Source organism: Platichthys flesus, chromosome 8 (assembly GCF_949316205.1).
Source record: "Platichthys flesus chromosome 8, fPlaFle2.1, whole genome shotgun sequence".
NCBI lineage: Eukaryota > Metazoa > Chordata > Actinopteri > Pleuronectiformes > Pleuronectidae > Platichthys > Platichthys flesus.
The window spans coordinates 1,402,188-1,473,197 of NC_084952.1; the positions used below are offsets into that span (position 1 = coordinate 1,402,188).

General features: G+C 43.6%; 4 protein-coding genes across 7 annotated transcripts in view; 3 read left to right on the forward strand and 1 right to left on the reverse strand.

The window, feature by feature from the left end:
* The first annotated feature begins 395 nt into the window (after positions 1 to 395).
* On the forward strand, positions 396 to 20,826 carry shtn3 (shootin 3). Of its 2 annotated transcripts, XM_062393303.1 has the most exons (18): positions 396 to 784; positions 4,830 to 4,890; positions 11,100 to 11,194; positions 11,680 to 11,869; positions 12,169 to 12,266; positions 12,429 to 12,510; positions 13,261 to 13,355; positions 13,612 to 13,758; positions 14,170 to 14,323; positions 15,346 to 15,520; positions 15,640 to 15,710; positions 15,928 to 16,031; positions 16,365 to 16,406; positions 16,533 to 16,553; positions 16,966 to 17,028; positions 17,359 to 17,488; positions 18,046 to 18,343; positions 18,477 to 20,826. In XM_062393303.1, exons 1-18 carry the CDS (start codon positions 713 to 715, stop codon positions 18,610 to 18,612), a joined length of 2,034 nt encoding a protein of 677 aa, XP_062249287.1. In that variant the 5' UTR covers positions 396 to 712; the 3' UTR covers positions 18,613 to 20,826. The 2 variants fall into 2 exon arrangements, with proteins under 2 accessions (XP_062249287.1, XP_062249288.1); XM_062393304.1 differs by lacking the exons at positions 396 to 784; positions 4,830 to 4,890 and adding an exon at positions 5,479 to 5,530.
* A 490-nt stretch (positions 20,827 to 21,316) lies between these two features.
* On the forward strand, positions 21,317 to 24,786 carry thoc3 (THO complex 3). The gene is made up of 6 exons (XM_062393305.1): positions 21,317 to 21,534; positions 22,916 to 23,072; positions 23,610 to 23,814; positions 23,917 to 24,078; positions 24,176 to 24,276; positions 24,366 to 24,786. Exons 1-6 carry the CDS (start codon positions 21,355 to 21,357, stop codon positions 24,527 to 24,529), a joined length of 969 nt encoding a protein of 322 aa, XP_062249289.1. The 5' UTR covers positions 21,317 to 21,354; the 3' UTR covers positions 24,530 to 24,786.
* Positions 24,787 to 32,189: 7,403 nt separating this feature from the next.
* On the forward strand, positions 32,190 to 57,377 carry LOC133958490 (complexin-2). Its single transcript, XM_062393310.1, has 4 exons — positions 32,190 to 32,274; positions 50,258 to 50,397; positions 56,358 to 56,533; positions 57,017 to 57,377. The coding sequence occupies exons 2-4, from the start codon at positions 50,367 to 50,369 to the stop codon at positions 57,212 to 57,214; spliced, it is 405 nt and encodes a 134-aa protein (XP_062249294.1). The 5' UTR covers positions 32,190 to 32,274; positions 50,258 to 50,366; the 3' UTR covers positions 57,215 to 57,377.
* An 8,805-nt stretch (positions 57,378 to 66,182) lies between these two features.
* slc25a48 (solute carrier family 25 member 48) overlaps positions 66,183 to 71,010 on the reverse strand; it is a 10,528-nt gene continuing 5,700 nt past the window's right edge. Inside the window, exons 6-7 of one of the 3 annotated variants that reach the window (XM_062393097.1) lie at positions 69,238 to 69,365; positions 66,183 to 67,989 (exon numbers count right to left, since the gene is read on the reverse strand). In XM_062393097.1, the coding sequence (XP_062249081.1) occupies positions 67,885 to 67,989; positions 69,238 to 69,365 (233 nt within the window). In that variant the 3' untranslated portion in view covers positions 66,183 to 67,884. Of the gene's footprint in view, positions 67,990 to 69,235; positions 69,366 to 69,663; positions 70,930 to 71,010 lie in introns of those variants that run through there. The other 2 variants (XR_009921677.1, XM_062393098.1) reach the window with 2 other exon arrangements.

Below are 71,010 nucleotides of genomic sequence, written 5' to 3' on the forward strand. Positions count from 1 at the left end.
CTTATTCCTTGACAAAATATCATTCTTGTATTATTCAGCATTTTACAAATAATCTAGTGTATTGAGAATGTCCTGTAGTAGCATGTTATGGCCTCTAGATGTCCATGTAGTACAGTTTATACACACACACACAAACACACACACGTACACATTTATATATTTATTACATATATTTTATTAAAATGATGATGATTATGGCTCTATAACAATAACAGCAATTATAATTATTGTCTTATAATAACACCGTTGCTATTTGTATCATACTTTAGGCTTATGAGGTCATCATTTAGATACAGGAGGGGAAACTATTTACAATAAATTGTGTGGAAAGAATATTAGGTTATTTAAAATCTTCAATCTTCAAAATTGCACTTGAAGGCAACAACATTTCAAGCCTCACATCTCCCTGCACACGAATGGTTCAGTCCGACGGTGCCTGCAGCAGAGAGGAGGGAGGAAGAGGAGGAAGAGGAGGATGTGGGTGGAGGAGGGGTCCAGGAGCCAGATGATGCTGATGACAGAGAGAGGAGGAGGGGGAGGAGGATCCTGTTCGCCGGCAGCAGCAGCACCACCACCACCACCAGCAGCAGCAGCAGCAGCTCCATCCCCATCCCATGCGTCTGGAGGAAGAATTAAAACAATGGAGTCACATCCCAACATGTGCTAGTTTCGTTCTTCAAACATCGCAGCCGGGTTCCAGACGCAGCTGAAGATGCTTCCCTCCTCATCCTCAGCGCAGATGGAGGGATGCGAGGAGCAGAGAGACGCACACATGCACACGGAGGTGAGGCAATTCAAAGAGACAGGAAAAGGGGATAAAACATCAGAAAACATCTTTTATGTCACAATCTCCTCCGCACGCTGCGTGTGAATCCCTGTGAACACTCGTGCACGGTGCGTTGGGGCGTTTCGCGGCCGGATGGGACGTTTTGCATCGGATTCAGCTTTGGTCTGATTCGCCGGCCGGCTTCTCCTGGAGGTTATTGTAGACATCAAAGAGCCGGACCCCTCCCAAAAAATGTCCTCCTCTCGCGTTGAGACAGGAGAGAGAGAGATTTGTCTCCTGAGGTCAAGTCACAGCTGCGGTTTCACTGGGATCCACGAAGAGGAGTCAGGGTTTATTAAAATCCCCTTTTTAATGGAGAGAAATGTGCTGACAGGTTTATTCTGGCCTGTGATGTCTGACTTCATTTCTCCAGCTGTCAGTACAAGCCTGTTCTCAGGTCTGAAACGATATTTAGCAGAAATAGTTGATGTTTTAATCTCTTAGCTGGTTCATTAATATTTCGCTGCCTCACATCTGTGATTTCATCCAGGATTTAAACTGAAACACTGGCAGATAGAGGATACACAGGGGAAGTGAACCCCACACCTCTTCCATTCGATGCCTTGCTCTATGAGTTTATTTATTATTATTATTTATTTAACAATGTCATCTTCACTGCCAGCATGCGTCCGTCATGTTGTACAGTTATAAATCCACTAGAGAGCAGTGTAGAGTCGGTGGAGGAAGGTGTGATAACTTACCTCATAAGAAAGAATATTCTTTGTTGTAAATTGTTTGTCCCTTTGCCTCCTGGGCGACGTAACATCGTACAGTTTCCTATGAACTCAGAAAGATCTTAACATCGGCATGGTTGTTAAGCGATAGGCGTACGTCCACTAGAGGGCAGCGCCGAGTAGACAGTTTGTAAGCAGAGGTAAAATCGCTGCGTCATGTGGACGACAAATTCTGAAGTTTCTTCCTCGTGTCCTATGATCGACTTGCTTGAACTATTAGCAGAACTACAACCACGATTTCCTCCAAAGATAAGAATGAAACCCTCTAACTTGTTTCATCTGGTGAGTTGAGAAGGAAATTGAACCCTCAACCTTCACCTGAGTCACCAGGAAATGCAAAGGAAAGATGAATATATCCCCACAAGCTTTAAGAAACTGTGATGGGCAGTTTATCTACTTTCTGTTTATGGACCGGCCGATATATTTATTAATCAAGAATGTTGTAACTGATGATTCCATTATATGAACTTACATGACGACAGTTTATTTGGCTAAAAGCTACTTTTATCTTAAGAAGGAGACAAAAGACTCATCTCTCTACATCCTGATATGATGGAGGTTAGCTTCACTCCCAAGGGGATAAATAATTTAAATAATGTGGCTGCTCCGACATCTTTGAAACCCCCTGCAGGTGTAAAAAGGTAAATTTATCAAAGCTAACGAAGCTAACGAGCTAGCCTCATCTTGAAGCTGACAGGAGCAGCACAGCTCACTTGCATGTTACCTGCTTTATTCCAACCTGCTGATGTTTGTGCTTGGAAATGCAAACACCATTTTATTATGAATATTTGATTGTATTAAAACTCTGCTTTGCTGTTGCATCACTGCACAGCAACAAAGAAAAGGACAAAAGCTACCTTCGAGCTTCTCAAACCATTATAGTGCAGCTGACGACTCAGCGACTTTACCGATCTGACATTAAATGGAATATTTTAAAGGAATCTGCCGTCGTGTGTCCTGTGCTCGCTGAGCAGCACAGGGAATTGAACCGCTCACCCTGGCAGCCTCAGTGCCTTGCTGTGTGCCAGTGAACCCGCCGCCCTCGCTGTGTTCCTGTGGGAAATGAGAGCTGACAGTGTGTGAGGCTGCAGGTAGAGAAAGTGGGACAAGTGCTTCCTGCTGCTGGAGCAGAGCTGGATGATAATCGTCCTTTTTGTCCTTTGTGACGAGTCCAAGCAGAGAAATGAAAATATTAATACATGTGGTTGTTATGACTCATATTCAACCTTTGATGTCACCTTTAAAACATCGTCATTTCTCCAACTTTAATCAGACCGGGGGTGTGTGGTTGGTTAAATGTAGTAGTGCCCACATTAATATGCTAACTGTGAGCTAACGTTATCCAGCAAAACTACAAATAGTAGCTGTGGCTGGTAATATTCCATCGCAAAATGTGATTTATTCATTGCATCACTCCAGAGAAGCTAAAATAACTAGGAGATATTGATTGTTTATGCTAAAATAATCATACTTGTAGTCAGTTGTGTTTTCTGTACATTGTTTGAACAGTTTTGTTGTGCGTTCACTGTTGTTGCTACACAGAAGGTCACTGAATGCTGTATGAGTTCCATTTACCATTTTAAATGCAGTGCATGCAGAGGTCAGTGGCGTTGCAGTCTTCATGGTCCATTAATGAGTGAAGAAGCCAGAGCTTCAGGTCCGGTCGGAAATCAGATCATCTTCTCGTTTCCTGTTTACATGAGATTAGACGAGAGAGGAAAACTGAGTTGGAAGGATTCTCTGGAACCAGAGTTTCTCTCAGATAACTCGTTATTCTTCTCCCTGAGTCATATTTAGTGAGTAGAAAAGCTCAATTTCAATTTTTTTAATCCCCAATTTTCCTTTGACTCTTACTGCATCATGTGTTTATGCTTGAAGGAGTTCACTGATGGAGTGAAAAAGAAGTGTTGATGGTGGGTTTGCCCTCGTTCACCTCAGAGACGGCTGCTGCCAAACCAGGACCAGTGTTACCAGATGTATGATAATTAAAAAATAATTATGATCTTTCCAGCCAATCGTATTCCGGATCATGAACGTGACATTTACCAACTTTCTGAGCAGAGTTTCAAAACAACTGCACGTGGGAATCTGGAGACAGCTTCAGAACGTCGGTATTGAGCGTCCTGTCCCTCCTCTCTTCATGTACGATCATTTTAAGCTTCTTATATGAACATTTCCCATCGGGCAGCACTGACCAGGCCTCATCTCCACAGCTGCTCATCCTTAATATAACTCAACAGGCGATACTTCCCTGGGATGGATGTGTTTTTGGAGCTTTTTGTAGAGCAGCCGTCAAGTCAGCAGAAGCACAGAGGGTCCGTTTGTTATCAGAAGTGAAGGCCTGTCTGTGTCATCAGGAGGAAGCGTCGTGAGACGAGGGCAGGGAGAGGGGGATCAGACCAAATGTTCAAATGGAGGAGAGGGTGAACAGGAAATCTGTGGGTGCTGCACTTTGTCTAATCTCTTGAGACACTTTCTGATTCCTCCGTCTTTCTGCTGTGAGGATTTCACAGGACACAAAGAAAAGCGGATTTGCTCCTCAAAAGCTCCAGTGATGTGTTCACTGCCTGCATATTAATTAGAATACTGTGGTTCAGAATTACTCTCAGGTGAGATTTCCAATTCCTCTGAGTATCACTCAATATGAAGATAACCATGACTTTGTATAAAGATGGACGACGCGTTACCAGGTTCTCTTGTTCTGCAAAAATGAATTTTCAATATCCTGGATACGGGTGCGGCCATCTTGCGATCTCAGCCTGTTTAAAACAAAACTAATCAGAAACGTGAAGACGTGAAAAACGTAAATAACCGAAACACTAAAAACAGTCGATGTCCCATCTGCTGACATGGAGGAGGCGGGATTTGTATAGATCATTAAACTAACCAAGTATTTTAATTGCCTAAATCTAACCGGAAGGTTTTTTAGTCTAATCAAAGAACATATGAAAGGAAGAATGAAACAGACTGAAACGAGTGGAGAGTGATTAGAAGTAAGAAGCTACGGGAGCCGACCCTCAGCCTCCTGGATGAGTTTCCTGTGTTTGACTCATTCATCACCACTTTGGATTTAAATGTCGACTCATTCATTCAGGTTCTGTTTGTGTCTTTTTTAATGTGTGTTTTGTCCTCTGAACACTCGATATGTGTGATGTGTGCGACTCGATGTGTGTGATGTGTAACTGAACTCCGCTGGTATCGATGACCTGTATATTCAGTCTGTTGTGGAACGTGATCCCGTGTGTTGACCCTGGTGTCTCCTCCCGCAGTGCCACAGACTGACGGAGGAGCGGGACGAGGCCGAGAGACAACTCAAACACATCAAGAGAGGTGAGTCCAGACTCCTCCATCACCACAGACACCTCCATCACCACAGACACCGGCCATCGTTCAAACTCACACAACTTTATTTAAAATACGGCTCGGACAAAGATTTAATATTACTTTACACCAAGAACCAAACCTGTAGACAAATGAATAGATGTAATTATCTATTTGTTGGTTCTACTGTATCTTAACTTTTCTACAGATATTCACGGTCCTCAGAGGATGAACTATGTTGACCCCCTGACTTTGTTACTGGTCCATTTGAACTCGTCCAGTTATGTGTCTCAGCGCTCGGGAGAATATTTTTTAGTTTGAAATCCATAAAAGGTTAAATATGTTTAAATGAACCCTTGAACTGATCCAGGTTTCATGTTCCTCTAAGCCTCCTACACGCCGACAGCTGACACCTTCACTTCCTCCCCCGCACACCTTCACACCCTCCCTCCTCACATGTGTCATGACATCACCGACACCTCGTCCTCGGAGCAGGTGTGTTTGACATGGGGAGGGAGGGATGTCCTTGTTTCCATGGCCACTGCCAGGGTATTTAGCCGGCGGTAGAAGGTCGTTTGTTCTTTGACCTGTGATCGAGGTTCAGACACGAGGCTGAAGCTCCGGACTCCTGTCATGACGATTCTCGGAGGTAAGAGCGGCTTCACACCTGGTGTAACATGAAGTTTGAAAGTTTGTTGGAAGCGTCTTTAGATTAATATCCTCCGGCTGTTTTCAGGTTGTGTAGAAAAGTGAGGCTCTTAGTTTCAGTTTTTGTTAAAACTGTGTCTCGAACTCGTTTCTTTTCTCCCAGTTGACATAATCTAAATTTTAACATCTCAGAATTCCTTTAACCTCAGAAAATGCTCAGATATATTGTCTGGACATGTTGTGTAGTTAGTGTTTGTCCTGTGAAGCAGCAGCAGCAGGTTGTTGGGTCCGACTCGTTCACACCAACAGGAACATGTGGGGAACATCCAGGCGAGGGGCGGAGCCTGTAGAGCAGCAGGAGGCTGGATACGACGTATTAACTCTGCTGTGGAAAGATCAGTGTTGTTCTTCATCCTGAGATATTCGTGATCTTCCAGTTTCACGTCCGTCACGTGTTAGAAACCTCATCAACACGTCCTCTCTGGGAAGAGTCAGCAGAAACTCTCATCCTCTTATATTCAGTCTCTCATTCATTCACTCATTTATTCATTCACTGCTTCTCCCAAGAGACGACAGCAGTCGCTCCTGTCATGTAATTCCCATTCATTATTTAAAACCTGCCTTCATGAATAACTCAGCAGCAGAAAACGGGGGAAGGACGAGTGAGCTCCTTCTCCAGGAGTTTCTACCTGCTCCTCCTCATGTGACGGACACATGTTAATAGATCTAATGAGCTGAGACTTCAGCCTCGCCTGAATCTCAAAAGTCAAACTGAGGGAAAACGTGACCTAAACACTGAGGCTGAATTGAATCTGCAGTGTCTGGTTTATATGATCTTTATATGAACGGTGTGAACCAGAGGGAATTAACCAGACATTTGGTGCAGAAGCTTCATGGTCGAGCACAAAGTGTTTACAGGTTGGTTCAGAGCTTCAGACTCTTCAGTTCAGTCTGAACCTGAACATCAGGTGTGAAAGGTTCCTCAGAGCAGAAGAGGGTTCTGGGTCTGGATCAAACTAAACCAGGGTTCTGTTGGTCTGCAGTGAAAACACTTTGTTGGATTGTTTGGACTTTTGGACCAATCACAGGAAGTAGAGACAGAATTAAACTATTAAAGAAGAAGAAGAAGAAGAAGAAGAAGAAGAAGAAGCTGGTGCATTTGAACTAGTGTGTAGTACTGTGGAGCAATACGTCTGAAGGTGCTGATGCTGCTAATAATACCATCATGATGTTACCATGACAACCAACTGAAACCCCCCACGTCAGACGCTGTCTACAAACCAATCAGAGTCAAGTATAAGTAGACTCCGCCCACGTAGGTGATGTCAACAGGACGTACATGTCAGACAAACATTTTTAGTCCCTAAATTAAAATGTGAAACCAACACCAACAGATGAAATGAAACTATGGATCAAACACATGAAGCTTCAGACAATCAGCTGTGAAAACGTCTTAAAAAGGAAACTGTCACTGATGTGCATCTTCTTAGAGGAGATGAGTCAGAGCGGCTGACGTTTCATCCTTAAGTGCAAAAGCCAAAAGGTTTCTTTGCCCTTATCAGAGAAACCAGGAGAAACTGTAATTTATGATTCATGTTGAGCAAGAGCAGCAAAAAGAAGCCGAGTGCTCAGGAGCTCAGTGTCAAACACGCCTGTCGGGGGGGGATTTTAGAAGAAATATTCAAATGGTAGAAATATCCCCCAAACAATAAATATATACAAATGTGTGACAAAAAGTCAGAAGTAAGAGTCCTGCTTGGTGCCCAGTAAGACCAGTCACATGTAACATGTTACATGTCATGGAGCGCTCCTGTAAGTGAACATGTAGCTGGGAGCTAACTGTGAGACCCCTCAGCTTTGTGAGGCTGCTCGCCTGCAGCGCTGTTAGCTTATCATAGCCTAGTTCTTCAGTCTGCTGCTTGTGCCTGGATCAAAGCCCGTGGCCGCACTTCCCCTGTTCAGCTGTAGATTCTGTGATTACATGAAGAACCAACACGCTGCTGAAGAGTTTAGAATGTCTTCAACAGGACGTTATGTGACATTTTACCAATTTCCTAGAGAATAATTCATGAACCTTGATGGAAAATAACAATCTTACATATTTAGACAGCAGATATCGTTTAGTGTGTGTAGTTTGCTGCAGCTTGATTGAATTTGTGAGTTGGGCCTCGTCCTACTGAGTCGATAGTGTAACTGACTAAAAACAAGGGAGTTTGTTGGTTTTGTGAAACCCATCTCATGTACATATCCCATCAGGCTCTGCAGCAGCAGCTTAACAGGAGCTTTTGAAGGCAGCATTAGCCTCCTATTGTCCACAGCTTAGCTCTGGGTTAGTGTTACAGCTTAGACACCACTGGTATTAACACTCGAGGATCCAAATCCTCCGCAGGCCGAGCGGCTGTTTCAGTGACACGTTCACCAGAATTCATCGTTTTACATTTTAACTCCTGAACGTCGTAACACACAGAGGTTTTGATCTGTAACGAACGTGTAGAGCAGCTACAGGCTTTTAATGTCCCGTGTAACCTTAACTCTCTCTCTTAACCCTCCATGGTCACTCGGATGAACGTGATTCCCGTTGACTAATCCTCCAAATCATCTGTTTAACAACGGGCACCGTCGCTCCAGAGGCTGTCACCAGCTCCGGCTCGGCAGGGAAAGACAAAAGCACGGCTCGGTTTCCAGCCTGTGTCACAGGTTTTAAAGGCTGGTCGTTTATCTCATGAAGCCGTGAACTCTGAGGAGTAACTGACCCAGAACAGACGGAGGGCACTGCACGCCCACATGTCTCTCTGAGAGTAAACAACTGACGGCTTAACGCTCTCACTTGTTATTAAACCTCACAATGAACTGATAGACAGATAAATCTATTCATTTATAATCAATAATAAAATGTTGGTTCATTGCAAATATTGGTTTTGTTCACAGGATACAAAAATCCTACTTTGATTTCACACAAAGTTGTCAAGAAGAGATGTCACTAAAAAAGTAACAGTTGGCCTCATGGTGGCGCTATATGAAAAAGACCAAACTCAGTGGGATTTGTCTCTAGGAGAGCATGAACTCCATATAACGCTTCAGGTCAATTATTGGTTCTGTAGTTTTTGAGATATTTCAGTCTGGACGATCTTCCCGTGTAGAAATTAAAAAAATAGAGCGATAAGTGTGACCTGCATGTGGCGTCCGACCCGTAGAGCTGCAGCTGAACCGCGGTGCAGCCGAGCAGAGGCCGATCGGCGTGAGGGTTGAAGCGACTGTGAGAGAGAGAGACAGAGAGAGAGGGTGTAAACAAGTCTCTGCCAGGCAGGGGGGGGGGGGGGGGGAATCACACCACCATCCAGAGGCATTAAACACTGAGGGTTTAAAAATAGATTCAGAACCCTTCCCTGTCCTCCTCCTCTTTTATATCATCCCTCTCTTTTCTGATCAGTGTTTCCTCGACTGAAACCCAGACCCTCTCTGACTCTGGGTGCAGAGATGAATCTCTTCTGGGCTTTAAAAGGTCACCTGCTTCTATGTCTGATGCAGTTAATGAAAACCAGACTAATATTGTTTCTGCAGTTTGAAGATCATTTTGCTCGGATGCATGGATTTGAAGTGGAATTCATGCTGCTTTTTAAATATCTTTTATTTACTGTTTGACTTACTGAATAATGTTCAAATAAGCCTTTGAACATCTTAGTCCAGAAAGCAGTAATATGTTTCATCACCATACAGTCAAATCATTTAGTTAACAGCTCAAAAAACACCTTATTTTATCACTTGAAATCCTGAGCTTGATCTTACAGAAAAATGAGTTTCTACTTTTTTAAGCCTTTTACATGTATCTCACATGGTTCACCTGCTTGTTTGAATTAAATAATTCATTCAGATCAGGTTTATTTGTACTGTTAATCAATGATAAAGCTTAAAATTAAGTGTATGATTGATAAATTAGATCAATATACGAACAGGAGGCTGCTGATGTTGCTCTGTAAAGTCCTGGTGAGAGTGTGTTCTTTAAAAGCATTGCTCCCTAATGCATCTACACACAGTGGATAGTGTGTGTGTGTGTGTGTGTGTGTGTGTGTGTGTGTGTGTGTGTGTGTGTGTGTGTGTGTGTGTGTGTGTGTGTGTGTGTGTGTGTGTGTGTGTGTGTGTGTGTGTGTGTGTGTGTGTGTGTGTGTGTGTGTGTGTGTGTGTGTGTGTGTGTGTGACTAATGCATCAGACAGTGAAGCATTAGTCATTTAGCCTGAAAGAGGAAAACCCTTCACCTCCAGCATGTGGGAATCTCGAATGCGGGTTAATGCACCTGAAGGCCTCACTGACACAGAAACTGGTTTTGGTCGTCTTCATGGTAATGGTTCATTCTGTGGCCAGTTCAGAATCATAAATCTCTTCTTCATACATTTCATATTTTATATATTTATCTATACCTTCTGTTAAAAATACTCTATTTTATCTACCGAGAAGACGTAAACTCAGAGTTGATATCTGCTTCCTCAACAGCCTTTATATGTCTTTATATAAACCGAGGTATAGATTAATATGTAAAACAGTATTTCACGCCCGTCCACCAACCTTCAGCTGCACTTTCACTGCTGTGGCCTCAGATTAGAGAGAAGCCAGCTCACCGGCAGCTGCAGAGTCTCTGTGTCAGTGGTTGAGGCAGAAAGAACACGAACACCTCTCCTCCTCCTGCCCTCAGCCATGTGAGTGATAATCTGTGGGCTTGTCCATCGACCAGGAACTCTCTGTTAATGGATCAGGGACGTGAGAGCGGTGGCTTCCTGTGGATGAAACACGATCCAGCCATCGCAGCCTGAAGGAGTCAGGGACTGATGGTGTCCGATGGTGGAAGGTCAAGGTCCTGAGGATGTGATACATCAGGAGCACTTGTAGGGGATTTCATTACATGTGGCATTAACATTCACTTGGACTTGGTTATCTTAAGAACGCCCTGAGACAACCATTTAAATGTGACACGAATGTCCTGTTATAGACTCACAGACATACTGATATGATTTTGGGGGGTCAAAGGTCATGGTGGCCTCTCAAATTGGTTGAACATGAATATCTCATACTGCCGCAGGTCGGTAACTGTATATTTATTTTGTGTGTTGAAATTTTTCCATCCAGAAAAGAGCAGTGTGTAAATTTACAGAATTAAAATGTGAAAGGGATTTGAATAATTTGAATTAAATGCCCGTCATCTGACAGATGTGATTTAAAATTCATCCTAAGCAGAAGGCGGGAGATGAATGAGGGGAAGGAAAGTGGATCTTTGTTTTGACAAAGCTACTTCATCACGTTGAGTTTCTCTGCGCTCAGTCTGGATTCTCCCAAAGTCGCCTTATCTGGGTCATTTTAAAATAACTGCAGACTCGCTGAGCTCTGGTGACACGTTGGACAGCTGCGGCCGACTAAACGCTTCCGGCCGACATTTTTATTTCAGCTTTTCTAGAATCTGTGGAGGTTTCACACTGACACACAAACAAACACACACACACACACACACACACACACACACACACAGACACATATACACACACACACACACTAAAATACTTAATTTCTCTTCCTGTCTCAGTGTCTCAGATGGTGATCGAGGAGGTGAGCGTCCTGCAGACTCAGCTGGAGATCGAGAAGTCGTGCCGGGAAAATGCAGAGGCCGTGGCTACAAAGGTCTTACACACACACACAGACACACACACATTCATAATCAATGCTATGAGATTAGCCTTATCAGGGTCCAGCAGGCATTAGCAGGTGAATGGAGTGAACAGTCGAGTCAGGATGACTCTGCACAGAAGGGATTTGACTACATTATCTGTGTGTTATCGCCTCCACAGCAAAAACTGTCGGCTAGCATAAGACTTAGCAACATCCAGGGGAAGATACACCAGTTTCATTAGTTATTCTAGCAGTTATATGAATTATGATCAGGGTTTAAAACCCAAAATACAATAATTAAATTAAAGGGCTACCAGCATATTATGTTTTATTTCTTTAGTGTACAGTAAACCCTCAAATCTAAAATGGGATGTACTTCCACTACTACGATGCAGTCTCCTAAAAAATAGTATATATTTTTTTATGTATAACTTTTGGTTAATTTTCTGTAATAACTCTGTCATTGCCGTAAACCCCCTGTGAACTTTGACCTCCAGCTCAACAGTGAGAACAGGAAGTTCAAGTACCTGAGCCTGTCGTCCCGGACGTCTCTGGACGAGCTTCTTCCCAGCATCTCCGACTGCGTTGCCCTGGAGGCCGACGCAGACGCTGCAGACGCTGCAGACGCTGCAGACGCTGCAGACGCCAGCCCCGACACCTTCATACAGTATCAGCTACAGGTTAAAGGTACAACACGTAGAATTAGACTCAGATTAGTCTCACCTGTTCTGTCCCACTAGACAGGAATCAAAACGTCTGACTCCTCCATCAACTTAAAGATGAATCATCTCATAAATAACAATGTGCTCTCCAGGTTTTCTTGCTCTAACATTTGTTTTCTACGATGAAGCCACGACACCAGCACCACAAAAATAATTTCAAATATCATGTCAGTCTTTGTGATGTCACTTTTAACGTGTACCTAATCATTTGATATTTTACTGTAAACGCCCCTGACTTCATGTGTGTCCTCTGTGTTGTGTCAGAGCTGAGGGACACGGTGACCGGCTTGTTGGAGGAGAAGAAGAATTTTGTTTGTCAGATTCACGACCAGCAGAAACGGATCGATGAGCTGACCAATCAGGTGAGGACGCACGTTCACCTGCATCATATGACCCTGTCCTGTGCTGATTCTGGATCAGTGCTGACACCATCTTAAATTCAAATTGAAAGATAATTATGCTAAGGTATGGCTGTATATGTAAAGTTACAGTAAATAATGATGAGTTTGTTTCCCTGTTTGCAGTCAGAGAGAAATCAGACGGAGATGAAGGACCTTCGTGAAACTGTCAATAAACAAAGTAAAACCATCAAGAGATTTAACAGAGGTGAGGAAACACGAGAGAACGAGATTCAAACCATCGTCTCAACACAGTTAGCCTGCACAGTGATACACGCTTACTGCACACACATGCTAACATGCTTATTGTTATTAGCATATAGCAGGTGTGTGACCATGCTGACATGCTGGATAGTTAACATGCATGTAAACATGCTAATACAAGCATTTACATTACATTAAAATGTAATTTAGCCGACACGTTTATCCAAAGTACAATTTCTTCAAAATAAAAAAAAGTGCTGTAAGCATGAAGAAAGTAAGTTGGATATTAGTCGTCGCCCACTTGCTTATATAATTAACTTTCTAATATATGTCATGGACAAGTAAAGTGCTTTGTTCTTACCAACATACACATCAACATGCTAATATTAGCTTGAAACCCGTTAGTTGTATTGTAGTAGTAGCATTTACTATCCTTTTAATGTGTTTCCTGCTAATAGTAGCATGTTGGGATGCTAACATTAGCATAAAACCAGTGAAAATTTTCATTATGCTATACTGGCACCTTGGATAGTACTTTCTAACATGCACATTCTTATATTAGCTGGATACAAGTACGTTTTAATGTTTGTGTTAACAAGTTAGTTGTCATGTGACCATTAGAGAGTTTGTGCTAACATGCTAACAGCCTGTCAGACTTTACAGGTTGAATAAAAAAGATAAATGTATATTCATGATAAACATGAGGAGTCAGTAGTTGTCTGTGTTCAGCCTCATTGTCTTCTTGTCTCTCCAGTCTCCATGATGGCCACTCAGGAGTACGATGGGATGAAGGAGCAGCTGGACCTGGAGCAGAACCTGAGGGTCAAAGCTGAGACCTACGCTCACGAGGTAACGAATCAGAAACACTCCAATAAACTGGTTTCTGGTTTTAATGAATCGACCTGAATCAGTTGTTCACTGACCTGAAACATGGAGAGCCTGTAGCTCTACAGCAGACTGTGATGGATGAACTGGGACAATGTGTTAAAATGTGGAAGGTGAGAAGGATTCATCTTTCTTCTCCTTTCTCTTCATCCCTTTACTCCTTCCCCCCTCCCTCCCTCTGTCTCTCCTCCTCCTCCTCCTCCTCCTCTGTCTCCTGCAGATGCTGGTGAAGCAGAAGGAGGCCAACAGGCAGAGTATGCTGCTGCTGCAGAATGCTGAGCCAAGCATTCAGCTGCTCAAAGCTCTGGAGGACGTGGCAGCCATCACCAAAACCCTGGAGGACGAGCGTCTGCAGCATCAGCAGAAGGTAAAACCAGGAAAACTTCTGCTTCCTCAGGTTATTCACCGGGAAAAACCAGTGAGTGACAGTTGGTTCAAGTTATTGGGAAGTCAAACACTCACTTTTGCTCTGTCTCTGTTCTCCACCACCTTCTGAGGGAAATATCAGTCACAAATTAACTTAGAGAATTTCCTCACTTCTCAGTGTTTTTTTCATTTTAGTCGTAGCGTCACACACGTTGGGACAGGAGGTTTACTGAGGGTCACATATGATTCATTAAGGTCACAACTGTTTCATGAGACCTTCAAGAATAAACATTCAGACCCTGTTGCCTTTCTCCAGAAGGTTGAGATGCTTATGTTGGACATTTACCTGTGTTTCCCTTTTGTGTTTCCATTTTATGATTCATGAAATATGTCCCTGTGTGTGTGTGTGTAGGTGCAGAGTCTGGAGGCCCAGCTGGAGCAGAGCTCTGTGAAGGAGCAGCTGGAGGCGCTGCAGAGGCAGCTGGAGCTGCAGGAGGTGGAGAAGAAGGAGGTGGAGGGACGGCTGCAGCAGGTGGAGACAAAGAACGAGGAGCTGGAGAACAGAGGTGGGCAGAGGTGGAGACGCACACTAGTTGGCATATGGTGTAAACAGTGGGGCGGGGGGGTATCAGGGTTCTTCAGGAGGGTGGAGGAGCTGGAGACCAGTGGGACTGAACACACACACACACACACACACACATCAGATCTGCAATCAATTAACATATGCACTGATACCTTTACATCCCATTGGGGCAAATGAGGTTTGACCCAGTTTGAGCTTTGAGCAACAACAGAAATCTGACTGAGACAACATTGAACTATAGAGATATCACAGATTCCACAGCTCCATCTTTATCATTTAAAAAATCCACAGACTCTTAATACAAATTATTGTGAAGAATCAAAGAATTCCCCTAAATTTTGGGGGAAATGTGTCCAAAATGATGCAGGAGAAATCCAAGATATTTCCATCATCCCAGTGTTGTCATAACATTTTTTTGTTAGTCCTAAATAAAAATAAAATATTGAGACAGTTTTGTTTTGCAGCTACTTTGCAGCAGTTTTGCTCCAGAAGAAATTTCTGTGGTTGAGGCATAAATCCAACATTTGTCTTCTTGAAAATCTCTCACCAGTAAAATCTGAATAAATTTAAATTCATGAAATGATTAAGTTGAGTAAAGCTTGAAATGAGCTGACCAGAGTGATGTCATCTCATGTCAGTCTCTGTGTTGTTGTTTATTTCTGTGTCAACACGGACCGTTGACCATCTGCTGCAGGAAATCTGGCAAACAATTAACCTGAAAATGGGTCACGCACCAAAAACTGACTTCAAACTAAAACCGTTTTTTAAAAAGGACAAAAATAGATGAACAGATAACTTAGTGTGACCAGAGATGCTGTGTTGGGTAAGAGGCGTCACTCTGGAGTGACAATATGGAGGTTTGAAGGATTTCTATCACCGTAGCTGCAACAGGGTTAGATACCATCTGCAGTACCATCAGCACCAGCAGGACAAATAGTACTGGTTAAGTAGGTGTTAGTGGTATTAAAGTTCTTTCATCTGTTCCCATTGTTTTCATCTCCACAGTCCACGAGCTCCAGGAGACCCAGAAAATGATCACCATGACGACCAGCACAGCACCCCCTCCCCCCGAACCGGGAGTTGCCCCCCCTCCCGCTCCTCCCCCACAGCCGCCTCCTCCCCCACCTCCTCCCCCACCACCGCCTCCTCCACCTCCCCCGTCCAGATGCAATCCCCTCAGGTGAGGAAGGGGGCGACATCCCAAACATGTTACATATCACACAACAATATTTCTGCTCTATAATAATCATTGAAGTGTCAATCAGAGGAAAGTGAATAAAAGGTTTTTCTCTCCTTCAGTTCTCTGATCGCCATCATGAGAAAGTCTTCAAAAGGCTCCAAAGCCTCCGTGAAGGCCGAGGAGCCTGAATGTGAGTTTGAGTCTTTCCACATTCATCATTTAATAATAATAATAAGTTTATATGTAAATTACTACAGCACTGGTCTCACACATAAACTAATTAATGTGCAAGTAGAACAAGGATAAAAGAAAGTGTCATGTATATGAAGAGTAAATATATATACTGAGGATTATAAATGGATAAAAATGCAAAGTATATAAAGCTGCTTGTGTGTCGTACTCTCCAGCTTCTGAGGGTTCTGAGGACGTGAAGGTGAAGGCGGTGAACGAGATGATGGAGAGGATCAAACACGGAGTCGTCCTGCGGCCGGTCAAGAGCCAGGGCAGCAAGGTCAGGAAGTCAGGCACCATGTGTAACTGTTTATTCACTGCAGTGGCTTCCACTCATCTGTATTTAAATATCTAAGTGTTTTCTGATCATGAAAGATGGAAAGAATCTAAAACCTGTTTCCCAGTCACATGGTTAATCATTCTCAAGACCGACGTCAAATTCAGTTCAAATCATAATTATTATCATAAAATCTTTTAGAATAAACCTTTGTCTATCTTTTGTCCTCATTTATCTTTGACCCTGTGTCCTATAATAATAAGGGGTCAAAGGTCAGAGGTCATGTTACCCTCACACCAGAGAAAAAGATCTAAATCAATTTTTTATTCCAAACAGAAACCAAGCAACGCAAAGTTCGTGCCTGCTTCATCCCCCAATGTGAGTGTGTAACTGCTCTTCCTGTAAACATGCTGACGTGTGTAAACGTAATGAGGTCGTTTCAGAGTCTGACTTCACTCCGGCTGATTGCTCTGCTCTCTCTCCTCTATGTTCGGCCTCGTGCAGCCGCAGAGAACAGCAGTAAAAGTGAGTTTATTGACGTTTGCATCAATCTTGTGATGTGATGCCACAGTCACTCCCCAGGGGGCCGCAACTCACCCACACATAAACACACACATGCTCACAAACACACACACACACAGATGAGACCCTTGCATTTTAATCAGTTGAGCACATGGCATTTTATCGTCCTTTCTGACCGGGACACTGTGTTCGCTCTTTGTTGTTCATCCCTTAAATGAAGCTTCACTAAAGCTGCTCACAGACATAACCTGAAGTCTGCACATCTTCTGGAAATGTTCCAGAGGGGCTGCATGTGAGAACGTTAATGTCCGAGTCAGTTTCCAGCCACCTAGTGAAATGTCAGAGTGAGTCCATGTGAGAAAACAGCAGGAAAATATCTGTAAAATTCACGTAATGATTGTTTTTCTTCCTCCAGCCGCCTCCACCGTGTGAGGAGAAGCCACAGGAGAGCGCCATGGAAGAGCTGAAAGGCATCCTGGTAAAATTATTGATATACGTACATCGTTTCAGAGCTCATGGTTCTTTTGTTATACAGAAATAAAAATAACTCTCGAGATATGCTCTTAAGATATTTTGTATATGATTTCTGGTTTATGCACAAAAGCATTGTGGATTTAAGTGAGTAATAAAAAACAGTTAACATTAGACAGTGAAGTTGGTTTATATACTAATACATAAAATATAGTTTTTTACCTGCAAATCAAAATTAAATTCCAGCAGATATGAATTGTGATAAGATCTAATAGATTTTTATGAATCAGTGTCAGAGTCTGTGTTGAACTTGTGTTGAACTTGTGTTTCTCTGCAGGAGACGGTGAAGAGGAGCCCGAGTCGAGGCTCTCAGGAGTCAGGCCCCTCCCCCCCGGGGAAGAAGGACAGCGAGCTGGAGGTCATCCTGAGACGCAGACGCAACAAGGCAGGCGAGGCCGGAGCTGCAGGTAAACACGTCTGAGGAGGAGACTCAGTTCTGTTTCACATTCTGACTTCATGAAACCACCTCTGATTTACAGACTCATCTTAGAGTCAAGGCTCAAATAAAACATCTTAGTTCATAAATGTTAACATCGTCTTGTTAATTATCAGGTCGCTGTGTCGGTCAATGTTCTCATTTCTACTCCTGCTGTGACGGCACAGGGAAGTAATAGCAGTAAAAACCTGTGTGTCCAGAAGGGGGCGCTCTGCACCTCAGAGTGAACACTATATATTTAAATGATGAGATCAGAGACTGCTGCTGTGGATTTATCTGTTTTTCCACGATTGATTGACCTCGAGCAGAATAAACCACGTCACCACAGCTGCTTGATTAAAAGTGTGCAGAGATATTTCAACTGCACGTGTGACTGAGTCTAGTCAAACAGATAATGAAGAAAATAAGATAAATAAAATATATACTGACTGCAGTAATCTTGAATTTCCGTATTGGCAGTAATCATCAGGTCAGGGGTCAAGGTTCAAAGCAGCACGTGTGCATCTTTCTTTTCTTCTTCATGTGCAGACGACGGCCAGCTGAGCCACGTCTCCTCCTGCGACAGCCTGAACGGGAAGAGGACCAGCAGCGACTCCACTAAAGATGCGGAGGGGCCGGGGGGGCTGAGCGCCTCGTCTGACCCGGCGGCAGCCAGGTTCAGCTCGGAGAGACGGGGGTCCGGGCCGGGACCTATCGTGGCCCGGAGGAAGAGCTCTGACACGGGCAAGCAGGCCAGAGCGGGCTCCTGGCAGGAGAGGAGGTCCTGCAGCTCGCTGTCTGAGAGGGAGACGGCAGAGACTCCATTCAGCAACGGCTGCGTCAACAGGTCCAGCATCACTGTCACAAAATACAGTTTTCCTTGATTTCAAAAGAGCATTTAAACGCACCTTGTGTTTAAGAGTTTGACTGAATATTCATTGAAAACATGAACAATGGTGTTTTGTCTGTTCTCCAAACAGCGCTGGGACGGATGATCAAAATGTGCCGGAGACGTGCGTCCAGTCAAACGGAGTTGACCACGGAGAACCTGCCGCGGACGCACACGCCTCCGTCTGCGCCGGGCCGGTCAACGGCAGCGCCGACGCCGAGTGCTAGGGTGGAGGCCGAGGATCCCGGGTTTGGTTTCATATCTATCAGATTATTTGATGGATACGACCGATGTCGCTGATATTCACTCAGATCAGAAGATGATTGGTTCGATCACATCAAAACAAACTTACAGTTCTGGTTCATGTATTTCCTGAAGAGTTTCTTCACTGACACACGTCACACATAAGTCACCTTTTATTGTTTTCAGTTCAAACCAGTTTGAGCATAAAATATACGCGAAAGTTTATTAATTTAAAATAAAAATAAAACATGTAAACGACAGTGAATATCTCTTATTTTAGATTTTTTTCACATAAAGGCAATTGTAGCCACCGTAGACTGTAAATAAAGATGGAAGATTCCTCACACTGTACAAGTATAAAGCTAAGATGTCAGAGCCGGTGCTGCCTGCTGGTGCTGGTGAGTCAGTGTGAAGTTTCTTCAGTGAGATGGTGCTCTGAGTTGTTATTAATCTACCGTACGTCAGTTATTTTTATTTGAAACAAACCCGTGGATCCTCCAGGACGAGATGACTGAACGCTACGAGGGAAGCTGCAACTTTTTTTTGCACCGAGCCTCAGTTTTCTTCAAACACTTCGACTTGTACGACGACTGCAAAGCTTTAGGTGGATGTGTTTAATAGTTTTCTCTGTTCGATGCACAAAGGTCTTCGCTCTTGTGTCATCAGAAGGAATGCGCTGTGCCGGACTGTTAAAGATCCAGATTCACCTCCAGGGTAAAAAATAGTCCAAAAAAATCCCTGCACATGGAAGAGAAGCACTTCCATGTTTTCTGCAGAGGATTTCTCTCACGTCCAGGTTCCAGCAGGTTGACGATCAGTGTGTCTGAGGTTTGATGTGGAAATCCGACAAATGTGGAAAAGTAATAATTCAGGTTTTGAAGGAAAATAATGAGATGTTTCTCCAACAACAGAAAGGCAGTAGGTGGGTTTCCATCACGGTTCATGCAGATTTGTATTTACGCTCTAAAAAAGGTGATGACTGAGATTGAAGCAGACGATTATAAAAACATCATAACTTGAATCAGGTGTCAAAACGTCCAATGAGAGAAGAGATGAAAACTGATCTGTGACATTTCTCGAAATTAATACAGACAAATGTCTTATTTCAATGTTTCTCGAGTAAGTGACTTATCAGCCGAAGAAGAAACTCATCCAACAACCTAGATAATAAATATTGTTAAATATATATAAGAACCAAAAAGATTCTCTCTTTGAGTTACGTGTGCCTTCTTTTCTTTTTCGGCGTCTTCGTGGACCGAGCAGCTGCAGGAAAAATAGTTTGGCCGCATTCTGTAAAAGCTTATCTTAATAACTTCTCATATTGGTGTGTAGCATTCGTGGCTATAATCTGCAAATCACATTTTCTTTTGAAATGTGGATGCATTTGATGGAAACCCACCGAACATCACAACCAAATCCCGGCTGACGGAGAAGTTCTCAGGGTCCATGGGACAAAATGTCACCAAACCCACATCAGGGGCCTTGACTGGAAACATCTGGGAGAAACCAACTGAACCGTTGTTATTTTAAACTCTTGTTTGTGTACTTTCTCTGCCTCTAAACCTTCAGGTCCTGAATCACTGTGTTGTTAAAACCCATGAGACACGTCATCGTCCCTCCTCCACAGATAAGACGTCTTCCACACACCTCCTGAATGCCTGTATGCACATTTACTGTGAGACGCCCCCTGCTGTGTCTGTACTCGGGCGCCACGCTCACCGCCACGTGCATTCCTTGACTTTTATTTTGTAGGGCCTGCTGTCTATATATGGCTTTTCCTTACACTTGTTGCAACGTGAAGAATAATTTTGAAGAGTATGCAATTACATAAGGCACATTTGTATGATGCTTTCACATTTCTTAAAACACAGTCTCACATTTACAAGTGCATTTCGTTCTCTAGGTGTATTTATTCTAATGCAAAGGACCAGATGTCACTGAGCAGTCCGGCTGCACAGGAACCCCTCGGAGCTCTGACAGCTGCCTCTGGCCTGACTGTTCTGCATATCAAGGCTTTGCACAGGCCTCAGAGGGCCGGGGGGGGGGGGGGGGGCTCAGGTCCTCGTACTGATGTCGACATGGTGGCTTCTTAAAGGGATTAACTGCATCCGACTGAGTTTGGGTGACGATAGATATTGTGTGTGTTTGGGAAATAAATGGAGTGTTAAAGGTTTTTTAAAACAATGATTTTCATTTTAGCATCACTTGAAATAAATTGCAAATTCAAAAAAAACAAGCTTTGTTTTGTCTTTATTTGAAAGTTTAACTGACGCCCCTGATGAAGAGTAAATAACCTTAAACCTGCTTTTCAGTAGATTGTTATTAATCAATTAATATCCATCTATCTATCTTTCTATCTATCTATCTCTTTATATCTTGCTAGCTATATATCTATATATATCTTTACATCTATCTATCTCTATATATCTTACTATATCTATATATATAAATCTATCTATCAAGATATATCTCTATATATCTTGCTAGCTATATATATCTATCTTTCTATCTATCTATATTTCTTTCTATCTATCTATATTTCTTTCTATCTATCTATCCATCAAATTAAGTATTAAGTGAAAGTAAAGGCAGATGATATTATATTATATTTTATGCTAAATTCAATGACCGGATAAAGAGTCCTCCTCCCGAGCCCCCAGATGGCGCTGTGACCAAACCGCCTCTTGTTTCCCTTCCGCCGCCTGATGATCGCGTAGTGTTTCAAGATGGCGTCGCGTTACTACCAGGAGATGCAGGAGAGCTTCAGGAACAACAGCAAGAGCCGCGAGTTCCCTGCTCACACGGCCAAGGTGCACTCGGTGGCCTGGAGCTGCGACGGCAGGAGACTCGCGTCCGGCTCCTTCGACAAGACCGCGAGCGTCTTCCTCCTGGAGAAGGACCGCCTGGTGAGCAGCAGCTAGCATGCTAACGTTAGCCTCGCTCCGGCGGACCAGTGGACGTGTGGTCGAGTCTCATCACTGGTTATTAAACATGTTTATTACTGTTCTGACGGTTATTATCTTAATGAGTTTAACTTTATTAAACAACGAAGGGTCCAGACACGAAGGTTCAGCTGAGACTTTCACTGAGGGACAAGTGTGAAGAGGAGACAACTACTGATCCACCAGATCAGGTGTTAATATTACTCTACAAAGAGGACACAGCAGATTACATCGCATACTTTGTTTATTTTATATAAACATATCTGTATATTTGTAAATGTACATAGAATAAGTGGAGCCTGACTGGTTCAGATATTTGTTATTTAAATAAGTGTTGTTGTGCAATAGTGCTTAAAAAGAGTTACCATAGAATGGTGTGCCTTTAGGCACTCAATAAAGTTGGTTATCAAAATAAAATGTAAAACATATATTTTAAATAATATTTAAAATATTAATATTAAATCATAACTTGTATTGGTTAAAGTTCTCGCGGGGCACCACCCTCCATAGAAGGGAAAAGATAGCCAATTTATTTATTAAGATCAGTCTCATTTAGATCTAGTTCAATTAGAAATCTCAATATTTTTCCATTAAAGATTATATAATGAACAATGAAGGTTATGGAGTTCTTAACAGTGTAACGGTTGGCAAGATTCACTTATGCAATATTAATAACAAATCATTTGTGAAAGAAGAACATTTATTATGAACATAATAAAGTATAAAAACACAAATTACTAAACAATCAAACTGACCAACAAGGAGGTGTGTGTGTGAATGTAAATTAGCATGCTTTAAAAAATGGTCCCTAAGATAAGAGCCCCCCCCCCCCCTTCTTTTGAGGTTGCTTTACGGCCGTTGCTTAATGGCTGAGGGGGAAGGTTTAACTTGGTGAGATGCTCTGAGTGTCTGTGTGGATGTTAATCAGATAATGATAATCAGGGACAAAGCCTGTGGCGAGCCTAACTAGCATTAACCTTCATTTAACTTATAACTACAACGTCACAGCATATATCAAACTTGTAAACACACACCGATCAAATAATGTTACATCCTCTGAGAGACTGAGTTCCTTGACTTCATTATATACAAGTGGACTTCTTCTCTGCAGTGTTTATTCTGTCACACTAACTATCTTAATTTGGTATTTCAGTTCAGTTCAGTTGAATATTATTTAGTTACCAGTGTTTGTGTTTTGCAGCCACAGTTTGTGGACATCTTTCTAGATGTTTCCATCGTTAGGAAAAGTGGGAGGAGGACGTAAACCAGTGCTGCAGGTTTACGTGGTCACTGGTCAGAGAGTGGTGTTGCTGAACACCAGTTAAATCCTTTTCTGTGTCCTCAGGTGAAAGAGAACAACTACCGAGGTCACGGTGACAGCGTGGATCAGCTCTGTTGGCATCCGACCAACCCGGATCTGTTCGTCACGGCGTCCGGAGACAAGACCATTCGCATCTGGGACGTCCGGACCACCAAGTGCATCGCCACCGTCAACACCAAAGGTGCAGTTTGATCTGCGGGAGAATTCAAAAGCAAACACCACTTTGTTGTTATGTTTTTTTAAGAATAAAAAGATGTTTCCTGCAGGCCTTTCAAAAACAGAAAACCAGCTGATCTGCAAAACCTGTAATATTGGGGGATTCTAAAAACTTGAGTTAAAACCAATTCAATCGGCACTGATTGTGACTGATGAGGAAACATGAAGGTGGGCGATAAATGCAAGGCATTAAAATGTAATCAATTAATTTATTATATTGTAAATAAATATGGACAGCACATCTCCAATTCCTCGACCAATCACGAGCCAGTCTCAGCTGTCAATCATGACATCACAGCTCCTTTTTATATCATCAAATAACTAATTAAACCAAACTTATCATAAACATGATAACCAGCATGAACCAAACACTTTGGCTTCATATTTAAAGAACCGTCATGTCGTCCATCTTCAATTTCCTGTTTATGGTCAATATGAGAACCACTGAATTCCTGTTAAACCTCTGTCTTATTGTTATTATTATTATTTTTAAACATCTCAGGAGAAAACATCAACATCTGCTGGAGTCCTGACGGTCAGACCATCGCTGTCGGGAACAAGGACGACGTGGTGACCTTCATCGACGCCAAGACTCACCGCTCCCGCGCCGAGGAGCAGTTCAAGTTCGAGGTGAACGAGATCTCGTGGAGCAACGACAACGACATGTTCTTCCTCACCAACGGGAACGGCTGCATCAACATTCTGAGGTAGGAGCCAAACTGAGCCCGACAGAGGAAGTAACGTTTCACCCGCCTGGTGTGAGGATCTGTGTGTTTCAGAGTTGCAGTAACGAGATCTTCTGTTTGCAGTTACCCGGAGCTGAAGCCCATCCAGTCCATCAACGCTCACCCGTCCAACTGCATCTGCATCAAGTTCGACCCCACGGGGAAATACTTTGCCACAGGAAGTGCCGACGCTCTGGTCAGCCTGTGGAACGTGGAGGAGCTGGTGTGCGTCCGCTGCTTCTCCAGGTCAGTGTGTGGTTCTGAGCACGTCTTTCAGTAAAACCCTTTCAGTTCCCTGGCTGATAATTCATTTTTTGGATTCATGCATTTCTTTGTACTGCAGGTTAGACTGGCCTGTGAGGACTTTGAGCTTCAGCCACGACGGAAAGATGTTGGCTTCGGCCTCCGAGGATCATTTCATAGACATCTGCGAGGTGGAAACAGGTCAGTGCAACGAGTCAGAGCGTTTCACAAATGATTGGAGATTTAGATTTTCCCATAAACACAGGACTCACCTGTCTCGTGCGTTGCAGGAGAGAAGCTGTGGGAGGTCCAGTGCGACTCCCCGACCTTCACGGTGGCCTGGCACCCGAAGAGGCCGCTGCTCGCCTACGCCTGTGATGACAAGGACGGCAAGTACGACAACAACCGAGAGGCGGGCACCGTCAAACTGTTCGGCCTCCCCAACGACTCCTGAGGCCGGGCCGAGCTGCTGCTGGTCACACTGGTGGAATCTGAGCAAAACATCATGATGAAATAAATTCTGTAGAGCTCAGAGGAAACGGGGCTGAAGCAGCAGTAGCTTTTTATCACCAGCAGGTGGTGCAGCTGTGCTCCAACAGTGGGATTCATTCCCTGTTTTATACACAGATACAAACACAACCTCCTGTTCTGTAAATACATTGTATGTGTAAAAAATTAATTGTTTATGACAATAAAATGTTCTCTTTTTAATTCTCGTGGGTAGAGACATAATTACTGAAACACTGCAGATGATAATTGTCAAAATTTTAAGAAATAATGAGATTTAAGCAGATAGAATATAGTAAAAATCTATAGTAGAGAATGAAGCTGACGACCTGATACCTGGTGTCGGGATCAGATGCATGTTGTTAAGTTAACTCCCGTGAAAAGGTTTGAGTCTTGTTGTGTTTAGATGTAAATCTCTGCGTCTCCTTCGAACAGAACTGAAGAATGAAACCTGGCAGTTTTCATGTTTTAGCTTTTCACAGAGAATCTGATCGGGAATCACTTGTTTCATTTCTCTGGACCTTGAACCGTGTGTGTGCTGCAGCGTGGGCGGGCGGATCAGATAATAAATGGAGAGAAGATGAAATAAATACACACACACACACACACACATACACACTAACTCCCAATGTTTTTTAAATGAACCACAAACGCTTCTGCACACGGTCGATGTTTTTCTATCGTCTCACATCCATCATCGAGTGAGAGAATCTCATGTGTGATGAGTTTATTTGAATCCTGCTCAGGAAAGTTGTTCTTCACCAGTAACGGGCTTGAATATGAGAAGAAATATTAAAAGTGATATGATATTTATGATTCATCCGTATCAGCCTGTCAGGCGCCTGTTGTGAATGTGGCGTCCTGCTCTTTATTGTTCCTCCTGCGGATCCCAGCTGTTATTTATGTAGCAGTGATGTCGCGAAGAGGTCGGTCAATATCCGGGGATGTGATTGCCAGCGAGCATCATGGGATTGTAAATCAAATAAAGCCGCCTGCAGGGTCTCCTTCATGTCTCCTCCTCGTCGTGCGAGCAGCAAGGTCTATCTGATTTGACTTTTAATGGTCTGATCTTCACGGAGCGTCCTCTGCCTTCCATCTGCAGCCAGCCTGTAAATCACGTTTGTTTTGATGTGTTGTTTAAGCTCAGTGGGAAGAGAACAGAGATGAATAATGTCCAAGTGGAGTTGTTTATTTTTCATACAACTTTAAATAGCAATTAAATCAAATAACTGGAACTAGAATGTGAGAGTAGAGCTCGTATTCCTGCCAAGCAGCAACAGCCTCTTTAGTCCAGCACCAAATCCATCAAGTTCATTTGAAAACAGATCTAAAATCTAAGATTCAAATAAACCTTTTGATTCTTTACTGATCCTCATTATCTCAGATCCACATTGTTACAGGTTTATAGTTTTATTTTTGACTGTACAGTGGCTGAAGAAATACCATCAGGACTCGATCTCCTCTGCAGAAGGTGAAACCGTGTCACACACGAGCTCTCAGCCTGAATCAGGTGTTGATCGATTCCCTGATTGAACAGCAGCTTCTCCCGAGGTGACGCTCGTCTGTTCCATCAGCCGCTCGGCTCAGATGGGCCCGTGCACGCCAATCAATCTGCTCAGATACTAATGCTTTCAGACAAGCTCTCTGTGTGTGTGTGTGTTTGTGTGTGTGTGTTTGCACGTTTGCATGTGTGTGTGTGTGTGTGTGTGTGTGTTTGTGTGTGTGTTGAGGATCTGCAGCTGCGTGCAGGGAGATAATCAGACCCACCCGTCCATTTGCTTCAGTCAAAAAGAATAAGGCTGTGGATCTGTTAAAGGGCACTTCCGCTGCTCTGGATAATTGCAGAGCAGCATTGACCCGAGGCTCTGGATTGATTCCTGGACTTTTGGTGAGATGAGAATCTTTGATGCTCAGTCACACTCTCTCTCTCGCTCACGTTTTCCTGATCGTCCACTAAATAACGGGATTCCATTTCAGCTCGAGGTCAGAAAACACAAATGTTACTAAGGACTGAAAATATGAAAATCATTATCTGGTTTTCCTGGACTTTACATGTGGACAAAAACATTCCCAAAGAAATCTCATATTTTATTGATCTGACACTGATTCCATCAGAAACGTTTATAGTTATCACCAGATGTTGGTTCTGCACCGGTTCCACCATCACCTCCGTCTGTCTGTCGTCAAATAACCAAAAAAAACAAACCTAGAAACATTCAGTTTCCTGTGGACGCATGTGAGCAGCATTACAATTAATGAATTTCATCATCTCCTCATGACTAATTTAATAGCTACCTAGATAATGGATTATCTCATTCATGACTGAAGAGCACACGAGGCCGACACCTGATCCGAGCAGCCTCGGCTGAATTTCACACAACTCTGAAAAGACAATTACTTGTCGAAGGTTTAATTGGAGTCTCCAGATTAAAATGATCGATTTTGTTGAAATGAGATCTGAGGTGAATCATCGTGAGCAGAGATGCAAAGACACAAACCTCTTCTTCGCTCAGGACAAGAATAAACAAGTGAAAAGCAAATCCTCATGAATCCAAGAGTTCGTTTTCAACTGAGCGACGTCTGAAGCTTTTCTCTGTGGAATCATGTTTTCAACTCAAATCTGTTCAAAGGGTTAAAAGACTGATTAGGACAGAAATGTTGCATCAAAACATCCTGTAACAGACTGAGAACATTTTAAAAAACTTTCATTTTTCACACATGTTTGCTCCTTCGGTCGTGACGGTTGATTCATGACATTTTTGAAAAGTGTGTTTACACAAAATGAGCCTAAACCTGTGTTTGAACTCGATAGGGTCCGGGCAGCAGAGCAGGAACAGAGCTTGGTGTTCGGTGTCGATTCTCAGGAGAGAAATCCAGGCAAAGAAGATAATTAATTGTGTGTGTGTGTGTGTGATTGTGTGTGTCTCTGACAACAACACAACAACATGTCAAGGTTTCTCAGTTGTGTTGTTGAACTGTGGGAAGAAGCAGCGAGGAAGCAGATTACTGCTTTAACCAGAAGAGCAGGAGTCAGGGCTTCTCTTTCTGCTCAGACAGTGAACTGCTGACAGCGGCAACGCTCGGCTGGCTCCACAAGACACAGAGACAAGGAGGACACACACACACACACACACACACACACACACACACACACAGGCAGAGGACTGAGCTGTACATAGTATTGTGAAGAGGAAGTGAGGATCACATCATCCATCTTACAGACGCACACGTGATGATTTCTTCTTCTCGGCCTCCTGATTAAAAACAAACAACTGTCACCAGATTCATTCACTTCTGCTGCACTCGGTTTATTAAATCTCAAAGTAGGAACATTTATAGAAATGATTGGATTCATGATTCGTTCAGTGATCCAGATCCGAAAATGTCTGTTTGCATTAGAGGTGCAATTTTATTTCCATTTACAGATTTGTGTGAATTTTTCATTTAAGAAATAGTTTAAATTACCTATTTTGTCCCAAAACCAAATCATTACGTTCACAATGTGGACGTGTGTTTCAGCAGGTAGAGGTTGTTCACTAATCAGAAGGTTGGTAGTTCGATTCCAAGGCTTCGACGAGTTTAACACGCTGCAAATTCAGAAAACAACTTCATCAATCTGACGACACAATCTGACGCTGCACAAAGTCCCAACACAAACCCTCACAGAACGACACCAGGAATGTTTCCAGGGGACTCGGACGTGGTGAACCTGTAGTTCAATACTGTGTGGAGTCTGCTGTCAGTGGTGATGGAACTTCACAGGTGCATCACTGATTTGTGTCCCCTGGAAACGTTTCTGTTGTCGTTCTCACAATTCACAACACGTCTCAGTATTTGCACGTGTTGTGACTTTTTGCACCAGCCAATCAGATCCCTGTAATCATCTGGACGAGGATTTCATTTCCAGTTCTCCTCTTGAATATCGGATCACACATCTTCTTCCTCAGGTTCCCTCGACCAATCGCAGTCTTCCTCTCGCAGATTAACGAGCCAGCGGTTCCTGTTTTCACCTCACAACTCTCCATCATGTTTCATTTCATACTCGACATATTAAACAAGTTGCTGGTGCGACCGCTGCCCTGCCCCCCCGGCTGCACTAATGAGGAAGTGATGCTGCAGCAATGAATCTTATGTTTTTTAAATCAAGCCTCTAACAACAGTGATGGATGGTCGAGCGAAGCAAGAGCGATGGCTCGTTCTCCGATGATAAACTGGAGTCGTCTCTGTGACTAATGGACCAATCAGAGCGGAGGAGGAGCAACAGAACCAAAACAGATGATGGAGGAACGTTGGGGTGATTCCAGCGTCTTAATGCAGATCCAGATTATTTCTGCGTCTCTTAAATCCTCTTCCCTCGCTCCGTGTCAGCAGGAACAAAGAAAACGGAAAAGACCTTAAGTTTAAGATGAGGGAAAAGAAAGGAGGATTTATAAAAGAGGAAGGAAATGAAAAGTGAAGGAAGCAAAGAAGCTTTAATACGTTTTCCAAGATGTACGTGTTCAGCTCCTCTTCTTCATCCTGAGATATTTGTGTTCTTACAGTTTCATGTCCATCCCATTGTCCTGCTGTTGTCTCACATGGACTCACTCACTGGAGGCTGCAGGAGAAGTTCCAGAAAATGTCCAGAGACGCCGACTGAGACATTTGTTCTCTCAGACAGAACCTGCAGAACATGTGAGGAACATGTGAGGAACATGTCAGGAACATGTGAGGAACATGTGAGGAACATGTCAGGAACATCTGAGGAACATGTCAGGAACGTGTCAGGAATATCTGAGGAACATGTGAGGAACATGTCAGGAAAATGTGAGGAACATGTGAGGAACATGTCAGGAACATGTGAGGAACATGTGAGGAACATGTCAGGAACATGAGGAACATGTCAGGAACATCTGAGGAACATCTGAGGAACATGTCAGGAACATGTCAGGAGAGTTGAATGCCCCTTGTTGTTGTTTTTTCCCGTTGTTCAGTTGAGTCGATACTTGAGCATCAGACATCTCGTCATTTCTTAAAAAAACGTTTCTTCACCAAAGTGCAATGCATCCTGGGATACGTCGGTTTCAGGAGGGATCCACCTGCTGGAGCCTTCACTTCTCTGGATTGAAAGGACGCTTCTGTCAGCCACATTTGAAAGAACCTTTGAAATGGGACGGACCAGTCGAGCTGCTGTGATGCACTCGGCCTTCAGAAGCAGCCCCAGAGTTGAGACGAGAAGAAATGTCCAACTCTCACAGGACGATCACACATTCTGCAGCTTCGCACACTTTCTAATCTAGTCCCTCAGAGAGTTGAGCAGATCCTGTCCTGAGTGAAGAAGTCGTCCTCCACTGAAGGTTCCTCCTGCTGCTGCACGAACACCCATCAGCAGCAGGAGGACGAGTCTCAGAGTGTGAACTCTCCGGTGGTGATTTAAACACTGATGAATCTGCAGCGTGAGAACAGGATAACGTGTGATACAGCTCGAGAACAGATGGAGCACGAACACATCGGAAAACACGACGTTACTGAGTGAATTATTCACGATGTGTTTTTCACCAACATCTGGTCAACGCCTTCACTGATATGGTTATGAGTCGAGCACCGGGGGGGGGGGGGGGGGGGGGGGGAGGAACATCTCTCGCACCTTCAGAGACGGGATTGAGTTTCATCAGAGTAATTTTATTTAGAGAAGATGCCGCCTGTGTTTTTCATTGATTTAAACATTTTAAAGAGATAAAACAACCCAGAATCCTCTCTGTGTTTTCAGTCGGGCGTGTTCAGGTCATCCTGCAGAAATAATGAACAACATACAGATAATAAACATAATCCGATATCCACTCTGAGGCTGAGCCTGTGGACACTTCAGACCTGGAGATCAAACCCTGACAGACCCAAATCACATTAATTAGCATCTTGTCTGGCAGGACTTTGCTATTTAAAGGCAGCGGCTTAATGCAATTACACCCTCATGCCTGTTTTTGTCATGGAACATCCTACATGCGTGTTAAATCTCAAACATGCAGCACAAGGTTCACTTCCCTGATCTGTCATATGTTAGTGCACATGAGCTGAGGCAGCTTCCTCCAGGGAAGTGTTTGTTTCAGAAGAGATTTTCTGTCCAGCACACAATCTGTAATAATGTACAGTAAATTGATAAAGCACGTTTTATTTCATGAATTATTGGAAAAAGGAAAATACAGAGTTTAGAAAAATAGATTTAACTTTCTCTGTTGTGTGTTGAGTTGTGAAGCTGGAACTTTCCTCAGCAGCAGCTGTGGTGTCAACTACGAGTGTTGATCAGTGAATAAAGTGCCTCTGCATCATATCAGTTATTCAATTTACTAATATCTTTAATGCACACTTTTACAGTCTTTAGTGAAACAGACTAATAACCACCACAATTTAAAATGTGACTCTGGAAACCTGCAGCTGATAAAAGATTTAAAACGTTAACAATAAGGGGGATTAAAATAAATTCAAGTTCAACACAACCATGAAAACCATCAGGCACTGTGATGTTAAGTTCATCCCATGTTTTTCTGTCCAGTGTTTGTGTCAGTTGCTTCTGTCTGTTGACTCCGTGTTGTTAGCGTGACTCGGCCGTGAGCAGCAGACGCCAGCTGTCCTGTGTGTTTGCTCAGTGTGTGTCTGTGTGTGTGTGCACAGTGATAAATGAGCCTGGTAATGACACTTTAACAATGAGAGCATTAGTGTTACACCAGGCGTCACATCAGCAGCCTCCGGCCTCGACAGCTGCCGGCACCTGAACGCACCATCCTGATCTTTTATTACTGAGCAGCGGCTGGTTCTCCACTTTATTAATGAGTCGTCCTGAAGTTTAACAGATGATCAAGTTCGATACCTGATTCAGATTAGGACATTACAATCTGCCTCCATTGCCCCCTGGGTTATTACCCCTGCCTCCTCCATGTTAGCAGGTTGGACATGGACCAAACTAAAAACAATAACAACCATGTGTGAAATCGCCTGAGACTCTCCCTGAGGTTTCTAAATGTCCCCCCCCCCCCCGTTAATAGTTTTTATTTTGGTAGATTCCCTCTTGCTGATGGTTAAGAACAGAGGACCTATGAGAATAACTGGGATTTGTGAAGCTTATGTTCATCTTTTATCTCTTCTATATGATTTCTCTCTTTTTTTATGCAGCAGAGACTTGATTAAGTTTCCAGCCTCTGAAACCTGATGCATGTTTGGGATTGTGTGTTTTTTTGCAGCATCACCTGCTCCATTGTGTGTGTGTGCGGCTGTTTGTGTCTGTGTGTGTGTTTTCTTATGATCCTGCATGTTGGACATTAACAAAGCAGCTGAGCATAAAAATCTGTGTTGTTTCTCGGTATTGAACCGTTTTCTGTGTCGCCATATGCTTTCTGCTGCTCTCTCTCTCTCTCTCTCTCTCTTGTGTCTTGGAGGAGCAGAGGCTGTGAGGTAATAGTGTGCAGGAGGAGGGGTGAGAGAGAGAGAGAGAGAGAGAGAGAGAGAGAGAGAGAGAGAGAGATAGGGACAGAGAGACAGATAGAGAGAGAGAGAGAGAGAGAGAGAGAGAGAGAGAGAGAGAGAGAGAGAGAGAGAGAGAGAGAGAGAGAGAGAGAGAGAGAGAGAGAGAGAGAGGGATATAGGACGGGCATCACACGGAGGTTGGGCTGCAGACTGGTCCGGATCCTTCCACCGCTTCGGTCGCTCCAGACGCATCAGGTCAGTAAAAACCAACGCACTGTGCGCAACAGTGTCTGAGAGCGCGTGTGCGCGAGGATGCTCGGTCATTAAGGTTGTTATTGTGTGTGTGTGTGTGTGTGTGTGTTTGAGGAGGAAGAGGAGGAGGAAGAGGATGAGGTGGTGTTCGCGGTGCAGATGATGTGAGGATGGACATGGAGGAGAGTGAGAGTGTGCGCACAGGTTTTTAGGCGTGAACTGCTGGTGTGTTTGTGCAGTGTCTGTAGTGTGTCTGTGTGTGCGAGTCAGTCTGTGTGTGTGTGTGTGCCGACACTCCGCAGGTGTCACTCAGATTCACCTGTTTTCATGCAACATGGTGAAGACGCGCACTGTGCAGAGAAAACCCGGGTTCTTAACTCGGGTTTGTCACCAGGGCGCGCTACGGTGGTTTCCTCTCTCCACCTCCTCCACCTCCTCCTCCTCTTCCTCCTCCTCCTCTTCCTCCTGCTGCTCAGAGTTTCTCCATCCTCTCCACCAGGTGAAGGTGCATCTTCTCTGTCACCACCATATCTTACATGTAGGTGCGACGGGTGTGGAAGGGAGGAGGCAGAGCAGGAGGAAGAGGAGGAGGAAGAGGAGGAGGAAGAGCCTTGTCCTCCTCCTCGTCCTCCTCCTGCAGCTGATGGTCCACTGAGGATGAGGAGGATGCAGACCCCTGGATGAGGAGGGCCCTGCAGCAGCAGCTTCACCTCGGCTGGTGATGGATGGAGAAGAGTGAATTATTTATAGCCGCCAGTGCATTGATTAGCTTCATGTAAAGCACCGGCGGCACCGGCGGCAGCAGAGAGGGGCGGTGTTAGTGTGCGAGTGCATCAAGCAAACACAGGTGGAGATGTGCATGTGGCCTGTACGTGCACACGCTTACCAGAGAGTGTTGGAGAGGAGGTGTGTGTGTGTATGTGAGAGAGAGAGAATGGGTGTGAGATGCTTGTATCTCCTCTTAGCCAATCACATGCAGAGAGAGTCTTTGACTGATGTATTTAAAGGAAAATGTCCCAAAAATAACATCAGACCATAATTGATAATAAGACTTTGTGTTATGGTGAAAATCTCCTGCAGCCTCAGCCAACTTTAATATTTCAGAAATGTAAACCATGTGGTAAATATCTTATTTTGTTTGGAGAGGAAATGAAAATCACCTCCTGCAAACATCCTCTGAAGCAGCAGCTCAGTAGTTTTACTCTCAGGGACACTGAGATGTAACTCATAATGTAACATGTGTGACAGCGTGTATCACGGATCATAGGTGTGCTGGTGTCCACAGGAAGCAGATTGTGTTTCTTTTGTCGGAGTGACAACGAGGTGGAGCTGTGACTCGAACGCTTTGTCTTCACCGCTCCTGTCGAGTTGTAACTGAAAAGAAGAGAAATCAGAATGTGTGACTGAATCATCGTTTCCATTAGTCGGGTTTCGCTGCTTTGTTTGGTGTGGTGTGTTGTAATAAAACTAGAATCTATAAGTGTGCACTCAAAACCTAAATCAAATATATAATTAGCTTCATTTTGACTGACAATATCATTATAACACAATAAAATATATAGATTAGATAAATCAATATTATAAAAGTGCCATCTTGGTGATAAAAGCTGGTTGAAAAAAAATACCAATCAATACTCAGAGTCGTTTCCCAAACAAACAGAAGTATGATTAATACTGTGCAGAGTATTTCCAGTAGCTGCAGGGTTCATCGTTTATTCTGGATTTCCCTGTCGTCTCAATCGAGAACCTCAGAGTTCCTTCCAGCGCCTGATAGCAGTCAGTGATCCCAAACACACAGTCGCTCAGTCAGCAGAGTAACACAACAATCACACAAACCAGATGATGGAGCCGATGAGAGCGACCGGTGAAAAGTTCCTTATTGTTCCCGGAGGATGAGAAAAAGAGAAACTGATCTGAACACGAGCAGCGAAGATGAAACGATGTGGAGCAGAACCTCGGGATTCACCCTGTGTCCGTGTCACCCTCTCCGTCTGCCCCCTGCACATGCACGCACTCACCAGCAGCTCTCGTTATTCACCACACGTGCACGACACACGAGGAGGAAACTCCCTGATTCCTCTGATTGCTGCCGCCTCAGGTCACAGCCACGGTAATGTGTCGAGCTGTGAAATGCAGAACTGCTCCGTGGTTTATTATCCCAGGTGGGAAACTAGGTTTGCAGTTAGTTGCACAACAGAAAATAACAACAACACAACATTTATAATATGTGAGTGAATTCAAAGATGTTTGTTAGATATTCCCTACAATAAACGAAAGGCAGTGTGACCTCCCTGCTGCTGCTGGAATGACCCCCGGCGTCCCGGAGCCTTTGGGAAACGCCACAGTTTGAAAACGACCACTTCCTGATTGGATGTTTTGAATCCTGAGGAGTCCTCCCCTGATTGGCTCCTCTCATGTGACCCAGCAGCAGCCGCCCCGACGCCAGCGGGGAACACACCCTGGATAATGACGGACCAGCGAAGTTAATGGTTCCACTGGCTGCTCTTTATTTAGAATGAATCTCACTGGTTTCCCGCTGCGACTCTTTCTCCAGCTCTCGCTCTCCACGTTCAGGTGACTTGTTCTCAAAAGGTTGAGTCCGGAGAAGGAACAACAAGACGGATTTACCCTCTTTCTTATTCATCGACTTTTTCCTCTTGCCGTCTGTATGAGGCGATATGAAAGATTTAGAAATCTCATCTGTTATCTGCAGAAGGAGACGTGAGCGCAGACAGGAAGAGGGGAAACGCTCGGCCTCAATGGAGAACCCGTCTCGGAGTTGGAGGCAGGCTGAGAGTTGATTGGTTTTCACAGACGAGGGTCACATGGTTTAATGAAGCTGTCGCTGGGTCAGATCTCACAGCCGCTGGAGACGTCTCAGAGACAGACGAGGACGATCAGGTGCGATGACAGGAAGCAGAATTAAACAACAAGGTGAAGCTGCTGGTGATTAACTACAGTTAACAGATCAATACAGGATCATATTTTCTACATTATTGTGATATAATAACTATATTATATTTGTACACGACAGGAAGGTAGCGTCTAGTTCAGTGAGAGGTCAGAGGTCAGTTACTGGGAGTTTGTTTCTTAGCTGGTTGTCTTACTCAGTTCTCTCTCTCCTGATCTAACTTTTTTTTAGTTGCATGTAGGAGGTGTGATAACGTCTTTATATTTATCCCTCAGTTTCAGACTGTGTCCTCCATCACAGGGAAAACAGCCCAAACTAAAATAACTGTGGCTCGATGAGACCGTCGCTCTCCACCAGCTCCACTCGCCATTTCTGTCTCCCTGCGACTTCCTCCTCTTCCCCTACGCTCATCATTCCATCTCATATTCAGTGAACTTTGAAAAGACGCCAGATTTGTCCAGATCCACTTCTCTCTGGACAAATGTCTCATCCTTCCACCAAGTGTCGTGGGAATCTGTTCTGTAGTTTCTGTTTCTGTAGTTTCTGTTTCTGTAGTTTCTGTTTAGTTTCTGTTTCTGTAGTTTCTGTTTCTGTAGTTTCTGTTTCTGTAGTTTCTGTTTCTGTAGTTTCTGTTTCTGTAGTTTCTGTTTCTGTAGTTTCTCCTCGTCCTGCTGTCAAAACAAAGACAGGAGTGAACCCACTTTGATGAAGGGAACAAAGACGTTAGATTGTGAGTTGTTAGATGAAACTCGTGTTGTGTTCAGGCTCCTGAGGCGACGCCTAGTGTGAGGAACAGACAGAGACGTCTTCCTCCTCTTCATCATCTCGTACCTGCTCTTCCTCACAGCTGATGAAGCTCTTCATCGATCAGCCGTGAAACAATGACCTATTCTAAAAAGCGTCTGAGTCACCGACGCCTCCCGGGCTCATTGTGTGTCTCGCACCTGTGATGGATGTGACTGTGTTTCACATCTGATGACTCACTGTTCAGTATTTTGACGTTTATAGCTTTTTAACGACCACTCAGAGGTTTAATGGACTCAGGGTCAAAGGTCAGCGTCATCTCTTTAGTACAAATTGACTTACAAATTCTTCTTGAGTTTGAACTCGACTGTTCTGCTCATGGTCCGTCTCTCAGGTCCACGCAGCAGCAGCTGGAGCTCATCTCAGGGTGGTGGAGAATTCTATATATGATCATAACAGATCAAACTAATTTCATCCAGCTCCTGTGGAGATTGACGACAAAGCTACAGCTACACACTGCGAGGATATAAATAGAGTTCCTGTACGGCAGCTACTGAACAATGAGAACTACATCTTTCTGTATTCAGTTTGAGCCGCAGGCATCAATTCAAGAAACAAGGTTATGATTACTATTAGTTTCTCTTTTAAAAGAGCTGTCAATCAAGCTTAGAGCAATAACAGCTTCTCATCTGGTTCATATTTATTATTTCTTCATGCTGGTTTGACTCACTTTGATCCACAGGCACTAAAATATCTTTACATTTGCTCGTAAGTAACCGTTTAATAGATGTTTGTGCTTTAGAATAGAAGAATAGAAGAAAGGTGGTTGTGTTATGAACGTGAGACGGAGCAACACAATCAGAATTATAAGAAATATAAACAAGGTCGATGTAAACAGAAGATAAAAACAGCATCAGACTATATGACGTCGATATTACACAAATAGAAAAAATCCTTATTTCAAAGTGAAATCAGGAAGAAACCTGCGATTCTAGTTTAGTATGAATCGTTTAGAATCCGTGAGCTTCGTTGATTTATTTCTTTATGTTTTAATTTCATCCTCCTGCGTGTGAAACTCCTCTGAACTCTTCGTCCTGTCGTCATCCTCTTCATCGCTCCTCTTCATCGCTCCTCTTCTTCGCTCCTCTCCAAACTGCCTCTGCTGCCCTGGCAACGACCCTTTGGCACCTGTAGCCGTGGATCACTGTGTGAGCGTTCACCAGCCGGTGAGCTCCGGCTGGGGGGGGGGAGCAGCTTGTGCAGCAGCGGGGGGGAGGGAGGGGGGGGTTAGTTTGGCTGCTGGTCGGCGTGGAGTCGTCCTCCTCGACCGCTGAGCAGCTGAAGGTTAATGGACGTGTGCTGTGATCTTCTGTTTCTCTCTCACTGACGAGGAACCTCCGGCCTGATGGCCCCGGTTCCTCCGGTTCCTCCGGTTCCTCCGGTTCCTCTGGTTCCTATGGTTCCTCTGGTTCCTATGGTTCCTCCGGTTCCTCCGGTTCCTCAGAGCCACAGAAACCAAATAGAAACGTAGCAGAGAGTCACAGGGACCTGATCCTTCATCTCCACCAACACACACCAGGTTTAATTCTGACTCCGTCTCACACACACACACACACACAGCACCAATCGAGGATTCATCCACAGCTGGAAGTCTAGTCCCTGATAAACACACTGTGGACCTGCTGGTTCAGAAAAGACTTTTCACACCTGAGGGTCTGAAGCTTCACGTGTTTGTTCCATGTTTCATCTGATCTGTTAGTTCTGGAATTCAGGGACTAAAGAATTGAGTCTGACTAACGTACGTCCTGTGGTCATCGCCTTCGTGGGCGGAGTCTAGCTGTACTTGACTCTGATTGGTTTGTAGATGGCGTCTGATGTGGGCGTGTTGTCAGTTTCGAGGTGTTCAGTGACTTCACTTTTCACTCAAATGAAAAGTCTGAACATTCAGGAGATTGTTCCTGAGATGCCACTTCTGTGATGTTGTGGTTTGAGGTTTCCCCAATAATCATATAATGATTTCTACGTCCTCCACATTACCTTCAGTGTAAACATCTAAACATTTGATCAGTCACGTGATCTTGATGTTGGACTGGAGACTTTGCTGTTTTGCAGAGTTCTCTTGATGAAGCTTGGACCTGAGCTCCACCGAGCCCCTCGTGTCGCCCCTCAGAAGAAGCAGGGACTTAATGCTCAATCAGCCGTGTAATGAATCCCACCATCCAGAACCCCCAGCTAATTAACTGCACAGCAGGTTCCAGCGCTAAGTTAAATAACCGGTGTCCGGCCCACACGGCTCGGCCTTGGAGCGGCGCCAGTGCACTTAATTCCTAATGAACACCTTTGACGTGTTCGGAGGGAAACAAAGAGACGGGTTCTGCTGCCGGCTCTTTCATTCACTCTTTGAATCGTCTCCACTGTGATGCTCGCTCTGAAGTCGTGTTCGTCTGTCGGCGCGTTTATCACGGAGCGCCTCACTCTGTCGCTCGCTGACAGGAAGTGGGGCGACTCTCAGCCCCCCCCATCCCCCCCGACGCTGCTGAGCACAGTGCTGGCAGCGTGACAGCAGCGTCTCGTTCACTGTACAAGGTCCAGAACAGAAACGGGTCAGGACTTACAACGGGCTTATACAGAAGCCACATATGGACGATACACTGGATTGGACACAGATGGAGACACTGGGAAAGTTCCCATGATGCTGACGCGTTGTCAGACAGAACCTGTGGGTTCCAGATACACAACTGGGTTTGGAGTTTAGCTGGCGTTTGTGTTTCACACCTGATCAACACATCGGGAGGTTTTCTGTTCAGACTCGATCACAACAGCATCAGATCCTCCTCATGGTTCAGGTGAAGGTGGAGCAGCCGGGTGCAGCAGACAGAGACAGGAAGTGACCTGTTACCTCTGCTGCAGAGGTCATGTGATCATGTTTACATCACCCGACACCGTCGTCAGCTCTTATCACCACAAACTCTGTTTTCTACGCGTGTGTTTTCTTTTTAGTTTTTAGCGTCTGTTGTTTTAGACGGATCGTTGAATTTAAGGTTAGTGTTTATTTACGTTTTTGTGTTTTCGTCTGGACGGAGATATTTAGTAAAACCCAGTTTGTGTGTGGAAATATCGGCAGTAGTGTCGAGGAGGCTTTAGATGTCACGTGTCAAACATTTGCTCCACGTGCTCTAAACCTTGTATCTGCAGCTCATAGACTGACGGAGGAAACTACATCCGATTTATCTACAACCACCAAGTGAAGCAAAGACTTCAGAAGAAAACTTCAGATTCAGTTCCCCCACATCTCGCTGTGTCTTCTAGCAATTGGCTAATTCACTGGTTTTAAATAAAGCCGGTGGACGTGGGGCTCGTCTCCGACAGCCGCCTGCGATCGCTCCGTATTTTTAAACTCTGCTCATCCTCCTGTCGTGGGGGGGGGGGGCAGCGAGCGACCCACAGCGAGCGCCACCGCTCTGTGTTTAATGCTAATCACCCATTGTTCCCGCTGTCACATCCACTTTGTCGAGGAGGAAGAGCTATATTGAGTGTAACTTGATTATATACCCCCCCCACCCACAGAGACCCAGCCGACCCTCCACCATGATACTGAAACACAACAACACTCAGGTTTGATCCTCTGAGCCCAGGGAGCGTGAACGTCCACGATGTCACTGCAGATGTTCCCGATGTTGGGACGTTAGCTCCTCCTCCTTCTTCTCCATGAGAAACACAAACTCCAGAAAACTTCCGGATCCAATTTTCTGGACATTTTCCAGAGTTTATGTCCGATAACAACCATGAAAGGTCAAAGTTCGAGTGTCTGTGATTTCTTATCGGGGCCAAAACGTGAAATAACTCACACTTAATGAAGTTTCCATTTAGACTCGAGGTTGACAGGAAATGAATTGATGATAATCTTGATAAAGGTTATTTATTAAAAACCAACATCAGCTTATTGCTTTTCAATCATTTAATATATTTTATTTCTTATTGTTTATTAGAACAAAACAAAGGATTGAAATCCGATCCTCATTATTCGTACGATGTTGTTCATCTCAAGACAAATCTATTTCATTATTGAGCCGTCACATTTTACAGTTAACCATAGATTCCATCATAAATAATTATAAATAAAAACACAATCAAATATAAAGAACAAAACATTCATGTATCTTTTCTACATTGTTTATTCTGTAAATATCTGCACCAAATGCCGATACCAGTGAAACCAGTAAGTCAGAGACAGTCAATAAATCAGTTGGACTCTAATTTGAATCCGTCACCTTTGACACAGGAAACAAAATCAAAGTTAATTAATGAATCAAAACAATATTGAACATAATCATTAGTCTCATCCCTACGTTGATAATTAAAGATAAAAACATTAGTATCCATGTTTGTTTCCCGGGTGGTGTTACTGGTTGGACTGGTCGTGTTTTTCGTTCTCTACAGTTCTTCTCTCCATCTCTCAGCATCATTCATCTCTGTGCTTGAGCAGCTGGCAGACGTAGCGATCCTCCGCCCACACAGCGCCGCCGCCCACCTCCCAGCATGCCGCTGGCCACTTACCACAGCCCGCCCCACCCTGACGGAGGAGAGGAGGGGAGGGGGCGGGGGGGAGAGTGAGCGCTTATTGACGAGGAAAATTACAAAAGCTCAAGAGAGAAAATACTGACTTCATATTCAGAGATAATCTGTCGTATGAACAAATCATTGAATCTGACTCGTAGAGAAACAGACCTGAAAACACAGAGGAGGAAAAGAAGGATTGTTTATCTTGAATAAAGTTTACTTCTGTAGATTTCAAACATTTATTTGTGACTCTTTGCTGAATTAAGTGAAAAAGTAGTTTATCAAATTAAACAATGTGGATTATTATTGTCCAGTTGAAGTAAATATCAGGACTTTTCCCTTTCAACTAAATCTCCATCTTGTCATGAATCTGGTGCTGCTCAGTGGAAGTGGATCAGAAACTCTCGAGGTTCACGTGTTTGCAGTGAAGACGTCGTGACCTCGTGGATTCTGCACAAACCCGACTTGTCGTTTAACCCAGATCGTCCAATCAGAGACAAACCTCTCAGCTCTCCATGAATTATGTAGAGTCTCTGAGGACGGTGATGAACAAACACTGAGCTGCAGCACCACTCGTCTCGTTCCTCTTCTTCTTTCTATTCAGAGTCCAAACCTTTACTTTTTAATTTCTTTATCAAAGAACCTGATGTCTTCCAACACATTTCATCTTTTCCTCATCACATCTTCTGTCTCGTCCCAGATCTTTGAGTTAAGACGTGTCGCTGGGATTCGAACTTTCATTCGTATCTTTTCATCCTAAAGAGGTTGTTTCTCCTTCTCCTTCTTCTCTCATCCCTTTCTCCCTCTTGTGTCACTGTCTCCTTCTATTTCCTTCACCTCCTTCTCTTTCCACATTTCTCCCATCCTCCTCCTCCTCTAAGTTTTCTCCTCCACCTCCCCCCATCAGTCTCTCCCTTCCTCCACCTTCCTCTACATTTTCTGTCTCTTTTTCATCCTTCGTCTTTAGAACCCAATCATCTTCGTCCTCCCTCCATCCTTTCCTCCTTCCTCCCCCTCTCCTCTCCTCTGGCCTGGTTTCTCTCTTTGTTATCCCTCCCTCTTCTTGTCTTCCATTGACCCCCCCCCCATCCTTCTCTTTCTTCGGCTGCCGAGCCACAAGACAAATGGACGAATGCCTCATTGGTGATATATCGCCTGCTTCCTCCCCCTCCATCCTCCATCGCCTGAGGGGAGGAGTGGGGGTGGGGGGGCTCTGCAGCTACATGTACAGGAGGAGGTCGGAGCAGTAGCCTGAGTCAATGAAGGATGCACTTACGACTTCATTGGACCTTTTACTCTGAGTTAGTGTCGAGATAATGACGCTGGAATCTAATGTTGTGTCAAATATTTATTCACTGGCCATAAATTAAATGATTATATAACAGCGGGAGCTTTAAATCCTCTCATGACACATATACAGTGTAAAATGATGTCTTATTATAACTGTTGATGTTAGTTTACTTCTTTGAAAACAACCAGATCCTCTAGTACGTGATGATCTCTTTGTTTTTTATCCATGAACCAAACAGAACTGTAGAACTGAGGTGATTAGTTCTTTAGTTCATTAATTGATCAACACTTTTGATGATTATTCAATCACAAAATATATGTATCAGTATAACAGTATCATTTATAAAAACATATTCTGCCTTAAACAGATTATTTAACAAATAAACAAAATAAAACTGAAATTACTTTTAATAATTATTGTTATTATTATTATCAAACAAGGAACATGTAGATTGATGGATGTAGAAGCAAGAAAGGATGGAAACGCTAAAAGGAGACGCATGGATGGAGTGATGGTGGAAACCAGGAGAGTGGAAGAAATCTATTTTAAATCAATGGTGGATCAAATGAGAAAAGGAAAGGATAGAAGAGAAGAGCTAAATTGGGATGGATGGAGTGATGGACAGGAAAAAAGAATGGATGAAAGTAATATGAATTTAGTGATGAATGGATGGATGGATGGAGAAGTGGAGGAGGGAACAGCTAAATGGAGATGATGGATGGATGGATGGATGAATTGAGTGATGGACACGTGTAAAAAAAGACACGGATGGAAGAAATGTGAAGTGTCGGATGAATGAAGGGAAACGGATACAGCTGAATTAAAAGAGAATAAAATGAACTAGACATTAGAAGTTAGTAGTGAATGGATGGATGAACGGATGGAAGCTGAACAGATGGAGAACACATGAATGGAGAGATGGGTGGATGAAGGTAGAGCAGGAGGAACAAATGAAAAGGTTGGAGAGAGAGATGGATGAATGAACAGATGAACCAGGATGATGGTGATGATGAACCAGTTGGTGGCTGGATGGAGAGATGAGTGGTGGATGATGGGATGATAAACTGACGGAGGATGGAGAGATTGAATGATTCAGTAGCGAGTAAGACAAATGGATGGATGGATGGATGGTTGGATGATGACATTCAGGATCACTGTAAATAGTTAAATATCAGCAGATGATGAAATGTCAGCCTACGAGCGTGTCTCTGTCGGGGGGGGGGGGGGGGGGGGGTCAACGTGTCACAGGATCTTTAGTCTTTGAATCTTTTGTCTTCAGGCAGAATCAGTTTGTTCAGAAAATGTCAGCAGCTGTTAGAATCAGCTGCTTTTACACTGAACATGAATTCTTCTTCTCTTCTCCTCCCGACGCTGGTTTGTCTGTTTCTCAGTCTCGTGAACTTTCATCTCAAAGTTCAGGATCAAAGCAGCGGCTTCGTGTTCCTGTGTGAACGTGACAGAAGTGTCCACGTGGTCCAGACGCTCCGTCCTCTGCTCCTGAAAGACGACTGACATGTCCATATATTAACACAGATTAATTGATTGATTGATTGATCGATGGATCGATAGATCATCCAATTGCATGAATGGTTTAGTGAAGCGACCTACGAGGCCCCGGGGCCCGATGAGGTCGGGGGTGTCTGCGCTTCACATGAAAGAAAGGTCACAGAAAACACAACACAACAGAAGAGAAGACTCAAGTGAGATCAACAACAAAATGACCACAAAGACACACAAAACCACCACTTGGACGTCCATCGTCTCATTATTTGGACGTTGCAGTTTTAACTGTTGCATTAGATCTGAAAACGCAGGAACATGAATTAGACAAAGATGAACCATGAAGCTGTTCCTCAGTTTGTCTTCACTTCAGATTGAACTGACAGCTTCATGTTGTCTTTGCTCTCCAGTGAGTCTGAAGTCAAACAGAGACACTGCACCGGGATCAGGTGACGGAGGTGAAGACCTGTTGAATGTGAACGTTCCCCGTCAGGTTGACTGGACGCTCTGTGAATCGGCCGTCGGAATCGATTTCAGTGTTTGTCCTGTGAACAGGTGGCAGAGCGGACGCTCTTATTGCTCCATTAATTACATCATATTCAAACAGAGGGTTTCAGCTGCAGCTCTGACGCCCCCCCCCCTCCTCATCATCCTCATCATCACTTACAGTCAAAGACAGGGTTAAGTTTGTTTGTGTTTGTGTGAAATGCAGGATTCTACGTTTCTCTGTTGTTTCTCTGGAGCTGCTTCGATTTCAGTTTTTAATCTGAAATAAATGATTAAAACCTGAAGGCTAAATCTAAAGTGAGCAAGAGGATTTAATTACAACATAAATCAATGCAGCGTTTTATTGATTCAAGGAGAAAACACATTGTCCATCATGTAATTTGAGAAAAGACAGGGTCGGTTATTCATTTACCGGACGTGACTCAGAAATATGGAATCTCGAGGGAACACTGGGGGATCTGGTTCCTCTCATTCACTTAGTGACATAAACCAGTTTTCTCTTTTACATTTAACTGTTTAAAAACAACAATAACCCAAAACACACTGATGGTTAATGAGTTACTTTCTCTCTTTCTCTCTTTGAATTTGTTGTTTTTTCACAAATCAAACATCGAAACCAAAGAAATGATCTGTCACCGCAGAGTAAAAACACAAAGATTAACCACATGAACAAAACGCCACGAGGTGTAATCAAAAGTCTGAGACAGAAACAAACGACCTCAGGAATAAGCAGCTGAAAAAAGTCAGAAAAATACATCTGGAGACGACAGATCGGTTAAAAAAAGCTGTTCTGACTCAACTTAAGCAAATTCTCTAGAAAGTCCGTCTCCAGGAAATCCTCAAATAAACCAAAATATGTATTTAAAAATTGTGTCAAAATTCTGCAGAAGTCAAACGTGCGAGTGGGTTCGGTCACTTTCAAAGAAGAGAAATGAGATGCAGTCATGTAGCCCTCCTCTGCCTTGCAGTCTCCGCTGAGGGAATAATTTATCAGCGACTAAGTCACATGAATAAATAATGGCCCCGGCGCTGCCCGGCACATCTGAGAGCGAGAGCCCGACGTGAGCAGCTCATCATTAATTCATCCACCAACGTCTCCGAAATGTGTTTCTGTCTTTGGTGACTTTTGCATCATGAATTTCGCACAAAGAGCTTCAGGATTTCAGCCTCGAGAAACAAGATGGAAGATGTTTGTCCACATTTTCTACTACGTATGTGAGAGACTTTATTTATTAATGTGTGAACGCTGGAGAAACAAGAGAGAGACGAAGGAGAGGTGATGAGGCAGCGAACCAACAACCTCCTGTGGAGAGAGTTTCCACCTTCACTCCCTGAACGTCTGGTCTCTGTGACTCTGGTGAGTGGGTTCCATCTCCTGTGAGAAGAACTGACTGAGAGTCACAGCTTCATCTGTCACAATCAGCTGAACTGAGATCAGTTAAAAATACTCTGAAGTTATTAACAACCAGAGTTTATCTCCAATATTCAGCAGGAAACTGTTAAACGTGAAGAGTTCTGACCAGAGTTTGGTGGATTTGTTACCGCTGCAGCTCTTCTGGGTCAGGGAGCAGAGGATCATGGGTAATATCCAGGGTTCAGTTGGGTTTCAGTTCAGTTTTGTTAGACATGGAACCCAACAGAGAGAATCGGTGCTGCTCAGTGAAAGGCGTTTAAATATCTTGAAAATAACTTGTTTCTTGCACTGATCCAAAACTGATCCTGAACCAGCGGCTCCAGAACAGTGTAAGACCCGTGAGATGTCTCTGTTTCCTGTTTGCTGACAGATGAAGATGAAGATGAAGATGAAGCTCCGATGGCGTCGCTCTGACCGGGTGTGAAATCGGCTCCTGTCACGGATCCTTCTCGGTTCATTCATCCTCGTTGTATTGATTTACCCATTCAGGTCCGGCCGAGTGTCCCCAGGGCCGGCTCGTCAGGCAGAGGGTGAAAGGCTCGCTGTGTGTGTCTGTGTGTGTGTGTGTGTGTGTCTGTGTGTGTGTGTATCCTCCTTGAGAACTGGTTAAAGGGGACAGGGTCATTTCACCGGTGATTTATCTTCTGCCAACGATTCTCCTGGAACTGGACGTCAGATGTTCAGTTTCTGTTTTTAAACCTCTATTTGGATCTTGAACTGAAGCTGCGTTCGAGTTCTCCTCGGACGTTTCAGTCTCCTGAGTCTGTGCTCTACCCAGGTGCAGTTCTTCTTCTTCTTTGGTTTGTTCAGGTGCTTTTAAGCCGTATGTCTCAAATGAACTGATATAACAAACTGAAAGTTAATGTGCAGTACGTGGATTTATAGTTTGTTAAACGGTTCTTATATCATTTCCTTTTAACCGTCATTTTTCCAGCCTGGAACTGCTTTCTCTGATTATTCCGACGCCACATATAGACACCATGAGCTGTTTGGGTGGAGGTGAAGTTTTGCTTGTTGACTCGTGTGTTGCACGAACCATGAAACAGACGATTACTGCAGCGTGAACGTTGATTCTGAAAATGTGAGGAGAACAAACGGCTTCAGGGCCGATGACCTTCGACCAGAGGAACTTTCTAAACTTTCTGAAGTGCCACTAGTTTCAAACTTTCTCCTTCACCATCTTGGTTTTTTGAAACCAGAAGTAACCACATTTAACGGACTGCAACCTCCACCCATTGGGCGGTAGTAGCTGTCAACCACAAGTCATCCACTCCCCAAATACAAACAGTGCTTTATGGTGTATTTGACTCTAAAGAGACCATCATTTGATTTGAAACTAGAGATGAGTCATAAACACATTAGGAAAATGTTTACTGACGTTATAAAGTGAGAAGTAGAGTCACTTTCTATAGAAACAACCAGTGGAGTCGCCCCCTGCTGGTCAGTACTGACAACACAGGTTTCAGCCGAATCCACTTTCTATATAGTCTCATCCTGCTGCGAAAAATGGTCCCTGATAAATGCAGCATGCAGGAAAAGGTGGACGACTGCTTTACCTTTGTTTACGTGACTTTGATAAAAATGAGAAATATACGTCAGAATTGCAGTAACGAGTTTTTGCACGACAACAGAAATCTGTTTTTTAATCATCATTTAAAAAAGGCAACAGCAACAAATTGGATCCAGAGTTCGTCGTTCCTCCTGTAATGGACCTGTCATCACACACATTTAAGCTTTAATCTCCTTCTCTTTCTTTCTCTCTCTCTCTCTTTCTCTCTCTCTCTCTCTTTCTCTCTCTCTTTCTTTCCCTCCCTCGAACTCATCATAAACATGTTACTCTGACAGATTTCGCCTTCTCCGAGCTTCTCTCGTTCCCTTTCGGCCGTGAAACTCAGAAACAACTTCCAATTAAGTGGATAGGATCAGCCGGCGTCCTGCCCGGCCCTGATAACAGTCTCCACATCACGCACCGCTGCCAGCGCCGGGATTATGAAATTAAAAAAGAGAAGAAGAAGAAAGGGTGGTGGAGGATGGAAGGTTGGGTGCTGGGGGATGGGAGCGGGGGTGGAGGGGGTGGAGGGGGGGGTTTGCCCCTGGGTGCTGTCAGTATACTGGGCCTTTTGTGAACCGGGGGGGTTATGTACGACTTTAAAGCTTCTCCGCTCTTATCACCCGAGTGGAGGAAGTTCAGTTGGTGGCAAGCGGCTTCAGCTTCCAGGCCGACACCCCCCCCGCCCCCTGATAAGCTCTTACATCACCTCCTCCTGGATCCGGATGGAGACGTGATGGAGACGTGATGGAGACGTAATGGAGACGTGATGGAGACGTGATGGAGACGTGATGGAGACGTGATGGAGACGTGATGAATTATTCCAGTCCGTCTCAGAAGAAGCACTTTCGGAGGCGATGGCGGTTTCCTTCCTGACGGAGAGGTTCAGGCTGATGGCCACGGTGAGAGAGGAGCCGGCAGAGCTGCTCTGAGATCAGTCACTCTCACTTCATGTTTTAATGATGAGGAGATGCTTCCTCACGGGAATAAGGACATGAGTCAGAGTTTAAACTCAAACCAATAATAAGATGATATTTAATTTGAGGAATGTGAAATCTTTTAAAAAGCAACATTTTTAGGCCACATTTTGATTTTAAAAGAATTTTCACCATAGAATAAAGTAAATTAGACCAAAGTTTGATGTTCAGAACGTGTAAACATGTGAGTTCATTTATAAATTCAGAGTTTCTGATTAATTTGAACATCAAAGAACCTTGAATCTGTTAAAACATTATATTATATTCCATTTTCCATAGTTAATGTGGGATAAAAGCCTTCGTGACATTAGACTGAAAACAGTTCATTGTAACATGTTGTAGAAAAGACCATTAAAAGCAGACGCATTAGATAGTGTGTGTGTCTGTGTGTGTAGTCGGTGGTGTATTGTGTAGCTGCATTGTGCATGGAGAAAGGAACGAGAGCTAAAGCAGCAATAAAAGCAGGAAGGTGGATAATGAGCAAGAGAGAAAGGATGGCGAGAGAAGAGACGTCCCACAGAGCGAGAGACAGACGACTGATCGGGACATGAAGCTGCTGCAGATGGAAGCAGGACGAGAGGAACCATGATGAAGACGAGGAGGACAGAGGAGGATGCACACAATGTGGTTTACAACAGGTTGATGTCGAGGAGAGGAGAGAAGTTTGAGTGAGATGTTCTTCTTTAGAGAGTTCAACACTAAAGTCAGTGCTCATCATCTGAATGTGAAGAGGAACAAATCCTGAAAAAGTCAAGGCTGCAGATTCAAGGATTATTGATAACAGTCTGTGACTCTAATGTCAAGAGGGTGTGTGTGTGTGTGCGCGTTGTTTGTGCATTGTGTGTGTGTGTGTGTGTTTGTGCATTGTGTGTATGTTTCCTTGTCTTCCAGATGTCCTTGTCTGATGCAGAATCTTTCCTTTATTCCATTAACGCGTCCTTGAGTCTGTTTCTGTAACGAAAAGAGAAATGTTCTGCTGCCAGGCCCTACACACACACACACACACACACACACACACACACACACACACACACACACACACACACACACACACTCTGTAATGAAACACAGTGGAACAAAACCTTGGCTCTAAATGCATTTGAAAGAAAACCCTTCTTTCATATTTTCTCTTTTGCTTTCTGTCGTTTGTCGTCTCACATGTACAATAGCTGAATGGGGAGTGTGACCGTGACCTCTGACCTCTCGCACTGAATGCTGGGATGTTTACAAAGAGAAATATTTTCAAATCAGAAAAGAAGAAACAGCTCCTTTATCGAGAGAGAAGAGAGACGTTCTTTCAAAATGAATCAAATCAGGTTTATGTAATTAATTAATTAATTTGCATACAAATAATCAAATGGTGCTAAAGTTTTTCATTACTGTTCCTAGTCACATTTTTTGTTTTAAATTATTAAACATTATTATGATTTGCCAGAAAATCAGAAAGGGAACAGAAGTTTTCAAATTGTTTTTTATAATTTATCTATTTCCTTCAATCTAACTTCCAGTAGCAGCTCATTGTTTTACTTCAGAAAACTCAATTTATACAAACTCAAAGTTTACTCTTCACACACAAGATTCAGTGTGTAGCATTTGTGTGCTGTTAATGAGGTATTGTGTGGTTGTGCACCTCTGTGTGTATGTGTGTGTTTGTTGTTGTACATGAGGTGCTTTCCCCCCTGACTCTAGAAATTAAGACAAAATATCCCGGATTCAAACGCTGACTGTGTGATTTTGTCACATTCGACTGATATGTTTTATGTTTTAAGTAGTTTGGTCCACGTCTCATCTGCTAACATGGAGGAGGCGGGAGTGTGTGTGTGTGTGTGTGTGTGTGGGGGGGGTAGTATTTGTATTTACGGTCTATGTGTTAAAGCGACTCTTCACACACCAACAGCTTTTCAAAAGCCTCTGGGCTGCACATACATGTCAGATCCGGTTTCCTCCGGGGACGTGGACACAGGAAGCCCGATGACGAGATTCTCTTTACGGGGGGGGGTGAGTGGAAACTGTGACTGTCGGACTTTATGAAATATGGATGAGCGGATATGGACGTGTCTTGGATTTGTTGCATTTGAGATGATTTCCCTCGGTGTGAGTTTCTATGAGTGGATATAAGCTGATTCCTCTGAACATACAAGTGCACGTGTGTGATGTGAGTCACGTATGTTAGAGAAACACAAAACAGTCGTATCATTTCATTTTCCATGAATTATTTACGGGCCGTTGGCAACAGAAGGTGATTGATCCGCTGCTCTTGAGTGACTCGACCTCGGAATCGATCCGAGTGCTTCTCCTGAACAGGATTCCTGTCACGGGGGTAAAGCGTGTTAAGAAGATCCCATTATCTGTTGTTTTAACAAGATGCCGCGGGTTCCACTGCAGGTCTGTCGATGCAGTTAGTGACGAGCAGGAGATGAGACACTTCCTTGAAGCAGGAGAGCGTCTCCAGCAGCAAGGAATCGATTATATGAACATGATTATTAGTTTTTTTAAATGCATATTAAATCGTTTCCACTCTCTTCTCTCTCAGGTGCAGCATCAGGACTGAGGAAGAGGACGAGGAAGATCTCCGGCCCGGTGGCTACATGCTCAGCTCTCCACGGCTCTGAGAACAACAACTGAACCAATCAGCTGCAACCATGGATTTTGTGATGAAGCAAGCTTTAGGTGGTGAGTACGAAACCCGGCTCCTCTTCTTCACGTCGCGTGGGAAAACCCCGGAGTGGGAGATGAAGGAGAAACGATGGAGTGCCTCCACCGAGCAGCTTCACTGGAGTGATTCAGGGTTAAGGGCCTTGCTCAAGGGCACTTCAATGCAGGGTGGTAACTATGATGTGTGAGAACAGAGAAGAGTCTTCTTCTGTTGTGGTCCGGGGGTCGTGAACCTCTGGTGGGTCGGTGAAATGAAGGAACCGGTTCATTTGGTTCATTTGGGTCATTTGGTTCATTTGGGTCATTTGGTCGCTTCGGGGGAAATCCTCAGGTGAACGTCCTCGTGGTTCAAACGTTAAATCATCGGAGGTGAAGACTGAAGCTGCTTCCGACTATTGTTTTGTTTTAAATATATAAATGAATTAAATCGGAGAAGCCATCAGATATGGGGGGCAGAGGTCAAAGCCTCCTAAATCAAGCCTCTCATCTACTTTCATCAGCTCAGTGGCTCTCTCCCTCTCCCTCTCCCTCTCCCTCTCCCTTTCTCTCTCAACCATGGGAGCCGCCCCCTGCTGGTCATTACAGTCTATCTCCATTTTTTGTGTTCATCCCTCTCTCTTTTCCAATTTTCTCCCAAATGCTTCTTGCTATTTTTTCTCCACCATCTTTGTCCGTTCGGCTCCGACTCTATTTTCCATTTTCCATCCCTCCTTTCTCCATCTTACCATTTATTACTGCTTCTCTCTATCCCTCTTTCCTCGTATCCCTTCATCCCACAGCCTCCAATTACTTTATACTACCCCATCCCACTCCTCCTCACCCCCGCCCAGCCCCCCTCCATCCATCTATTCCAGGTTGAAGTGTGTAATTTACCTCCCGTGGAGGTTCGGTCTAGTGCTGTGACCTTTTCTCCTGGAACAGACTGGCATTTATTTCACTGGGACACAGCTGGCCATCCCTGAATATATGTATACAAGCAGCCGCACACAGACACACACACACCGAGGGGAAGGACACACACACACAGACACACGCACACACACAGATGAGGTTTGATTTGTGCTTTTCGTCTCGCGGGTCGTTGAGGCCATTTTGAGATGAGGTGTCCTGACATTGATGGGGGTGTTGTGTTAAGGTGGGCGTGTCCCGGCATCAATCTAACGACAGACGCACTCATGCATAGAAATGATATCAGAGGAAAAACCAAACAGATTTTCAACCACACAAAACAATGTTTGCTTTGGATTATTGATTTTAAAATGAAGTATTACTCCGGTAAATGTCGCGTTTTAGCTCAAAACCTGATGGAAGGATGGGACATGGAAGCTATATTTAATATTTAGAGGAGTGATATTTTTGAGGGTGTAAAATTCTGGTTCCTTGTGGATTTAAATGTGTTTTCATAAGAGAGTATTCACTGTGGGTTAACAGACACAACTCGAAAACTGTAACTATCACAAGTGTGTAGGTGAGAAAATGTAAAATGGCTTCAAGGTCTTTGTTTGAAAGTGTTTGTCTCTGCGGAGCAAAGTCGTCTTCACACAAAGAACCGAGCCAGGAAAACAGAATCTAAACCTGACTGCTGTGCACACAAAGCCTCTGTGTCCAATTTAACTTCACTCAAACTTTTCTTTAATTTTCCCCCGACACACACCCACACACACACACACACAGACACACACACCCTCACTAATATCATTAGCAGTTGAACAGCCCCAGACTGCTCCATCGCTGCAGACTGAGCTATAGATTACAGCCACAGGCCACAGATTGCATTTACTGGTTTGTTTAATTAGAAATCGGATTCATCGGTGTTTCCATGTTGTGTTGCAGCTGCGGAGCTGAAACTCTCTGCAGCAACTGGACAGTTGTTTTGTTTGATAAACTTTCATTAGACATTGAATTCCCAAATTTTCATGCATTTATATTTTAAATACATCTGAACTTTGATATGACCCAAGATTCAGGTTAATATAAATTGTCAAAGGGTTTTTCTGAGTCAATCGAGAATTTGTTATTTACACATAAGATGTAACTTCTGAGACTCTGGATCCTTTTTCTTGTCGACAACATCAAATCATTTATTTTTTTCCCAAGATGCACTTCCTTCCTTTTCTGACATTACGGGGGAAATCAAACGTGTGAACTTCGCCTTTTCTCATAAAGAAAAATCAAATAAAAGATAATATTGAGATAATCTCTGGAACATCTGCGTGAACTGGTCCAGACCGGGCGGGCGGAGCTCCGTTTCATTTCCTGTGCAGGCGAGGTGAGGATGAGCAATAACAGGAAGCCACAGGCAGGTTGATGAGTTGACCAGAGACACAGCTTCGCACCAAACCACAGCTCAAGAGCACTTCAGCAGTGATGTAACCATGAAACCGTCAGATTCTGATCGATGTGGTTGATTTCCCCCCCGGTCCAGGATGTCACGTGTCTTAAGAGGGCGTCGTCTCACAGTGGAGCTCGTCCATTAGTGAGACGAGGGGGGGGGGGGTCTCTCTGAAGACCTCGGTGTCCTCTTCATCTCTGAACCGTCTTCACTCTCTCTCTGTCTTTCCTCAGCTCAACCTTCACCTTTCTTCTCTCTTCCCTTAGACGTTCATGGAAGTTTCTAAGCAAAACTTAAGAAATCCTACAGAGAAGTGAATTATTTAAATCAGTATCAAGAAAATGGACTTACAAGTAATTCCACATCCACTCAGTCCACTTTAATTTCCTAATTCATAATTACACAGTTTTTTTTTCTCATTCCCAATCTTTAAATAAGCCTATCCCTTCATCCTGTTTCTCTCTCCTTCTTACATTCTCTCCATCCCTGTGTGGATCTCTGCTCCAGTGATGAAGGGTTCAGAGGCTCAGATTCCTCGGTGTCCAGTTTGCTCCGTCAGATAAACTCTACGTGACGTCCTCTCGTTCAGGAGACGCGTCTTTGCTCGGTGGCCTCGGCTCTGGATGAGGATTTACTTAACCTCTCAACCTCTGAGTACTTGCTCCAGTATCATCGGCCTCATGATCCATCGGCAAACGTTCAACCTCATCTGCCTCTGTCCATGAAAACACAAAGACAGAGGATATCTCGTACCTTAAAGCCTTTAAATATTCAAATTATGCTTCTATTTGATCTTATTTTATGATTATTTTATTCATTTTAGAATATTTAATTATATTCCAAAGTTCTTTTTAATTTATTGCACTTTTTCTCATTTTCCCAATCATCGTTATCATAAGTTTGCATATTTTTTAATGCCTAACTAACCTCTATGTCCTTTTCATTTCTTCCCACCTCCCTGTTATTTATCCTTTAAAACTCCAATGATCTTAAACCTGCTCAGTTCCAGGTAATCGCAGGTTTCACTCTCACTGTCTCAGTGTTTTCATTCACTTCACTTCAGCTTCAACCAAATCGGCACCAGCCATCAAAACGTATCTCCGCTGCCGAGTGTTGGTCTGTTTGTGTGTCTGGTAAAGGAGCGGCTCTTTACCCATAATGCCACCATATCTCCTCCTCTTCAGACCTTTGTGTATTAAATCCTCTTCGACACAAAGACGCAGCCCCCGGACGACTGAATGAAGTAATGAGCGACTGCACAACTCGAGGACTGCGGCCGTTTGAGCACTTAGCCGGGAATTGCTCACCTTTGTCTGTCGTGCAAATCTGTCAGCTGGCCTCTAATGGACGGGGGGGGGGGGGGGAGTGGAGGAATGAGACGAGGAGCGGACGTTGTCAGAGTGTTAAAGTGTGTGGTTCTGTGGTGAAAGGATCGAAAGCTAGAGAGAAATTCTGAAGAGAAGAAATGAGAAGAAAGGAGGAGAGTAAACAAGTGGAGGAGGACGAGAAGAGGAAGATTAATCAAATCTCAACTCGAGTGAAAGGGAAACAGAAACAGAGGAGGAGGAGGGAGGAGGACGAGTGGGACAGAAAAAGACGGAGGAGGGGGACGGATGAATGGAGCATGTGAAGGGCGAAGACACTGATGGGTCAGAGAGTAAATGCTCCATCTCTCTGGAGAGCGGAGGATTCTCCCATTTCATTTATCAGACTACTTGAGAGCGTCATGGCCACGGTGTCTCCTGTGCACGTTCGATGCTTCAGTCGTGCACGTCCTCAGAAATAAACCCACAGGAGCTCTGGGGGCAGAAGCTTTGAATCTTCATATCTCCTCCTTCACACCACCTCCCTCAGGTCCTGCTTCTCTCTGTGAAGCCTGATGTTTGGTGATGATCAGGGCGAAGCCAATAACTTTGATTAGATCTGGAAGTTACAGCCTGGCTTAATGTGTGTGTGTGTGCATGTGTGTGTGTGTGTGTGTGTGTGTGTGTGTGTGTGTCTCACCACATGAGCACACTTGCCCTTTATGGGCATGAAAACACACGTCTATGCATAATTCAGGGACAATATGTTGTGTGTCTGTCTGTGTCAAAACAAGGAAGCCTCCTGAAAGGACAGTGTGACCTTAACCTGGACCCCCCCCTCTGTGTGCCAGGGAAACATTTCACATTTCACATTTCCCCCCCGACGCCCCCGACGGTGAGCTAATTTGTCATCGCAAGGTTTGCTGCAGATGAAAAAAGGCTGAAGAGCAATTAGCACCAATGTGTGAGTGTGCCCCCCCCCCCCCCCCCCCCGTCCGGTCCTTGAAGCCACAATTCTTCAGAGCAGTTCACTCAGAAATCCTCTTGTTGCCTCGGCTGGGATTCACTCTGGGATGTAACTCAGGTTTTACGGCCACATCACACTGAACAACCTCAGTACATCTCCCAGGGTTCATAGGGAGGAAATCAATAGCAATGATTGAACCATTAATGTTTAATAACCTCTCTGGCTCCCAAGTTTCCCTTTCAGTCGTTAACTTTCAGAAACAAAAGCCACACAGCAGACTTCTTGAGTTCATAAAATAGATTTCACACTTTACAATTTATGTGCTAAGGGATTTATAGGTAAGTTAAGGTAAGGTTTAGTTAACTGAGGCGACAAGAAACTTTTAACTTATCACATAACAGAACAATCCTGCATGTACAGGGACCAACAACCCTTGAGGTGTGAGTTGAAAAAGAAAATACAACTCAGATTTATACCTATACATTTATTATTTAGCAATTTTTGTTGGGGGGTGGGGGGGGGGTTAATAAGAAAAGTTATAGATTCAAACCTCAATATTTTATATTTTAAGGCAAACAATCCTGTGCAGAAAACTGTGCAGAAAACACACTGGACGGAGAACCAGGCCGCCGCCGCCGCCCAGGCTCTGTGCTCACCAGACTCCGAGAGGCAGATCAATACCCTGATGAAGTTTTCTCTCTGCTGGAAGATCCATGATTCATACTCTCTCAGGTGGTCCTGTATTTACTATCGACCACGGGGAGGTAACAACTACCTCATCGATGGGCGAGAGGGAGTCGCTTTCACATCTGCAAAATGGCCTCTGTCTCACAGGAAGAGGTGGTGAGCTGGTTTAAGAGCAGAGGGGATAGTGAGGGAACCAGTGTGGAGGTGGGAGACCGGGGAACCTGCAGCAACTGACTGGCCGCTCAGGTGCCAGAAAGTGTTGAGGCCTCGTGGCTCAGCGCTGAGGTCCAGGTTCAGCCGACAGATGGTCGACACCGGACAGAACAACGTGTCCTCCTCCGTCTCCCTGGGTCTTTGAAGCTTTTCCAATTGGCTCGTCTCCTTTTCGTGTTTTCCAAGACGCCTCAAGGATCCTCAGAAAAATCCTGTTGCCACATAATCTCCCAAACTGCTGACGTTGTGTTGTCATAGTGGAACAAGACAGTGTCCATTGTTGTGTGTTTTCATTTGTGTAGTTTGAATTTAGCTAGTTCCTGACAGGAGGAATAATGTTTGTATTCTCAAGATCTTATCGTGACCAAATAGTTTCACGAAAGCCACAAAACTACATCAACATATTTTGACCTGACTTGGCTTCAGCCTAATCTTCGCAGAGTGGAATCTAACCGTCCATGTTTCTCCTGTGCAGGCGCCACTAAAGACATGGGCAAGATGCTGGGTGGGGAGGAGAAGGAGGACCCGGACGCATCCAAGAAGGAGGAGGAGCGTCAGGAGGCGCTGAGGCAGCAGGAGGACGAGAGGAAGGCCAAGCACTCCCGCATGGAGGCAGAGAGGGAGAAGGTTCGGCAGACCATCAGGGACAAGGTGAGGAAACACTTTCTGCCTTCTCGAATGTAAGAGCTGAACAAACTGAGGGTTCCTGAACCTCTGAGAAGCTTCTGATGCTTTGGTAATAGATTGTTCCTCATATCACAGAGCAAAGTTCTGGATGTGCGTCACTAAAGAAGCCAAGGACGGGTGAAATCTGTGCCACTGATATTGTTTTATGTTTTATTCTGATGAGGAATCCAGGGATGAGTCAACGTGGCAGCAGGTTTCTGCTCCACTCATAAAACTGAAATGTTTTATTATGTCTCCTCAACTGTAGCCAGAGAAAACCACAGCCTTCACAGCCATGAGGTTTTCAGGTCGTCTGTCCATTCATCCCATTCCTGAATAAGATTTCTCATGAACACCTTGAAATCTGCGACCTTAGTTACACTTATTTGGCCACAATTGAGGAACTGATGTCCCTTCATAACATATGTCCTTGCACGTATCCTCATTCTGTCCTCTCTCTCCGTTCAGTATGGGCTGAAGAAGAAGGAGGAGAAGGAGGCGGAGGAGAAGGCAGCGATGGAGCAGGCGTGCGAGGGCTCCCTGACCCGTCCGAAGAAGGCCATCCCCAGAGGCTGTGGAGACGACGATGAGGAAGAGGAGGAGAGCATCCTGGACACCGTGCTCAAGTATCTCCCCGGACCTCTACAGGACATGTTCAAGAAGTAAAGACCCAGAGAGAAACCAGTCAAACCAGCCCTGAATTCAGGGCCCAGTCTGGCCCGGGCTGTGGGGCAGCGGGAGGAGGGGGATCTTTGTGTCGGGGACTTTGGGATGAAGGGATGAAGGTTGACGAGTGGCTGGGGGACTCGACCTGACGGGGGTGTTTGTATGGAGGAAGGGGCTGAGCGTAGATCTGGGGCACGTAGAAGTCATCGGAGGGGAGGGGAGGGGGAGGGTGTGTGTGGGGGGGGGGGTTCTTGCCAAACTGTTAGAGGCTACTCACTGCCTTTCTAGAAACCGTTTACGTTCTTTTCTACTCCTCGGCGATGGCGTCATTTTGTTCACCACAATTGCCGACAACCTCTCAACTGCCACTTAGCACATTTCCTACGATAACAATGATTATTTTTTTTTGGTCCTTTCCTTGTTTTGTTTTTTACCCGTTAGGATCAGACAATTTGATTGGTTGTTCATCATCTGTTGCCAAGCAATGGTGACCAATGGAGGACAGTATTCCCTGAAAGACGGCCAGTGGACATGTGTGTGTTCTTGCCTCTGTGGTTTTTTTCCACTGCCACCATGTTTTCCAGTAGATGGAGCATGTGTCCTTTGTTTCAATGGGTGTTTTCTACTTTTATGAACCTGGTGTAGGTCTTTATATTAAAAAAAAATATGTATATATATATATATATATATATATATATGAAATCAGCTTTTGAGTTTTTAGGACATGTGCCTTCATATCACGTCCTCTTGCAGAGGGATTGTAAATGAGGGTTTCATTGGGAGCATGTAGACACGCGTTCAGAGAAACAGAACGGAAACACTTTAATGTATTTGATTTGGAGGTTGGCTGATACATCATCAACGTTCTGAAGACTTAATTGTTCTCAGAACAGCTTAAAAAACACAATTCACCGGCTCCGAGCTTCCAAAGATCAGTTTGCTGGAGACAGAAGTTGCATTAATCTCCCACTTCCACCTCTGGTTTGTCGAAAGTCAGACTTCCATCATGTAGGAAAAGTTAAACTTAAGGTCTGGAACATGTCGAGAACTCAATTCAATTTACCAATTTGGACTTAAAGTATCTTTCATGCACGTAAACAACTCTTTGACCGTATTTAAAAACCTGATTTGGAAAATAAATCACTGCTGTTTAGCCTGAAACTACAGATTGAAGCAGCTCAGGCAAAGTTGTGGTTCCCATAGACAATCAAAGCCTCAGCCACTGGGAACCAGTCGGAGTCGCCGGTTCTGTGCGTGTTGTCCTTTCTGTCGGTTCTACATCAACACACTTGACTGTTGCTGTTACGTGTCTTTTCATTTGAACTCTTTATTAATGTGTTTTTTGTTCTTTCTTTCACATGAATGCAAACGTCTGGATTTTTTATTTGTGTTTTTGTGAACGTGCTGCTAATTTATTTCAATGCAAAAAAGGAAAAATGAGATTTATTTCAGTGAACCTTTCTCCTCGTCTTTTAAACTCATAAGTTTACTTAAACCGAAGTTCGTCCACATCGAGACCAAAGAAGTACTGGTGAGACCTATTCCATTTATTTCGTCTCCACCGAAACTTGGACGCACGTGTTGAGCTTGGTTGTTATTGCATGTGAGAGGCGTGTGCATGCGTCCCAAAGACCAACGCTGAACTCAAACCATACGCGCCTGTTCCTGCAGAAGTGTTCCGTGGCTAACTACGACTAGAAGATGAACCAGTAGACCAACTGGTCCCAGCGCCGTCGCATCTCACTGCCTGAAGAGCTCGTTAGGAGCCGATTATATTCTGTGTCCTGCATCTCGTAATCCAAGGAAACATCGTAGAGATGTGTCCGATAGCATTTAAGTATATGAGCTGTACATGGAGTCAAACTACCTTCATCTACGGAAATGTGTTTGTCAAACGACGCATGTTGGTTATTCCTCGATGACCCGGTGGCTTTTCACTGGTCAGTTGTGCGACGGTGTTTGACGGTGAAGACATTGTTGTCCATGAGTTTGTAACTTAGAACAACTCAAGGGTTTAAAAAGTCGTCATCATCATCCTCACAGGAACGTTTCCCTTCTTTCCTTTCCTCGCTCAGATAGGACCTTTCACTAGACAAAGCCATATCGTTTAGATCGCAATAATTAAAATGACAAGAAGAAAATATTTCAGCATTGAAAGTTTTCTGTCTCATGTTTGTTTTCTGTATAAAACATAGACGGTATCTGCATATCTGTTTGTAAACCCTCCACGTTCTTGTATCTTTAAAAATGTATACTAATGTATACGTAAAAGAAAATGTACGTAGAAAAGAGAAGCCATTGTTCTAATTGTCTCAGTGTACTACGTGTACTGTAAGTGTGTGTGTGTTTCTACGTGTGCGTCTTTCTACGTGTCTGTGATGTGAGACCATGTCGTTGATTCATATAGTCCCGGTTTATACGACGTAAATGTGTCTTTGAACGACTTTGTGCACAGGCAGGAACTGGGGCTGCTCCCCGGCTCGGCCATTTGTCCAAGAAAAAAAAAAATACTTCACACATTCCTTTCAAATGTTGAGCATGCGTCCGATTGGTCGAGAAGAGAATCCAACGAATGTCCTGAGACAAACATGTCCTGTGTCTGTGGGAGTCTCCAGGCAACAGAATCTGTGTTGGATCCAGAAAGATCGGCTGCGGTGGGATGAGCAGGTTCAGGGTTCTTCAGGTTCAGGGTTCAGGGTTCTCCAGAGTTCAGGGTTCTTCAGGTTCAGGGCCGTGATCACACAGGAGCTCAGTTATAGAAACGCAAAGTTTTATGAGGAAGTAGTTTTCCTTGAAGATATCGGATGAAATTGGCAGACAAAGGTTTTTCAGTTTGGTTGTTACACTCCCTCGAATTCTGTCACTCATCTGACCTGAGACCAGCTCTGGAACTATCAGTGGTCTTTATGGTCTTAAAGGTCCCACAGCTATCTGACCCCTTGATCATTGTGAGTTTAGCTACAGATCTCAGCTATGCAGATATGCTATATGCTATATGCTATATGCTATATGCTATATGCTACATGCTATATGCTATATGCTGGTCAGAATATTAACGGAACAAAAACCAAGATGGTGGATGTTTCTAAAAGTCCTCTGTGATCACGACCTGAAGACGTCGAGTCTGAGATGAATTGGGGACATTGGATTAGAAAATGGTGGACGTGTAATTACAAACAAAGAATTTAGATACTGTAACTAAAATATCTGCTTTATTTCTAACCTCATAAGTACTAGATGCTTTTCTCCGTTAATATTTTAATGTAGTTTTTCATCATGCATGTTTTCGTGTCTCTCTAATGGAGACTCACCTGCAGAGGGATTTACCTTCATGCAGCAGCTCCTCATCGGTTCCTGTGTTAGATTCAGGAGGAGGTTGTTGAGCAGAAATAGAGACGAGTGCAGTTTGTTTCCGTTGAGTCAATTATCGCTTCACCACATTCCTGTTGCACCCGAAGCCAGAAGCCTTGCCCGGTGGGTGGTGGGGGTGGGGGGGGGGGGGGTGTAACACAGGGACGTTAATCCTGGCCTAGGCTTAAACTCATTTGCCCTTCATGGAAACGACAGCCATACGTCCTCGGTGTGTAGACGAGTCTCTGAGTCTCTGGTCTCGAGGCGTCGCAGCTCGTGAACTGCCTCAGAAAAGAGAAAAGGGCTATTACCATGTTGTCTGTGTGTGTGTGGGGGGGGGGGGGGTTCGTTAGTGTCCTCATTAAACTCTGCATGAGATCCTTGTTTGTAGAGCAGCGTGTTTGTCAGTTTAGAAGCATCCTGGGTTTAGTGTGAGACTCAGAAGTTGTTTGTTTGAGTAGATGTGATAGAGAGAAGGTATTATTTCACATGGACGTGTATAAACTGTATATTAGATCGGTATGTATGAGGTAGAAGAGGGTGAACAAGATGGATGGAAACCACACGAGTGGGTTTAGAAATGAAAGGACGTTAAACATCTTGTTTCTTCTGATACGTTTCCACTCAGAGACTCAAACCACCGACGGGTTGATTCTGGTTTTTTGAGGGAGACTCGAGCCGACGAGGCTGCGACTGAGAAACTGGATCATCAAAACACTTCTGTTGTCAGGAGCCCAGAAACATTCACAGATCTGAGAGCTGCCATCCGTCCTCCCGCCAGAAAACAGAAAGCAGACACTCCCCTTTAGGTTCGGTGATCTTCTCATGAATAGAAACATTAACACAAAAGAGTTTATACTGGCAGTTTGCTGAGAGGTGCATAGATGTGTGAGTTTAATGAAATGCATCGAGTGGAGCACAGAATATATTAGAAATAAAAACTTGTATGTTTCATCCGACTCCAGACGCGGCTTCACTTTCCCTGAACGCGGTGACGCCGCCGCAGCGTTTGCCTCTTAACTCACATTTCCTCGTGACCTGATGAATATTAGAAAACCGCTTGAATCCTGCCACGACATGCAGACATGAACGCTTCGGTCTCGGTGAACGTTTCGCCGATAAGAAGAAGCTCGTCAGCTTCTTCGGAGTTCGTCTTCTCAGCTGCGAGCACAACTTTTACTGTGAAGACAAACACATTGAATACATTCCAGTCTTTTTGGCATTTGCACTAGGATTCGTTGAAATGTTGAAATGTTAAAACGGCAGCGCTGCGGCGTCTGAGGAGTGGACGCTCTCGACTGGTCCCATCAGCACCACAGTGTTCGGGTCCAGTGCCTGGCAGGGTCCCTTTAGCTCCACAGTGGAAGAGGAACGTTTTTTATCCAAGTTCCGTGACCTGAATCAAGAAGGTCTTTCTTTTTACTTCAGGGTGAAAAATCATTTCAGGGTGCAGAGGTTAAGATTGTAAAATAATATGAGTTATTTTTTGCTATTTTTCTCCTTTAATTGCATGTCACATATTATGTGTGGAGCCCAATCACTGTAAAACTGTCTCATCAATAGAAATGAATCATTCTTTTTGGAAATTCAATGCATAACACTAATAAAAAAAAAGTTTATAAAAAGCTCTCCTGTGTTTTTATTCTACGCTTTGTCTCTAAATTCATATTGAGACTTTTTTGTGTTTAATTGGAATCTTGTGATGTTTTAGCTCAAGTTGAAAAAAGCCTGATGTTGAGTTTCAGGTAATATTTACTATTGTTTTAATCAAGTCTGATAAATCATCATGAAGTCAAATCTTTGAGACTTTTCTCTTGATAAAGTAAGAATGGTTTTGCTCAGGTTGTTATTATATGTTTTTATAAACAGTCTTAAGTTTTCAGGATATCATGATCTCTGATGCTTCATATATAAAGTGAATAGATCAATAAAATCATATCGAGTTTCTGGACTTGTATGAAAGTTCAAAACTTTCATTTTCCAAAATGTGAAGGATTCAGGCTGAACAAATGTGACTCAAATTGTTGCCCACAAACAATATGAACTCTATTTTCAACTATTTTTAAATTCACATAAAACCTAGTTCCACAGATCTTTACTGCTTTGGATTATGGGTAGTTAATTATTATGAACTTTTCTTAACTACACTAATATCTTAACGATGAACAATGAGCATGAACTGAGGGAACATGAGCCGAGAAACATTAAACAGATTCATTAATTCAATAAATAGGATTCATCAATGTTTAATAATTTAAATTTGTATTTTAAATTTAAAATAAGTTAAAGACCATAGTTTATTTGTATAATAGGGAAACACTGACTGAGCTGTTTAATTAAAGAAATCTTTAGTGTAATTAAATAGTTGACTTCATATTCCAGTCGGTTAATTAAGCTCCTGGTGAAAATATTATTCAGCTTATTAAAGGCAAGAGGCCAAGAAATCTACAAATCCTCCAAACCAGCCACAGCTGTTCAGTGTGTGAGACACTAAAGGGTTTAAAGTGAAACACATTCATTTACCTTGAAATCTGTGAATCTCTTCTTTGAGTTTCGACTCACGAATGAAGTCACAGAACTTTGAGGCCTTTAGTTGTGAGAAGTAAAGTTTGTGAGAAACACCAGTCGTCAGTTTCCTGTTCAGCAGCACGAGGCTGAAAGCGATGACACACTGGTTGTGAGAACTTGTTGTTCATTTGAATCCTTCATCGGCCCGAAAAGAGCAAAGTGTGATATTAATGTGCGTCTGTTCCTCTCGATGAGAAACTGTGAGAAGCTGGTGACAAAGTTCTGTGTCGAGCAGACGGAGCAGCTGCAAGTCGACGAGTCAGAGACCAGAAGAGACTCCCAGCAGATCCACCAGTTCCCAGCAGATCCACCAGTTCCCAGCAGATCCACCAGTTCCCAGCAGATCCAGCTGTTTTCAGCAGATCCACCAGTTCCCAGCAGATCCACCAGTTCCCAGCAGATCCAGCAGTTCCCAGCAGATCCACCAGTTCCCAGCAGATCCAGCAGTTCCCAGCAGATCCACCAGTTCCCGGCAGATCAACCAGTTCCCGGCAGATCCACCAGTTCCCAGCCGATCCACCAGTTCCCAGCAGATCCACCAGTTCCCAGCAGATCCACCAGTTCAAGATAGAGTCGGTCTACTTCTGACATTTTCAACCTCAGTTTTTGGTTGGTTGAAAACACGTTTGAAAACAAAGTTAAGATTTTAAAAACCAGATTATTGATCAGTTTAACAGAGAGAAATAGTCTGAATATGAATTGATAGTCGAAATAAACAGGAGTTGCAGCCCTTCTGTTAAAAGACAGAAAACATTTCAAAGGAAGGATTCATTTAATCATCAATTAATCTGAAACTATTTTAATTAATTGATTAATAATATAATCTCATAAAACTAGACCCACGTGAAGTCTGTGTCTTCCTGTGTCAATATACAAAGATCCTATTTACAAAGATATGAAAGAAAAATCATAAATCTCAAAATGTCACTGAATCATTTTCTCTGGATTGATGATGAGTGTTTATAATTCACACTGACATCATGTGTCATGCTTCACCACATTCACACACATACAGGACGATGTCATGTGTGTGTGTGGGGGGGGGGGGGGGAAGACGCCCTCTCTTGTTGAATAACAGAGAAGTGGTTCAGTGTATTTTCTGTCTCCAGAGGAAAAGTCAACACAAGACATTTACATGAGCAGAGAGAGATTAGCTGCTTATTCCAACAAACGCTCTCATTGTAAATGCCAAGAACAGAGGGGGTATTACTGTGTGTGTGTTTGTGTGTGTGTGTGTGTGTGTGTGTGTGTGTCTGTTATTTAAATTCATTCCTCTGAAGGCAGGCGTACACGCTGTGTTCTTTTAGAAAAGGCGTAATTATATTTTCTACACGTTTCTGTTCAAACACAACAAACAGACCTGAGGGAAAATCACATTTTCTTTTTCTCTGTGTAGGAAGAGAAATGGAGTTAAATGAAAAACCAGTGAAAAACCAAACAGTGTCAGGATTTAACAGCTCACACTGAGTTCCCGTCTCACCTGTGAATCAACCTGCTGAGCACGAAGTTCAATTTAATGTTTCTAATACTGTGAAAATAACTTTCTGCTAATGTCGGTTTCTGGATGAACACAAAAACAACATTGATGAACATCAAAAGAAAAGTTTCAGACTAAATATACATATATACAGATAATTATAAAGCATTGAAAACTATAGAGACACAAATAGGGTCTGTCCAAGCAACAGCTCATAAAATACACAAAAAGAACAAAATGACAAAAACTAAATTAAGAATGTATTATTTCGCATTTGTCAAATTTACTTCAGTGTTTTTGTAAAGCAATCAGGCCGCATGTACCAGTAAACCATCAGCTGTTTGTGTGTGTGTGTGTGTGTGTGTGTGTGTGTGTGTGTGTGTGTGTGTGTGTGTGTGCGTGTGTGTGTGTGTGTGTGTGTGTGTGTGTGTAGGGGTGGGACCTCAGCTGCACTGGGTCAAGTCCAGGAGGGAAAATCACTGACATTCGACATGTGAATAAAGACAGGAAGGAGGAAGAGGAGGAAGAGGAGGAGAAATCAAGAGGATGGATGGAGGGCGTCCAGAGATGGAGACGAGAGGAAGGACAGAGGAGACGGAGGAAGGAAGCGAGGGGACGACTCTGAGTGGACACTGATAAATTACAGCTGACACTGAAGAATCTGGATGTGTTCTGTCCGTCCTGGTTCCGACTTGAAGGACAGAACCAGATCTTCCTGGATCTGTGTGTTTATCCATCAGGACCCACAGCCCCTGCAACATGTCATCTGAATAACAAAGATCTGTTCTCCAGTGCGTCCCTGAGAGACATTTCCTGACCTCCTCCTTGTAGCATGTAGCAGAGTGAACAGGTAGAACATGAGGACATCAGAGGTGAGACAGGGGGGGGGGGGGGGGGGGGGGGGGGTCCGGCCTCCGGGGACTGAGAACCTCTGCAGCAGGTCAGAGCTTCAGGTCAACAAAGAGCTACACAATGACACAATCGACTCTGATTCACAGGAAACAAAAGACTTAAGAGCTTTGAACTGAATAATCAAAACAATCCTAACTGACTTTTATCTTTCAACACTAGATTCTCATAAATCAGTTATATTTGCCACTTGTGATGAATTAATGCCTAAAAATAAGCTAATTAAAATTATCTTTAATCCTTGTGACATTATTCAATTGTTCACGTGAAACTCAAGCAAGAAGAAGTTAAAGTATCATGAGGTTGGAATTAAAAAAATCTGGATATAAATCAACTTACTCATTAATACTATATGAATGAGTATTTTGCAGGTTTTCTATCAGTTGCTGCTTGACTCTCGTGTTGAGATGCTGCCACCTCGTGGACATGGTGCAGCATTGCAGGCTCAGATGAACCATCACAGGGAACAGTTGACAGAGGTCGTGACCTCGGGCCTCGGACTCTTATCAGCCGCCTGCAGGCACTCGGCCAACAGCCTGGGTTTCCACTGAGGCCCGACTCTTCCCATCGGGCTGAGAACCGACCTCCTGCTGTGACACACGGAGCTCGTCTGATAACGTCTCAGTATCACACAGCACACGTCTGAGGGAGCGGAGCCGCCCGGGACTTCAGAAGCTTTATTTATGTACAATAAGACACGTCTGGTTCCACAACAGCTGGAATGGCAGTTCACATATTTACAAGTATTTACATGACAAGGAAACAATTAAAAATATCACTTTTAAGGCAGAGGCTACGTTATGATTCAGGGTATTCTCTCCAAAATGAGAAATATCCGCTGTGTGCAGAGATCTGGAGGATCAGTAGCTTCAGGATGCAGATCAATAAGTCTTAAAATATAAAACAACACTTTCTGGTGCAGTAAAATCTAAACACAACCTTTAATGTTAAGGCTTAAAAATCGTGAAAGTAATTATTATTTTAGGTATCGATGCTACGAGCCTGGTTAGATGTTATTGATTGAATATTTGTGCTGCAGAATAGAAAAGCAATAATATAAAGCTTTGCATTAACGGCTCATTGTGATTATTGTGAGTATTGTGAAAAAAAGCTCATGTTAAAGTGGCGTCAACTTGTAAACTAGCTTTTCTTAATATAAGAAACACACAAATATAATATTACACACATGTGGACGGCAGACTCACACAGAACATTTTTCAATGTGAATTTGATTCTAGCTTTAAAACAATTATTCTAAAACTCAAATTAAATTAATTGAATTGAATATTTAGAACAGAATCGAATAAAAACAAACTCAACACTAAGAAAATATATTAAATTTAGATTCACAGCTTTGTGATGAAAATGTCACAATCCTCTTTCCTTAAAATCTTTAAACTCATGAAGTCGTATTTCTCCATCTCGCTGAGGTCAAAGTGCAAAGATCCTTTCTTCACGAGTCTCACATTCAGATTAAAAACATTGATTTGGAGATTTGCAGGTCGAGAGATGATCTGTTGTCAGAACTCAAACATCAAAATCATAAAGAAAAACATGTTCTTTGGTGAAACTGATAAAAACAAAGAAATCCTCAACTCGTCCCTTAAATACGAGATTAATGAGATTATTATTCGCTTCATTAAGCTAAATGTTTACCATTTAATAAACTGCTGGCTCTGTCTGTTTGGATTAACAGAGTTCAGGCCCCCTGGTGGCCAGCGCCTCCCCTGCAGCCTGAACCTGGGGACAGTCTGTGGGTCTGAGGACACGAGTGTAAGAAGAGACAGTCACATGACTGGAGGTGGATGTTTCAAATTCCAACTGAGACGTACACGATGCTGGTTTCTAGTCAACACAGATAATCAAATGTAATGTTTTATATTTGCTGCTGAAGATAAATGTTAATATTCAAAGTTTGAAAGCTTCATCCTGACTTATTAGAAATAAGAGAATTCAGCTGTTTGACTTCAGATTCACCTCAACAGATTAAAACGTCTTTTAATAGTGTCTGACTCTGTTTAACTAAATGCCCGACTCAGACTCTTCTGTCTTTAATAACTAATATTAGATCTCATATCATATTTTCTTTCACTTTCACTCAGAGTCTCTGCTGCAGACGATCGCCTCCCACTTTGAAAACCTCTTGACTAAATAAGACGCAGCATCAATGAACCTGTCGTCGAGGGACAAGAAGAGACTGAATCTCACTCTTTCATTAATTCACCCTAAAGTCCTCAAAGTCTTCACATCTGCTCAAACTTAACTCCAGACCCCAGAGCAGCAGAATGTGAGCTGCTGTCAATGTCTTGTCTCAGAGCTGCGGAGGTTCCTGCAGCTCTGGAGAGCGGATTGAGGTTCCTCTGTCCTAGAGGCTCCTGAAGAACTGCAGGGAGAGCTCGTAGGTCAGGAACATGGTGGCGCTCATCGGGAAGCCTCGGATGGCGTTGACCGACGCTCCACAGAAGAAAACCTGCACAAAAACACACTCTGATTAAATGTATGTTTTTATATTTCATTTCTAAATATGTCCTGATGGGTCTGTTTCACAGCTGAAGTCCTGTTTCTAAAAGTTCAGACACGACTGATTCACGAGTCGCCCTGTGAAACATGGCAGTGAGAGAATATCCAGTGTCTCAGGACCCAGGAACTAAATTTAAACGTTATTCATGTCATTGATTTTTTTTGCTGTAAAGACAAATCATATTATTTAAAAAGTTAAGTAAGTTCTCGACTCATTGATCTGTGACTGTCAGGTGACCGGAGTCGACCAGTTCCCTTCCACAGAAACACACAGACTCTGGTATTGATGATTATTTCCAGTCTGGTGGTTTCAGGTCATTTTCTGACCTTTGACCCGATGAACTCGTGACACTTGGCTGCAGCTTTGTTTGTTTTAGGCCAAGTTGTGATTCAACACCTGACGTGAAGTGGTGACATGTTTATATCAAATCTTCAGATGACATCTGAATGGTTTCAGCTCAATAACTGATAATTTAATATTGTTTTCTCTCCATTCACATTCCTCTGATTAACCAGCATCTTTCTGCTCAGCGTCCATCAGGAGTCAGTTTCTCATGCTGTGTATCTGGATGTGAAGCTGTTTTCTGTCCGTGTTGAAATTCGAGTCCTGACAGAACGGGCTCGTCTGAACGCTGCGTTTTGATTCGACGACAGAATCACGGCCGTACGAGACAAGTTTGATTTCTGAGAACTGACTCGTCCGGGTTGCACATGTATTTAAGGGGTCTCGCTTCTGAAGGATTAAACATCTGTTCAGCAGCTGATACAGTTTCTCTGCTGCGGACCTTCCTGCAGGGCTTCTCATTATTTGTAAATTGTCAACACTTCTGATATTAAGTAAAGATAAAGTTTTATTTCCTGTACGTGTTGGGACGTGGCCCACATCTGCTATAAAACCCTGATGAAGCCTCACACATCTGATATAAATGTATTTAAGACATTACAGCACTTGTATTGTAATTTAATTTGCCTAATTGTAGAAATAATAAATAATTTTACTTTATAATAAATGAACCTGAAGCTACTAGTTAGGTTGAATTTTTCATCAGATATTTGAAGTTTTCCTCGGTTTAATACTTTACTTATAACGCCTGGAACCTTTGTCCTCAAAGTGTGAAACTGCAAAACACCAGTGAGTGTAATATTCACTATATATATATATATAATATAATAATATGTATATAAAAGGTTTGCTGACCCGTATTCCCTCCGTCCTGTAGCTGTGGACGATGCAGTGTACGATTCCCCTGTACTTCCTCTGCAGGTCGGCCTGCAGGCGGCTCTTCACCACGTCCGCCGGCGTGGCCGTGACCCAGGAGATGGACCCTGAGGAAGAGGAGGGCAACAGTTACTCTGTGTCAGGTGAGGCAAGGCACAGACATTTCCAGGGTTATGGGTCCAATTCCCTGCAGCTTGTTCGCTGCAAATCAGTGTCAAGACATTCAGCGAGCAGACAAAGGCAGATGGAGCAGAGAGGGGTCAAAGGTCAACTCAAGAGACGTCAGCTGAACCTGCTCCAACCCTCAAAAGAGACAGACGCCAAAACTAATGGTGCATTCAGGTGCTGCTTGTGAAATCTGAAAACTACCATCTCTGGTTGATTAGATTGGTTTGATTGTCTTGGAGTCAGAGCGGAAAACAGACAATGTGAAATAAGCACAACACAAAAAAACACAACTCAGATTTACTGACACTTCTTCATCATCAAAGATAAAGTGAAGTGGGCGATTAGAGAATAACTCTAAGCAGCTGAGTGAACTGAGATCAGTTCTGACTCAGGTGTCGGTTCCACGCTGGTCTAAGTTGTGGTTTTGTTCATATCTGCATCACTGAGAACGAACAACGACACACAGAGACGTTACATCCGTGCAAACCACCAAACAAACAACTTTAAACCACAAAAGAAAGATCATTAAATGAACTGGAACAAAATGAAGACCTAACTAGATGTATTAATATCACATTACACATCCTAGGCACTGCCTTCATGCATTCGACCAGGAGGGAGCAAACCCAGAGCTGCAAGAATCAAGTAAGTACAAACTACAAAGTTCATGTACGTGCAACTAACTTTTGTCTTTTTGTCTCTCGACATCACAGTAGACGGTGGTTTATTAGACATCATCTTCTTGTAGTCTGAAGAGTTGTGTCTTTAGCCTTCAGGGGAAGATGTGGAGACTTTCTTCTGTCATGACGTCGATGTGGAGATCAATCCACCAATCAGGAGCCAGGACAGCAAAGAGTCGTGATGTGGTTGAGTGACAGCTGTCCCTCGCAGTGAGGGAGCAGCCGATTGGCCGATGCAGAGCGGAGTGGGACAGGCTTGGGTGTAACGTTAAACGTTTGGATGTCGGTGGGATCCGATCCGGTAGTGTCTTGAAACAAATGCGGGCAGCCACTGGTAACCAGTGAAGAGAGAGTAGTGCGAGTTAACTAAGGTTGAAGACCAGTAGAGATGCTGCATTCTGGGAGTTGTAGTAGTCTAGCCGTGAGATTAGGGGCCACGATTATTATCAGAGGAAATATCACGGTTTTTTAAAGGTTTTCACGATTATTGATACTTTAGAAGCAAAAAGACACACAACAATCAAAATATATCTAATTAATAATTATAAATTTGTATTGTAAGCTATTTTATTTAGATGCCTTATTGTGGAAGGTTGTTCAGTGAATTTGTGTTTCCTGTCATTACAAGCAGTGTATCTGTTTGGGACTTTTATTGTGAAGGGTTCCGTGAGGCCTGGGTGGGGGCTACTGCAGAGTTGTTGATATAATGATAAAAAGGTCACGGGTCAGATGGGGATGTTCCCTGGAAGGAAAAGCTCGGTCTTGTCAAAGTTGATTTTCAGGTGATGTGTGGACATCCACTGAGACATGTTGATGCTTCTACCTGAGTTTCAGACCGGGGGAAAAGAGAGAATTAATTGGGTATAAAGAAGCCATGTGAGTGAACGACAGAGCCGAGGGAGTA

Excerpts from the sequence above, each read along its gene's own strand:
- shtn3 (XM_062393303.1), top strand. The coding sequence starts at position 713 with ATGCTTCCCTCCTCATCCTCAGCGCAGATGGAGGGATGCGAGGAGCAG. Across the intron at positions 785-4,829 it reads ACGCACACATGCACACGGAG|TGCCACAGACTGACGGAGGA; the intron begins GTGAGGCAATTC and ends CTCCTCCCGCAG. Across the intron at positions 15,711-15,927 it reads GAAGGCCGAGGAGCCTGAAT|CTTCTGAGGGTTCTGAGGAC; the intron begins GTGAGTTTGAGT and ends CGTACTCTCCAG.
- LOC133958490 (XM_062393310.1), top strand. The coding sequence starts at position 50,367 with ATGGATTTTGTGATGAAGCAAGCTTTAGGTG. Across the intron at positions 50,398-56,357 it reads GATGAAGCAAGCTTTAGGTG|GCGCCACTAAAGACATGGGC; the intron begins GTGAGTACGAAA and ends TCTCCTGTGCAG. Across the intron at positions 56,534-57,016 it reads GGCAGACCATCAGGGACAAG|TATGGGCTGAAGAAGAAGGA; the intron begins GTGAGGAAACAC and ends CTCTCCGTTCAG.
- thoc3 (XM_062393305.1), top strand. The coding sequence starts at position 21,355 with ATGGCGTCGCGTTACTACCAGGAGATGCAGGAGAGCTTCAGGAACAAC. Across the intron at positions 21,535-22,915 it reads TCCTGGAGAAGGACCGCCTG|GTGAAAGAGAACAACTACCG; the intron begins GTGAGCAGCAGC and ends CTGTGTCCTCAG. Across the intron at positions 23,073-23,609 it reads CGCCACCGTCAACACCAAAG|GAGAAAACATCAACATCTGC; the intron begins GTGCAGTTTGAT and ends TAAACATCTCAG.